This window comes from Falco rusticolus, chromosome 10 (assembly GCF_015220075.1).
Source record: "Falco rusticolus isolate bFalRus1 chromosome 10, bFalRus1.pri, whole genome shotgun sequence".
In the NCBI taxonomy this organism is placed as follows: Eukaryota; Metazoa; Chordata; class Aves; order Falconiformes; family Falconidae; genus Falco; species Falco rusticolus.
In genome coordinates, this window is record NC_051196.1 from 9,124,288 (window position 1) to 9,196,376 (window position 72,089).

The window sequence follows — 72,089 nt, forward strand, 5'->3', positions numbered from 1 at the left end:
GAAAGTTAATCAAGCCGTTAGTGTCATTACATCAGTTCTATAGGAGGGAAGTTCTATAGCAAGTCACCATGGAAACGCTTACCAGAGCAGGAGATGAAACTGATGTATTGATCTAGCGAGTACCCACAGTTACCTGTGCCCTCCTGCAAGCAGCGCAGTACACCCCCCCTCGGTCCTTGCTTTGTCTCGCGTGGCACTTCCTCCGCAGTCTTGGCTAGGGCTCTGCTTCCCGACAGTTTTCTTCATACAAAATGGAGACAGTCCTACACTTGATCCGCTCCCTGTGCTACATCTTCTGATAATATTTAAGGTTAAGCTGTCAGCTGTACCCCAGTACAGTTCCTGTCGTTTTGTTGTAGCGATATTGGGAAGAGGGATTAGTAGTAATGCTCATACTATTAATCATATTGATCAGGATCTGAAATATTAACTCAGCAAGCAATAGAAGTGTAAAAATTGAATAGCATTTGTCTAAGCAAAACACAAGAAATACAAATAAATGGGGATATGTCTCTAATGTACATATACAAAATACACACGTATGTGTATATATGCACATGTAAAAAAAGCAAGGTGTTAAGTACTTCCCCTGCTTTATGCCTCTGGCTCAGAAGGAATGCTGGAGACTGCCTCACACACACGTTTGGCACTTCTTTCGTGACTTCGCTGTGGAGAACTGTTTTCTGAAGGAGCAGCTGTGCACTGATTTTCCAGATTTGTATTTGTATGATGTCACCTTATCACTGAATCATAATGGCAGTGTAGTATCACAGCAATGTGCCAGGTTCATTTCTTCATCATGTGAATTCCCAAGGAAGAGAAAGCCTATTAGGCTTTGGGTTTATAATTTGATTAATACATAGGAAACCTGTTAACAGACCAATTCCAATCATATACTTTTTCTGGTATCTGATCATAAAAGCTTAGGGACCCGTGGTAAGAGATGACAGTACTAGTCCTGCCTAACAGCAGAAACTAAGCAAGGCTCTACCACACTGAACTCTGGTGTAACTTGGTATTGTTTTGATCATTTAATTCCAGTCTGCAAGATTCCTCTCTGAGAAAGGCCAGTCACCCAGTGTTCTATACTGCTGAAGTGATTAAAGCTTCAGCCGTCTATGAAATGTGAAAGGATATGCAATCATTACTCGGAGGGTTAAACAAAATTGCCAGAGATGCAAATCAAGCTTTCACCTGTTATTTCAGTTTTTACTAATGTTCTTGCTCGCTTACCCTTCATTTCTCAGATTCCACTATCCTACCAGGAAGAAAAACATCTGGTTTTGTAACAGAACAAGTTGTATAAACTCTTCATCCTCCACGTACTTTATCAAACAAGATCCCTTTTCCTTTCACAAACGTAGGTGGTGTTGCACAGCTCCTTAGATAATAAAATTCTGGGCATACTTCACACATCAGATCCTTCAGGCACTTTCACTGCTAACCTAAACAAGAACTAAATGCAAGGTCTAAATTGTTATAAACTCCAAAATACTTGAAGATAAAAACCCCGCTCAGATGGTTGCATTTCCTCGCTCCAGCCATATATTCATGCCAAGCCTAACTGTTGTCATGGCTGCTTAGTAGACTCATTAGAAGTAACACTTCGCTGGTCTCCAACTATGAGCTGAATGTAATCTGAGGAAATAAGATGTGGGCTCTCTAAAATGAATCCAGATGAGCCTGCATCACTTCACATCACCGCAGTAAAAGCCACACCTCTGAAGGAACTCCTGTCTGAAGAATCTTACTCACTCCCTGAACTTCAGAGGTAAAGGCCTGATCGTTCCAGAGAGATCTTTGTCATTTAAAAGTGAAGCCTGTTCTGCGGTACCTGAATAGGACTGGATCCAGGGAGATACTCTAAGTGGGTTGTGTCTTACTAGATAAGAAAAATTTTTCCATGCAGCAGTTTTTGAAGAAATGCCAAGCCTTCTTTGGATGTCTTCTCTGGGTTGTTCTGGAAGCAGACACAGAACAACTCTGCAGAACTCTAAGCCCTATTGATATAGTCTCTTTTAAGTTACCTTGAGTAGTTCTACTAAACCCCAAGATGTGCAACTATAGCCTGCTGTACAATTTGTTTCTTTCCTGTCACAGTAAGCAGCTGGTCTCATCTGCATATGGTTATTTGTTGTGATTTTGAAAATACAACATGTGAGCAACTGTACCAATTTATAGATTTTTCAGGCTTTACCCCTGAAGTGAGACCGTATCTGCCTGTAGAGGCAAGATGCCTGCTAAATACTTCTGGTCTCTGGCCAACATCATTGAAGATAAAAAGCACCAGCGATAAACCTACAAGAAGATACAGCAATTTGTGTGAGGCAAGGGAAGAAGTAGCTTCACACAAGTACCTTTGATAATGAAGGACGCTGTGTGATATCTTGATGCATTTTGCCCCTGGTCTCACATTCCAATTTCCGTTTTCCTTATTTGTTCAAATAATAATTGTATGAAGTCACCCACCAGCTTCAAAACTGGTTTTTATCCAATTGCAACCAATTATACAAGCAACTCTTCAAAATTAACATGTGGGTCTCACATGCTGAACTATTAAATACTTGAGCTCAGGCCCTGCTTTAACCACAGCGTATTCTTTCGCCTCAGCAATCCTGTGTTCCCTCAACGTAAGGCATACATCACCACCCACTTCTACAGCCTGCCCGCTCCTTCCAGGAGGGTACAAAGCATGTACTCCTGCTTTATTCTCTCCCCAACGCCCTCCACGATCACCCACCCTCGCTTCCCTAGTTCAGTGTGGCACTGTGCCCCACACAGCCCTTCAGCTCTTAACCTCGGCCAAACATCAGCTGCACGGAGCTCCTCAAGCAGCCCCACGTCAGTTCCCCACCCAGAAGTGGGCGAGGTGGGGAACTGTAGGAGTTGCACTACTGGTATTCATCACCTCTCAAAACTACCAACCTCCTTCTCACGATTTACTGTAGGGAAGGGGAACACTCGCGTCTGACACTAAATCCCCCTTACACACATGACGGTGGCAAGCCAACGTACCCGTCTGTTGTAGTTAAGACCTTAGACGAGCAGTATTTGAAGGAACATCATAGCAAGCAGCAGCTACAGAAGCTTCTCCAGGCAGGCCTGTCAGCTCACCCTTCACTTCGCTCCATCAGCTCTCTTGTAACCGCTTTCAAGAGAAGAACATTAAATGGCATTAACTCACTTGAACTAGTCACTGCAGCTGCCAGTCTGGATTGTGACATGAACTGTGATAATTTACACTTCAGATGCATTGTACGAACTCACAGCAACTAGTCTTCAAGACTGTGCTGAAATTATCCAATTGTCACTTGGATTTATTCAAAAAAATACTCCAAATCCAAATAGCACTAAGGTGGAAGCTTCCATCTGCAAAAAAAAAAAAAAAAAGAAAAAAAGAAAAAAAGAAGTCAGTTAAGTCACACTCACAAAATGTTTTGGTCTGTACCCAACCCTCTACCTCACCCCCATAAGGCTCCTTCCTGTAGTTCTCCCCCAAGAAAAATAATGCCTGTGCAGAATTATGGTTTTTGACTTTTGGAAATTTTGATCAGGAAACTTTCCTGAAATACCTAGATTCAATACAAAACTAAGCACAAGGAACAGTTTCTGCTTAAGAGAGATCTAGTCTTCTATTGGTATAAAGAGCAACAACAAGCAGCAGTCCGACTATCATGCTTGGTTTTTTTGGAAAAGGTGAGCATTCACAGTGACTAGTCACTTCCAATAACCAACCTGGAACTTCTCCTGCAGGAATCTGGTAATCCAGTATGGACTGACTCGTTCCAGCAGACATGCTTGGCGCTGCTTTGCTGCCAAAGCACCAGACAACTCTGACACGTGGAAGTGAAATTTCTTCAAAAGGTAACTGCAACAGCATTTCAGAAGGTGGGACTTTACGACTGTAACTGGTACAAAAATGCGTTTTACATGCAACTTTCCCAATTCTCTGGTAAAACGTTTAACAAAATTAATACTAATAGAAGCCATTATCATTGATCAGCTATATTGTTTTAATTTTGACTGACTTCACTATTTTAAACTGAGTATGCTCTATTTACATTTGAGGTACAATGCAACTCATAGTTCAAAGCCACACGGAAAGTTCCATTCCTCACTTTTGGTCAGGTTCTTCGAGTTTTACTTTTCTCTGCGAGTTCCTAATTTAGTGACTAGCTACAAACAAGCCAAGCAGTAAAGCCTCCATGCATTAAGTACAGAAGCCTGCAGCAATTAACTTTTTTGACTGGGCAAGAATACAAGACTCAGTTATGCTATTGAAGCAATCTACAGCTGCCAGCTCAACCTTCTCCCATACTTTGTCAAAAGATAGCTGCAGGATCCATTTCTCTTCTTCTGAAGTTTTGATCTGCAATTGTTGTACTTGTGCCTCCTTTTCCTAGTATTGCCTTTTTCTCACCTCTACAGAAAATTCAGTTGAAGCTACTGGTCAGGACCGCTCCTTCATGACTTGTGGCTCACTGCCACCTTCAGCAATGTGCTTAGAAGTGAACCTTGAAACTACGCTTGTGTTCCTGTATCCCAAAATAAAGGGTGTTTAAACCATGATGACATCTATTTGAGAAGCATCTTTGACCACCCGAACAGAGACATGAAATGAGGGTAAACCCTGCAGCCCCTATAGCTACAGCATCAAATACGTTACTCTACAGGTAAGAAACTCTTCAATTTATGAAATATTACACTGCGTAGTGACTGGAACACGTGGGGGGTTTAAGGCCCCATGATCTTACTGCTCACAGCTGTTACACAGAAGTTACAGCTACATCAAGAGCTTGCTTCAAGCCGCCTAAGTGAGTTAGGGCCCTCCTCTCTTATTTGAGCTAGGGGCCACGGAACTACCTTGTTCTCCTGTTCACTGCTGGATACTAAACAGTCTGCACTGCCAAAGTGCGGTGTATTATGGAATTTTTCTCAGCAATCCAAGAATTAAATACCAGTTATAAATATGGTTTACTGAATCACAGTACATCCACTTACTGGGCTATACGTTGTACAGCAAGCTACAGAGGCATCTGGAGGAACTCACTGAAGCAATCTGACTTGCAAGCACAAGAGGTTTACAACACTTGATAAAAGGCAGGTTAGGAAGCCTGCCTTCCACAGCAAGTTGCCAGAAACAGAGCCGCTGCCCCAGCCATAGCACTTTTAAGATGCATCAGTGCAACTCGCCCCTTCCCTCAAAGCAAGCCCATTCACCATCTCTAGTAGTCTTCTCATGCTCCACTTGCAATGCACAAGACCGTCTGTAAGCTAAAGCACTTCCACCACTGGCAAAACCAAGTTTCAGAGACACTCCTGTTTTGCTATTATAAACATACCAGCTCTCAGGAGTTAAAAGTATTTAGTATCAATGAGCGGGGGGGGGGGGGGGGGGAAATAAATCACTAGGGACAAGGTTCTAGGAAGTAAGATATTTTGAGTATTTAATAGATGACATTCCAAGCCTATACAATGCAACATTGAACTCTTTTCAGTTCTGTTTTTTTTTTTTTCTTTCTCCTTTTTGCCAATTTGATTTGAGAAACAGGCAGCTAATAAGTCAGTGCCACTTGATTAAAGACATGCATGTGACCTGGGGAAGTTCAAAGCATTAGGAAGTTAAAAAGCACATACTCACTGATAAAACATACATTGGACCACAAGGCAAACTCCTACTATTACCTTCAGCACAATTTCTTAATTTTCCTCCTGTCACAGCAAATCTGTAGTGTCTAGTCTTGTCTGTGACGTTATTTCGAATTCACTTGCATATTAAGACAATTGGTACATAAAGGATCTTAGGATGGTCCCAGTCTAAGTCAACTCCCACTGATGCTTCCTTCTGTTAAGTAACCTAGTTGTCAATCAAAGCTTTTCTACTGGGAGACATTCAGAAACAAGTCAAGTATCACAATGTTTATTGATAGATACAAGTATATAAAATCAGGGCATGAACATGTCTCGATAAATTAAGTAGACTTAATTTCAGTACTATAATAGAGGGACCAATTCAAATTTCTCACGATGTCATGTTTCACACCCACAAAAACCTCTTCCAAAAGGGCATTAAACCATCTCCTCAGCTGATCAGTTTTTGTGCAAGTAAACTGTTTCTTTTAAAAAAAAGACTTGTGCACTTGCCCAGGCTCAAGGATATTAAAACCTAGCACATAAAGCCCATTACTAGAGGTAGAAATACAGGCAATATACTATTACGGCAACAACCATCGATTACAGTTAAGGATTCTCTGTAACAACCAAATGGATAATCAAATATTGCAACAACTCAAGTATTACACTGAGCAAAGTGCATTTCTACAGTATTCAGTGTTGCTATTCAGTTTTCTAACTTAAAAACAGCCTATGATAACTGGCAGCAAAGAAGACCCTTGCAACAGACTGCTTCTGCTCGAGAACTTATGATGTAATTATTGCATGCTGCTAATACACTGTTACCTAAACATTAAAGATACTCTAAAATATTTTTATTGTAGACTATTAAGACATACTACAAAAACCTTTTGCAGAGGATATCCTATTGACATACTTCTGCTTTAAATATTGTGAAACATTACAGCGGAATGAATTTTCGCAGTGGTTAGGTCAAATGCAGTTACATCATAGCAACAGTATGTTTGCACAATTTAAGGCTTTGGCTGGTTCTTTAGTCAGCTTCTTCTTCAGATTCTTCTTCTTCAGCAGTTTCCAGCCAGGTTAGCCACTGGTTTACCTGCAGTTACATAAAACGGGTTTAAGGGAGCAGGAATTATTTCCCCACTGTATACTTCTGCAAAACACTGCTCCCCCCTGCCCCCCAAATAATTTGAAACGTCTTTCAGCCACACTCAGCACTACATGTATGTCTCTAGTTACAGATGTAGTTTATCTTGCCACACTCCTTTCTAGTGAAATGCTCCATAACTAAAATACTAAGTCTTTTAACGCTGTCTGAAAGCATTCTCGAACACTCAAGTCCAGCAGAGATCACAAGTGTCCTTAATATTAGGAAGTTTACCTGGAATAAAGCTTTGCCTTTCCCTGGAAACTCTTGAGTAATATCTTCCTTCCATGCCAAGAAAGCTTCTTCTTCAATGATTTCCATGTCATAGAAATGAACAAAGAAGCGCAGTAACATGCCTGTGGAAGTAAATTTAAACTTCAGTTAGCTTTATGGCCTTCTGAACAGCCTAGCTGAGTAAGAAACTGAAAGCCATGACTACTCAAGTTACATTTCAGCAACATCTTGATGCGCGTACCTTTTGGAAAATTATTGTTGTAGCAGTGCACCTGGAGTGCATATAAAGCACTCACTTGCAGATCAACATGGTCATGGAGGAACTTCTGCATTACCGGTTTGAAGGAAAGAAGCAGTTGTTTTTCCTGCTCTAGCTGCTCTTTAGATGGAGCAGATGAAGAATCCGATTCGTCACTAGGTGGGTTTACTTCACTAGAAATATACTGCAAGAAACTGAACAACAACAACAGTGAAGCTCTGTGAACTAAGATATAGCAGCTAAATTTCATGTTCTCAAAAACGTTGAGTACTGTCAAGCTCAGTTTACTAGCCATTACTAAAAACGCCTTCCTGCTTTTATCAGCAGTTAAGCGCATGCACAGCAGATCAGTATTGTGGCTGACTGTGCAGAAGCAAAACTAGGATTTCTGTGGTGCTCACAGTTCTGAAACATTTCAAAAAAAAAAAAGAATACACAGGTATAGGTTTCTTTCCGAGGAGATGCTACACTTCACTGATCCAAGCCTGGAGATTTACATTTCTTTGTAAATACAATGGGTGCTTAATACAAAGGAAGTTCACTCCGAACAATTTGTCTCCCTTCATACCCTTTCTGTACAGAGCTACACGTCAGCCTTTACAGAGTCAGTGACTTACTGGTAGCTTAACGAAATACATGCCTGTGCTAGGTCAGGATAGTATCTCACCTGGTCATCAATATATTCACAAATCCTTTATCTACATGAAGTTTGGGTGAAATGTTATCTTTAATCCACTTGTAGATGGCTTGAGGGGATGGATCCGATTTTATTTGCTTTAGCAGTTCCTTCTCCAGTTTCAGAAGTGGGAACAAGAAACTAAGCCCCTTCCCTTCTAAGATCTCCAGCATGCGGTCCTTGTTCTGGTCAATTTCTGAGAAGACAGACAGACACACTTCAGCACCAGTGCTAATCAAATCTATAATCAATGGTTCATAGGTCTAAGCACCTCTTTAGAAACACCATTCCTAAGGAAGCTTGACAGCTGATTGCATCTAAACACCACTCTATGTTATTTTACTCTGCCGTTAGAAAACCCTGGAGTAGCGCATACACTAACATGAGGTGTCATTAGAGCCATGTGGTAACTCTTACCTGGTAACATTTTCTGCATATTCACTTTGCTTTGTTGGAATAATTCTGTTAGCCATTCACGATCTTGTAACTTAGCTAACTGCTGAAGGCAGAGCAGGAAGAGAGGGAAATGGGTGCCACTTTCCAGTGGTTGAGCCAGTTCGGAAATGCTCACCAGTTCTGAAATAATGGCACGAGCTGCAAACTGTGCTAAGTAGGATTTCACCAATGGGATGTCCACCTCCAGTTTGGGGCACTGGTCCAATACATTCAGGAATGCCTAAGAAATGGTAAACACACAAGTTAATAAGGTATTTTGGAATTTTGTTGTGCACAATACTACTACATAGGAGCCCTATGTTTATTTTCTGCGTTATATCCCTTTGCCAAGGGGTTCCCCATTTTTGTTACATCCACAGGACTTAAGAAAACTTTACATCCTGCCTTTATGCAAGCTAAACACCAGGAACAGACCATCAACAAGGACAGCAGCCTATCAGACTGCAGTACCTGCATGAAGTTGTCACTTGTGGCTATTCCCTCCTGCTTGAGCAAGCTGATCAAAGTACTTGCTTTCTCTTTGTCTTCGTCTGACCTATCTAGGGATTGAATGATTACTTTGCTCAACATCTCAGGAATGAAGTGTTTTGGAGCTCTCATCTCTCTCACAGTATTGACAGCATCATTAGCGTTTCCATTGTTCAGATACTCAGTCACAACAGCTTCCTAGAAAAAAAAGCCTAGTTAAAAACATACATTCATTTTTTTAAAAAACACACACAGTTTTAAGCAGCACTATTACATACTTAACTTACAGTTTGTTTAAGTAGCTCTTCTTTAGAAGGAGGTGGTTTCTTGGTGGTCTTTGCAGGCTTTTCTTGTATAAGTGGTGGATTTGTTTTAAGACCAAGTTGAGGAGGCTGAAAAAACATACCAGAATTAGTTTCTTTGCAGTACACCTACCTACATTTACGTGAAGTTTAAAAAACACCAAACAGATACAAAGGCAGATAGCAGCCAGATTAGTTTTCAGGTTAGTTTCATATTTCTGCTTTGTGCAGTGACACCTGTCTCTCCCCTCCGCTATTAAAAACCGATCCAAGTCTTACATGCATGAAGAAATCAAGTATGGCCAACAAAACAGAGCAATTTTAGTATTTACCTGTCCCAAAGGTGGTGTCTGAGTGCGTGGTGGTTGAGCACTGGGAGGAATCATAGTTATCTGGGGCTGAAGCTTTGGCACTTGGTTTTTATTCATTAGAAAAGACTGAGCAGGTCTCAGGCTAATCTGTAGAGATAAGTCAGGAAAAAAGACCTCAAACTGTTTCAAGTATTCCAACCAAGTATACACAGCCATGGACTCACAGCAACCAATCCCACCAAAGCATGACTTGTTCACTCAAATACAGATTAAGCCACATGTGTACTGTGGGCTTAATTCACCCACAAGCATGACTATGAATCACAACTTGCTGCAAATCACTGGTATTTAATTCCATTGGTATCAGTATCTGGAATTGCTCCTTTTAGATGCAGTATGTTAGAGACCCAAGAAGATACTTTGCATATTTGCTGATGTATTTCAGAGGCAAGATAAAACTCTACCAATTGCTCAGAAATCAGGATACAAGTCTGATTTCTTGTATCACTCGAAATAACAATGCAGTTTACTTTGTGTTTGACATTTTTGTTATTAGCCAGTTCTTAAAAAAAAAATTAAAAATTTAGCCTGGTCCAGCACTTCATGGTTTCTAAAGTTTAGTTTTTTTCGTAAGTTTTAACTAAACGTATCGTTATCAATATGATGCATGGGAACTGATGTCAGAGTAGTGTTCTTGGGGAGGTGTGGGGGAAGGAAGGGACACCCCAAGAAATTGCCCTCATATCTCAGTCTTGCTCATAGGACGCTGGACACCCTAAGAAAAGTGAGGGGTAAGGTGAAAGAGGAAGGGACAAAGAAGAGGAGGAGGAGGAGGAGGAGAAAGAGTTCCAGCATTAGTCCTCATAATAACGCGTCTTGCTATAATCATTGGGCAATATTTAGAATAGGCTTTAAGTAATGTAGGCATGTAATGTACCTCATCTGCATTAAGCTGTCCTTTCTTAGAAAACCGAGGTGGCATATCCTTCGACTGTCCTTGTTGCTGGGATAAGAGTCCCTGATTCTGGTTATGGTAGAGCTGGCTTTGCCCCTATTTCAGAAAGGGAGATATAGAGAAAGAAGTGCAGATGATGGAGTGGCGTACATCATATGGTAAGTAGTACCAGAGGGACCAGAGGAACAAAGATTCTATTTGCCAGGAAGGGAGAAAGAAGGAGCAGGGGTGGTGGGAGAGTAGCACCTATCCCTAAAAACAGGGCTATCTTTTAAATAAAACACACCATTCTGACCCACCAAAGCCACATGCACCTTTTCTTGCAGTAAAAAAAAAAAAGTGTATTCCTTGCATCTCTTGCACAATTTAAAAAGTGAGTTTAGAATTTTTTTTGTATCAGCTGAGCATCAGTTCTTAATCAGACTCAAATCTGAGAAGTCTTTCAACATAAGCAGACTACAATCCATAACATACGCATCTGTAGAAGAGCTTCTAAAAAAGCTGAAGTCATGCCGTGAACACCCTCCTTACCTGACTTTTCAGAAAAGATTTGCCTAGTTCTCCAAACTGGGATTGAGCAGAAGGCATGAGGTGACCCCCATGGCCATTGAAAAGTTGGTTTGAACGATGGCGTCCCATGGTGGGTGAAAATCTGTCCTGAATAACCCCTGGACCAGTACCAATTCCACTACCTGTATCATATGGGAGACAAAAGACAATTTTAGTTCCTGTTTAGCACAGTACAGCCACAGTCACCACCTCAGCCCTGCAGTTTTAGTGTACCTGGCATTTGTCCAAACATATCAGCAAGCCCTCCGAGTGGGTCCCTGTCAAGTTTCATCCTGGGTGGCATAAAGGGTCCCTCCAGAAAGAAGTCACTTCTCATCCCTTGAGACATAGGAGCAGGAATAAAAACTCCCAGATCCTTTAAAACAGGAATTATAATTTTGGTCAGTTTGGAGTAATAGCCTCTCGGGAAGTCAAGTTTTTAGCCCTGAACTATGTAAGCCCATCCGATTTTAACCCGTAACTCCTTACTGTCATACTACACTCCAAGAACTAATCTTACGAGCACAGCCTAGGTTTTATGACATGGAGTATAAACAGCATAAGGATCCACTTAACACTTGAGCAGAAGCCAAGCACAAGACTTACTTTTACCGCATCTTGACGGATTTGATTGATAGTCTTTGGTCCATTGTCAAGAAAAGCTTTGCGAGGAACCCAGTTGTGTTCTCTCAACTCCACAGTATCCTTGGAACATAACAGATTATTAGCAAAGGATTCAAGATAAATTTGTGACAAAAAAGGAAGTATAAGCCATTTTATCACCATACCTGCAGCAGGAAACGAATCCTTGCTGGCAATTCCTTACTTGACATCAAGGAGCGCATACGGGCAAAGTACTGATCCATTAAGGACTGGGGGAACAAAAGTGATGTTACAAGTTAAGGGCTAAGTGTATCAATGTCTTGCTTATTTTTAGGAAAGGTGACCACATTCAAGACAAATATCCAAGATCAAATAATAAACCAGACTGCCCTTTCCTGCCATGTCAGTGTCCTTGATAGTAGCAGAGCTTAAGGAAAGCGTAAGACATCTCATCCGAGTCAGAGATGACAGCCTGCTGAATTCTCATTACTATGACACCACTTCAAGTTTACGTTCAGAACTCGCAAATCAAAGCCTTGCCATCTGTCAGATCACCTAGCTGTGTTCAGAACACTGTTCTTCACCACATCTTTTCAAGTAGCATTTAGGAAACAAATCTCACTTTTGTGACCTCCTTATGTCCCTAACTGCACTCTGGAAAGACATTTAAGCCCATTTTGAAGACTGGCTCCTCTGGCTATGAAGACCTTCTACTCTTGCTTTCTCGAAGTCACAGCCTCAGTGTTGTACTCATCAATACGATGTTCGGTACGCAATGTTCAGGCAATTAGAAGTCTTGGCTATAGACTTTCACTAGCTTGATGGCTGCAGCAGATATGCACATACCTTGGCTTTTGCATGGTCTAATCTAGGTCCCACTGTCCTCATTATCTGACAGAGGCACTCCAAATCCTCCCCCATATCTTTGAGTTGGACTCTCTTCTTCTTTTCCAAAAGCTGAAATATTAAAGGAGAATTGGCCATTTCAATGTATTATAAATAACAGTATATAGTAAGTGACAATTTTATAGACACACACAGAAACCTTCCATCTTCTCTTAAGGACAAATGGACTTGAAAATTGGTTTTGAAGACTTGCTAACTCAAGTACTTATTACTCATACATGTATGTGCTTTATAGTAGCTGTGATACTCCTGTCTAGGCCAAACTACATGGAGACAATTCCCATGGCTTTGAACACAGCCAACTGTAATTGTTCATCACACCAAGATCTTTCATTTCAAATAGTGGGGGTTAGATAACTGACAGGAAACATTTTTGGGGCATTTTATGTTCCAAGATTCCTAGAGCAGCCTAAAAATTTAAGTTTTTTAGTTTAACTCCTATTTTGTTCTTTGCCCCCACCCAATCTGAATACTCACTGTTTTGATGCACTTATGAAGGATAGATTCATGAATAAGATCAAGCTTGCCAAGTTCTCCAATGAATTTGATGTTCCCCAGCATCTTGATCTTGGCAATGGCTCTCTGTTCCTCCTCCTCAGGGAGGAGGGGACCATCGTGCTTATCATAGACTGGAAAACAAAGAAGCATGTTTAACATGGCTGTGAAAAGAAAAGGTAAGTAAGTTCCATATTGAAGTGGTGTTAAAGCTTACTATCAACATTTCTGGTTCGGTTTTCAAATTCATCTTGAAGTTTAGATATTAGGAGGCGTCTGAATGTCTAGGAGAAGAAAACAGAACACTTGAGTCCATCAGTGCAACTATATATGCCAGCCAAATTTATTACTCCAGGCTGAAAGATATACTCACTGTGCTTTGCTTCTGTCCTGGATGACTCTCTGCTGATGGGCCATCAAAGTTGGGTGCATCTTCTGCCAGTCGCAGACATAGTTGAGCATACAGTGAGCTATACTTGGGCTCTTCAAGGGCTTTGTCTACGATCTAAATACAGCGATTCTGAGTAAGGTTTGACATAGTAATATGCAACCATTATCAGAAAAGTAAGCTGCAAGACACATGCTGCAATATTACCACTCTATGTGATCTACAACATTTTTTTTTGCCATTTCAAGCACACAGAAATAGTGGATTTTGCATTAACACTGATCTTAAATGCTGAAGGCAAAGGAAAGAAGCTGTTCTATGCTACTGGATCCTTAACCAACATGAGACAAACTTGAAGTTCAGCATCAGAACACCCACATCAGGATTGCCAATCTGATCTCAGATTAAACAAAGTGACATGACAGTTAATGATCAGCATACCAAGAGGTCACCTGTGGTAGCTTTTCCAAGACCATTAGGCTTGTTTATCAGTGTAACACTAAGAGGGGAGGCCAGGAAACTGAGACTGCTGACTAACATCTTCAATTAAAAAAATAAATACTCGTGACATCTAATGATTCCCAAGACTTCTAAAACTCAAAGTTTAGGAGTATTAGGTCTACTCCTTCCTCAGTATATCCTTTTTGCACAAAGTAGGAATGGCATTTCTGTAGGTCTGGATCATTAAACATTGCATTAGCCCTGTTACTTCTGCATCCCATTAAAAAACAGACAACCCTTTTTGTTTTTAACATGCAAGCAAAATGTAGTTAAAAGAAATGCAGCCAACATACCAGCAGTATGACCCCTTTTAGGATGAGCTTAGATTCTACACCCACATTGAGGAGCTCAAGGCATAGCTTGTCAAACTTTTCAGGAGTAAGCTTATTTAGTATGCTGAAGAGGAACAAACAAAAATAAGAATCCGTAAGATACTGCATGTATGCTACAGCAGAGTTTAGACCCAAATCTACCTTTACTTCTTGAATCTATTTAATAAAAATTGAAGACATACTTTCCACTCCGCTCTTTTTCTGAGGAGGTATTTAGAATGCGAAACACTATCAACAAGACCAACCCTCTCACAAGAATTACATCTTAAGTGTTTGCTGCTACTGGCCTATCAGTTTCTGCCTTTCTTCCAAAGAGCACCACATGGCCCCCACCCCCAGAACTTGAGACCCATATGTCTTCCTTTTCTCCAGCCCATTGATCAGAGATGTATGTTGCTGAATTTAACATTACAGAAAGAAAAAAAAACCCAAAGAGACATTTTATGACGAGCTTACCCTCTTACTTTCCTGAAGATTGCATCATGTCGTTCTTTGTCATTTGCGGAGTCGTCATCTCGTCTAGTGCTTCGTGAAGGAATCCATTTCTGAGCGTTTTGCCCTGGGGTTTTCCCCAGGAACTCGCTATAAAGTTTTAGGAATGGTTGTAAACCAGAAAGTTTCAGAAACTGACCTTTTAACCTTTCAGTATTGCCTTACTTAGGCTAAGTCTGTTACTAGCTTTGTTAAGCGCATGCACTTAACCCTGCCAACACCACATCTCTTTACAAGTATTCACTTAATACAGCCACTCAAGAAAACCCTCTGAACTTCTAAAGCGAAAGGCATGAAAGAAGTCTGCGCACCTCCTATCACTCTGAACAGATCATATGCTATCCGGCCACAGACTGGAGCACATCAACACATTGTGAACTCAGTAGATATTCCCAGCACAGCTTTAAAGATACTCTATTTTCAACTCTGTATTCACCACAAAGCATTCTCTGGCTTTAAAATCATGCCAAGGCAAAAAGCAAGATGACATACCTGTTGCTGGCAGTCTTGGGATAGTGCTGAGGTGCACCCCTACCACCTCCTCCGCCTGAAGAAGCACTGTTAATTAAAAACAGTCATGTAATCTTATGTAATTCAAAATCCCCATGCTTTCAATTACATGTCAGTTTTGGTATAAAACTAGAACAAGTTTAAATTCTCCTTGAAAGACAGTTTCCACCGCCAAGTATTCAAACAAAAAGAAAACCCCAAACCAACCAATGAAGGGGCAAAAAAAAAAAAAAGGCAAAAACCAAACACTAGTACCTGAAACGAGAAGCACCCCCTTCTGCAATCGCACTCTCCACTTTGGCGGCTTGACAACGAAGAATCTTCAAAAGAATAAAATTAAATTGACGGGGTGGGGAAAAACAAAACCTAGAAAGACAAATCAAGCATTCATATTATAGCTGTTTTACTAGCAGCCATAGTATCTAACTTACAATAAAAGCACAAACGTTTGTTAAGAGAATGGGAGCCCTGAAACACTAAACTTCATAAAAGGGAGGAAAATTTATGCCATACTGGCTACACTCACAGGAAGCTCAGTTTCACCATTACAGCCACGTTTTCCAACGAGGGTGAGGGAGGAGAGACAAGGGAATCAGTGATTGATAAAGTAAGAACCTCAAACTTACCGTCCACGCCCCAGAAGCACTTGCATTACAAAAAAGCCATTTTTTCTCCAAGTACAGCATGATTAAATGATTCCTTTAGTGATACATTTTACAAGCTATGAGCGGAATGTGACTGCTTTGTCTCGAGAATCAGCAGATCACGAAACGCGCATTTGGCGTAGCAGCAGTTACGTACTCTACAGTCAAGTCCAAACGGCCGATTAAGCTACTAAGTAACTGAAGTAACATCGGACCTCTGCACCACAAGTTTTAGTTTGCAAAACAGCAGCGAGAAGAAAGCGTCACCGCACTGCTCACACAGCAGAAAGCTGATCTCGGGGATAGGACCGCCTGGGGAACACGGAGGGAAAAGCCACCCACGGGCATTTTGAGGCTCCACCACAGGCTGCCTAGAGACATGGGGGTACTGGGCACAGAGCCATCTCCTGGGAAAGCCGGCCTGAGGAACGCCTAGCAGAGCGCGCCTCTCGCCGTTCAGGCGGCGGCCGCCCCGCAGACCCCGCACCCCGACAGCGGCCGGTCGCCGCGGCGCCAGCGCGGGCACGAGGAACGGCTCCCAACATGGCCGCCGCGAACAAAAGGGCTGCGGGAGCGGGAGGGGCGCCCCCCGCAGGAGGCAGGCGCTACCCTGCCGCATGGAGCTGGCGGCTCCGGCCGCACCGAGCCCCCCCCCCCCTTCCCCCCCCAGGCGCCGCCCGTTTCCAGGCTCAGGCGCCGCCAGGAGCCCGGCCGGCTCTTTGTTCTCCGCCAGGGAGGCGAGCACGCTCCGCTCCGCAGCCGGCGGAAAACGGCGCCACCCGCCCCGGGCCGGGAGGGAGGAGGCAGCGGTCGGTGTCGCCCCGCATCGCCCCCCGGCCTCGAGCAGCGCCTTCGCTTTACTCGCCGCCTCAGCCTCAACAGGAGACACGGGTGAGGCTGCTGCCAACATCACGGCCCCTCGGCAGTCCGCTCCCCCTTCCACGGGATACAGACACAGGGATAAATGCACCACAAAACCACCCCACCCCTACAAGAAACCACTAAAACCCCTCGCCACCGACTCTTTTCGGAACAGCCAACTTCCACACCACCACCACCCCCCACTCCCAGCAATGCGGATCCTTAAAAGATCCCAAAAAAACCGCAGCCCACCACGTGTACCTAGACTACTCCCCTCCAAGGGCAAACCTCTCGGGCCGCCGGGCCCCCAGAGACCGCAGCAAGAGACAGGACCCTGCAGCCGATCCGATCCCCCGAAGGACATTACCCGACCTCACCTCCCCCGCTACAGATACGCGACTCTAACCTCAAACGCTTCTGCTCAGCTTCCCCTCCGCGCCTAACAGGGGCTGGCAATCTCCTCTACCCCTCCGCTTAGCACCCGCGCTAACCCGAACGCGAACAGCGGGAACGGCCGTCGACGGGAGCCGCCATTTTGTGCGGTAGAAAACGAGAAGCCGACGAGAAAATGGCGGCCACTTCGGGCCGCCGCCATTTTAAGCTGCAGCTGCAGCAGTACCCATTCCCTCCCAACCCCCAAAGCAACTCTCCCGCCGCTCCCGCATTTCTCACCTTCCCTAAGGCCTTGTCAGCTTCCCCGGGTCCCGGCGGCTACCAAGGGCAGGGGAAAAGGCAAAAGAAGGGGGGGGAGGGGAAGGGAGCCGGGGACCGGGGCTGGGGAGGGGAAGGGGGGAGCGCGCGGGACAGGGCGAGTCTCCGAGTCACCACAGCAGAAGCAGCAACCCAACACTTCCCTCCGCCACCTCCATAGAGAGCCGGCTCGCTGCCGCGTCTAAAGCGCACCGAGGCAGCCCCACTAACTTTATTACCCTTCACGCAACCTAGCCCACCTCTCGCCAACAACCGCCAATCGCCGCCAAGGGCTCCGCCCGTCTTGCCAATCACAGCCGAGAAAGGGGGTGGCCTTAAGAGCTAAGTGGGCGGAGGAGGGAGGAAGTTTGGTTGAACTGTGCAACCGCCGCAGTGCAGCATCCGTATTCGCGAAAGCCGTTACGCCACGGGCTTGGCGGTAGGGCCTAGGAGGGAAGGGAAATTTGCGCAAGTGGCGTACCCGGTTAATGGCGGCAGTGTGGCTGCCACTCTCCTTCGCTGTTTGCTCCTGTACTTCAACCATCACAGAGCCCCAGTTCTAGAGGCCTAGAGTGTGAGTTACAGTTGATCCTGCCACGTTCTTGGAAAGGTAGTTTAAGATGTGTATTCTCGTAAGGTTTTTTGGCTTGTCTTTTTTTATTTATTTATTTAATACATTTATTTAAGGCTAGGTTTCCCTTCGGGCAGACCACATTTCAAATTTGGTTGAGGTAAAAGATTAGCTGATTATGGGCTGTAGTCCTGAGCTTGCAATCAGATCCGAAGGAGGAGACTTGCCATTCGTGCTCCAAGAGCCTGTCTGTACGGATCCGATTTCAGGTTTGCTTTCTGGGTTTGGAAACTATTTCTCTCTCTGCATGTGCTTCTAGGTATTAATTGGCCGGTCCATGGCAGGGTGTCCTCCAGGCAACCCATGGGCAACCAGGATTCCTGAGAGACATTTTCGTGTATTTGTCATGCTAAGCACACAGCTGGTGGGGTTTTCTTGCTCCTGCTCAGTTAAACAAAACAAAGATGGCCAGGCTTTTAGCTGTAGGTGGAAGTTTGAGTCGAGGGAGACTTCCAAAGACTCGGCAGTGTGAGGTTTTATCCTTTTAATGTCAGGTCTCAGGCCCTGATCGTCACTGAGGTAGCAGCTACCTGGACTTGCCAAAGATTCAAACTTACTTGTCCTGGATGGGGCAGGACAGAAAACAAACTCCACAAACCTCCACATCTGCTTTGTTCGTGCATACGCCTTCCGCTTTCGGTTTGTATGACTCATAATTCAGATGACTGGGAGAAAGTGATACATGTAATAACTCTTGAACCATATAGACGGCAAGTCCGAACAAATGGTATTGCAGAACTTAATAGTTTCCCAGAGCCAACCTCATTCCTAATGCTTTCAACACAGTGTGCCACAATGTCCCAAGGGTTATATAAAACCTAAAGGCTGTCATACGTCTTCCATCGCATCTTATCTGGGATGAAGTTTGTTCAATATAGGTTTCCCCACCTTGTACCCATAAGCACTAAGGACAGTTTACTTATCAGATTGTGTCATGAAAAATCTTGAATAAACTACCTGGAACTAAGTTTTGAGCACATACGTGTTGCATAAGGGTGAACATAACTGTGACAGGTACTTGTCATACCGGAATTTTTATATAATGACACTTCCCTGCATTTAACAATAGTTATATTACTGTGGGAGCTTGGACCTCACATACGCATCTGCAAGAACAGCACTGTGCAGAACTCCATTGAAATCAATGGGATCCAGTTTGAAAGAAAGGGGTCAATGGGCACAGAGGGAACAGCAAAGTCAACAAGATTTAAAACAATATTAAAACCAGTTAATATTCTTGAAATGGACATTCTCAAGTAAAAAGTAATAAAAATACTTGCAAATATTAAAAACGGAAGTGAAAGCAAGGATTTTATTTTGCATTGGATGGCAGCGTATTCTCATGCAGTGCTTCCAGCATAAAGCATTCCAACACCATTTAGGGCAGAGACCCTGGAAGTGAAAATTCAGGAGAATTTGTCTTTTTCTTTGGGGGGAGGGGAGGTGGACGAGAGGAAAAGGAGAATAGAATGGAAAACCTGCAAAACACAGTAGGTACATATTGACATTTTTTGTTTATTGTAAAGCATACCATAAAATACTTATTACCATAACAACAGAAAAACCCACAGCATTTGGTTGTTATGAGAATAGCAGCAAAGACCGCTGTTTTCTTAAAACTGTGTTTAGTTTTTTAGGACTGAATCCGGCATTATATTAAGACCAGCAGGATATATGCTATCCTGTAGCTCACACTGATTTTGACAGGTGGGAACCTAGGAAGTTTCTGCACTTGGCTGCTTTGCTCATAACTTCACATCTGTGCCACACTTTGTCAGCCTAATAGACCAGCTGCGCTAGTACAATTGATGAAGGCAATGAACTGTAGTACAGAGGACAGAAAAGATTGTGAAATGCCTTCTATTTTATATATCTCACCTACTTCTTAAATTCCATAAACTATTGTGGCGGACACCATTATTCATGTCTGAGAATGTAGCAGCCCAATGGTTTATATGATTATTCAGTAACAAATTTACCTATTTTTTTTTTTAATTTGTCCCCTTGACTTAACAAAAATTAAAAAAAAATATCAGCAAATGGAATTTAATAGTTAGCAGTTTCAATATCACCTTGTACCCATCGGTCACCATAGTGCATTGTCCAAATTACCCCCCCTGCCTTTGTATTTTCCCCTTCTCCCTTCCACTTGCCCTGAACACCACTGATGCTTTAATTCAAATAAGCTGGTTTACAATTGACATAGTGGTTTAGACTGGATTTGTTTCTGCAAGTCTGCACTTGGAGAATCTATGGCTAATTCCTACTTGAGTGCACTGCCACTGGTTATTTGGAGGGGAAGGGTTGTCAGTGAAGTGTCATGAGGAACCTACTGTGTTGCAGACTGGCACAGAAACAAGAGTTGCTGCCCCAGATGCAGCATCTAGCTGAGAGGAAGAGGAATGCCTCTTGCTGGGCATATGGCATAGCTCAGAATCTGGCCTGGCTGCTGTCGTCTACCAAAACAACCCACAAAATGTGGGAAAGGAGCTTTGCAGAACTGGGAGTTTTTCCTTACTATTGCCAAGCTGGAATCACTGTGACTTAACACTGTGTAGTAGGTTGCACTGCAGTGATTACAAAGCTGAGTCCTGCTGGGTGGAGATTCCGGAGTGCTGATGACAGGGTAGCTGTAGCAGTGTGGCACTGTACCATCTCCAGTAAAAATACTGCATCTCATCACTGTACTGGTTGTGGATGTCGCTAGGCTGGGTTTTATGCAGAGTGCCCCATTAATGTAGTACAGACATGCATATAATACGAACCAAAGCATTCATGTAGAGAATTACTGCAGAGTAAGTAATTCACTGAAAATCCACACCCTAGTTTACCCAATTTCTCCAACATAATCACCTCCTGCACCTTCTTACTTTCCAGAGAGTTTTTTCTGCCTGTCTTTTCAAAAAGTGAGCCTCATTTTTCTCCAAAGCCATGTATATATATATATAGTTCCTGACCCATCCCATGAATAAAGCAGCTGACATGGACATTGAACCAAACGTACGGAGTTTTTCCTGTGACAGAAGTCTGTCTCAAGGAAAGCTGTACTGTAGAAAAAAAAAAGGCCTGGGAAAAGGAAAAAAACCAACAAAACCCAAAACCAATCTCAAAACCACACCTATATTTTTCATTTAAACAACTTTTTGGCATTTCTACTGAAGCAGCATGCTCTTAACAGCAACCCTGTTTATACTGTGCAGATGCACTATTACAGGAATTGTTTGGGTTGCCTTTTGGAAAAGTACACTAATAGTTATGTGCCTAATTTGTAATATAGCACGGATGGTGTGAAAGTGTTGCAGAAGGCTTTGTGGTAGTTCTATACAGCCTTTTAAGTTGCAGAGTATATATTGGTATTAAACTTCTGAATATCTGTAGAGATGCCTTAGGCTGATTTAACAATACGCACTGAGACAAGCGCATTTCAACCCTTCGAAACAGTGGTGGACTTCTAACCACCTGGGAGGTCACTTCTTTTTTCCTTTTCTTTGGAAAATCCTTTGCAGTACATTTCAGTGAGTCTTCTAATAAAACCAATGATTTTGCTTTCATCCAGTTGTCTTCTGAAATGCTGTTCCTTATACTTTAACTTAGCACCTGGATTTCCTGCTGCTCAGAACTGGTCCTTTATACTTTATCAAATAATTTTTTTTTAAATTAAAAATATCTCCTTGTTATCTATTTAAGACCCCGAAGACTTGCTAGATTTATTAAGTATAACAATTAGCCTGGCAGTTATAATCGCACAGGACTCCTACGGTGGTTCTTTGTCAGAAGACTGGAAAGGTATTTGGGGTGTGAGTTTACAGTTAGCCAGTGAAAGCTGCCTGGAATGCTCGAGTGTCAGAGATACTGATATTCCATCAGTGAATGTTTATACAAGCAACTAAGGAAAGTGAGGCAGTGCCGATAACAATACAGCTTGCTTTGCTTTCAGAGGCCTATTTAGAACAGGGAATATTTTTAGCTGATACAATTGTACTAATGCATAATCATCATAGCTTTCAAAGAAGATTGCATATGTATTCCCAGAATGGTTTGTGGAAAAAAACCCAACCACAACCCAAACCCAACAGTGACTGTCTTCTCAGCCGGTCTAGTCCAATGAAACATGTAAGCTGCAAAATTTTTATGTTCTCTAGTCATCTGAAATGACAGATTTGTTCATATTCTTTCGCATCAGCAGAGTGAGCGTGCTGTACTGCAATGTTCTGTTTCTGACATTGCTTAGCACCAGATTAACAATAAAGAAAGCTTTTAAATTTATCATTTTTATTATTTGCCAAGACAAGAGCTTTTCTTTCTCCTAACCACTGCCTGTTCTCGTTTGAATTACCTTAAAGCATGTATATAATGTGTAATTTTTACGGTTATTAGTATTTCAATTTCCTATGTTCACGTCTAATTTTGACATCTTTTAGGCCTCTCCAATAGCATGTCTTAGTGAGTTCCGTGGTTTAATTGCACAATGTTTAAGAAGTAACAATCCTTGTATCAGTTTTAAAATTTATTGCCTTGCTTCCATTGTAATCTGTTTACTTAAGTGGTTCTGTGGCCGTCATCTTGGATATGAAATACTTGTCATATTCATAAACACCTACTGGAGCTGAACACAAATTACAGTTGATTGAGTTGGAATAGCATCAGTGTCCTATAGCTGCATTGCATTACTCGTATCTTTATAAAAACGTATTATTGATGAACTCAGAAGCATGGATTGGAAATTACTTACGATTATTAAAATGCTGTGCTTGGTATTATCAACATAATCTTGTATTGTCTTTTCCATTGCAGAAAATGCTGTGTCATGGTTTGTGTGTGTAGGAAACACTAGGAATACCCTATAGAACATGTATATACTTTTAGTTGCTTGTAGAAAAGGGCTTTTGTTGGATGTAGTGAGCTACACTTAGCTACAAATAGCACTTGCTATTTGCCTTATTTTTCATGGGCAGAGCTATAGCGTCCCTTCTTACAATTTAAGGTAATATTCACATATAATAGTTATCAATGGTTGCCGTTAATACAGTTTTTATTAATGACAAAGGACAGCATTAATACTCTGTTAGGTTTCTGTAAGGGCCAGATTTTCTGTTATTTAGGGATCAAAGATGCACTTAAGCTAAAAAAAGGGTGAGGAAAAGCTACTTAGTGTTTTTCAGTCATCAAGGGGAAGCACAAATACAGGGAAATCGGGCTAATAGTTATAAATCCAGGTTGACCTTTTGGATGTCAGTAAAGTCCTTCTGTTTTCTCTTGTTAACAGTCTGAAAAGTTCAAAACCTTTCCTTAATATACAAAGATTATTATTTGCACATATGAGCGTGTTATTACAAACCTGTATTATTAAATAGGTTCAGGAACATGAAACCATTAGATTACAATAAACAGCGTTTCCATGGTTTGCCCTCTGGTTCCCTTTATTACATCCAGTCTAATTACAGTGTGTTAAAATTGTTTTTCATTTCTGTAGATTATTTTTATATTGGCATTCTGTAGTCCTTAATCCATTTAAAGCAAGTGCAGCTACTCATTGAAAGTATGTAGTTTTTCCCTATTTTGGTGAAATTGGTTTGTTTTCTAACAAAATTGCATGAAGGAGGCTTTCTCCCGTTCGTACCCAAATCGTTACTTATACCTACTTCGGGAAGAGAATCAGGGGAAGAGAACTGAGAACTATCAGAACGTGACCTACATCAGCCCTAACATCTGAATATTCTCCGATCTTCAAAAAAAAAGCTAGATCTGACTCTGAAGGTAGCTTTTATTAACCAGTAGTTATTTCTGGCTTCATGTGGCATGATTTTATGTCATACAGTAAAAGTTAAGCAGGTCCAGAGGAGGGCCACAAAAATGATCAGAGGCCCAGAGCACCTCTGCTGTGACGAAAGGCTGAGAGAGTTGGGGTTGTTCAGCCTGGAGAAGAGAAGATGCCGGGGAGACCTGATTGTGGCCTTTCAGTGCTTAAAGGGGTTTATAAGAAAGATGGCGACAGATTTCTTTCAACACAGCTGTAGCGATAGGGCAGGGGCGTAATGGTTTTAAACTGAAAGAGGGTAGATTCAGACTAGGTACAAGGAAGAAATTTTGTATGATGAGGGTGGTAAAACACTGGCACAGGTTGCCCAGAGGGATGGTAGATGCCTCATCCCTGGAAATACTCAAGGTCAGGTTGGAGGGGGCTCTGAGCAACCTGGTCTGGTTGAAAACGTCCCTGCTCATTGCAGGGGGTTTGGACTAGATGACCTTTAAAGGTCCCTTCCCACCCAAACTGTTCTATCATTCTATAAAAATGTCAAATGTGTTCTGCAGATTGAAAATATTTAATTCTCTGGGGCAATACAACCCATTTCAGCACCACAGACTTAATTCCTATTAGCCAGCTCCACAAGTTTAGTGAACTTAAGAAACAAGTAATCATTAACAAAAGGTAAAAAGGACTTCAGAGATGTGTTTGGTAACATGATCCTATTTCTGTGGATTCTCTGTTGTGCAATTCTGAGTAAAAATGGGAGGTCTGAAAAAAAAAAGATAATGAAAACTTAGTTCTTTTGTGAGTTCTGAGCTAGTATTGGCCTTGCCACCTGGCAACAGCCTCAGGTGCAGCTGCGGGTATGTCATGGAGGGTTGCAAGGCCAAGGAGGAGGGGGGGGCATGGGGGAGGTAAGCTGTATGTATGCCTATTGTAAAATACCTGTAATCAGAAGCACTTCCAACTGGGGTGTTTTTTCCTGGATTTCCTTAGTAAAATAGAGGTGGGTTTCTGTCTGGGGTTTTTGTTTGTTTTGTTTTGATTGTTTTGGGTTTTTTGTTGGTTTTTGTTGTGGGTTTTTTTAAAAGTAAAAGAATATGAATAAGCATAATTTCATACTAGGTAGTTATTCTGGTTAATATAAATGGTTTACTGTAATTATTTTGATTTTGCAAGGATTCCAGGCTTGGCATTTACACACTGTGTGTCTGAAACAGAAGTCACATACACTGCATCGGAAGTAACACATCTGCCCACAGACACGTGTTTGTTTCAGATGTAAATAGGTGGATCCCTAGATTGAGATGATACTGGGCTGAATTACAAAATTTTCTAGAGATTAAGTTCCTAGATAATTTCTGGTTTCAGCATTGTTCAGGTACGGTGCGAGCTGAGCCTGCTGGGATTGAAGTATTTAAGACAGTGACATAAAACCCACTTGTGAGCTAATCAAAAACCTTCATTCCTTCTATAGGCTCAGTACTGCATTTTTAGCAAGTGGAACTCTGTTTAGGCCCTAAACAAACACTAAAGGATGTAGCCTTGTAGCTACTGACGTTATGTTAGTTTTATTAGGGATGAATTTGACTCAGCATTTTATCCCTATTGTATACTTGATTGACTTGTTCATTGAATGCAGCACCTCCCCAAGAATTAGCTGAAAGCAGAGCTACAGGATGCTTGCTTCAAATATACTAACTCTGATTTTCATCTAGCTCCATTAGAAAATAACAGGTTTATTAGTGTTGTTTCCTAAATAATGTTGGTGGGAAAGCTTAAGAAAAATAGGAGTCAGTAATTTAAGTTTAAAGTCTGTTCTGATTAAAGAAGACAGTTTGGTTTGTCCACCTTTGCAGATTACAAGCTACAGCAAACATTTGTAAGAGCTCAGCTTCTTACTCCTCTAAAGGGCTAAAGTACCTAGAGAAGCCAAAACACAAATACACAAATTATGTCAAAACTATTCCTGCCAATGGCTATTTCCATCCTCAGTTAGCTTGGTAAAAGCTTTCTGGTGTGCCTTACACTTGTCCTTCTCCTTTTGGGTCCTGATTTTCTTAAGTAATAAATACATTCTTAGCTAGCTCCCTGTTCATCTTGGCTTCCAGGAACCACATTGTAAATACACTCACATTATGTCCTTTAGCCAAACAGATATAGAATCATGATAGCACTGTGACAAATAGAAAGAGTACAAGGCTGAGGATGTTCAGCCGGAGAAAGCTTTGGAAGATGAGTCCAAATGCATAGGTTTATGGATTAATTGAAATTAGAATTTGGATACTTTCAGCCAGGTGTCTTAAATCACATTATTAAAGCACTTTCTAAGTAAATAATAAAAATACTCCAGTTAAACCATATTAATTTTGAGCAATAAAGAATGTCCAACTAGAAATATGGGATGGTATAACTGGTAATTTTGGAAGATAACTGAGATTACTTTTCCTGTTTATGCCTACATAGAAGCCACAGAGGAGAATCCAAGGACTTAGAGCAAAGCAGTTCACCTCATACAGGTAAATAAGGACTAAAGCCGTCTGCCTTTAAAGTGGAGTGAAACAATAGCTATATTTTGTGAGTCATTTTTCAGTACTCTAAGCTATGTTTTCCAGTTTCACTTTTCATGGCAATCAGAACCTGTAAGGGATTAATTTCAAGTAGAATATGTTAAAAAAACCCAAACCAAAACACCCCCCCCCTTATTTTGGTAACACTAACATTTGCAAGAGGGAAAACAACTGGTACATTGCGCCTTCACAAATATTAGTGATGTTGGCTATGGTGTTTGGGTAGACTAAAATTGGAAAAAAGATAATTTGTGCTTTATTTAGCATAAACTTCATTTTTGTTCTGCCTTTTATGTCTTTTCCTGACTTACATTTTCCTCATAAACAAAAGAAACAGCTTCTTTATTTTCATATTTGTGCCCTTCCGTTAACAGTAAAAATATAATGCACGTTTGTTTCTTTAGCAACAAATTCAGGTGGCATCCTTAACCTCTGTATTTTCCTAGCATGGACCGTGGACACCATTACTTTCTTCATTGTAAGCATTATTTTCCAGGAAATAGATAATGAAGTTTGGTAGACAACAGGTGTAGTCACATCAGTTGACCAAGATGAAGAAGAACTAGTACAAAGCTAGATTATATCATGGAAAGGAGATTATCTATCCTCCCTGCCTCTAATCAATGAACGTTTTACTCTTCCTCTTTTAACACACAACTATATCTACAGATAATGCATTGCCAAGAGGGTCACTCACAGAAAAGAATTTCTTTAAGACTATGCTTAAAGGGACTGACGGTTGCTTTGCGCTCCATGAATTACTAGCAGGAGTGCAAAATGAAGAGGCAAGGCAAAGAAAGATGCCAAAACCAGTTATACTCCATTTGAATTGACTGGAGGTGAACTTTGGGTGCAGAGCGCTCCCCTTCAACTGCTTTTTCTTTATTATGTTAGCAAAAGTTGCAAAGCAGTAGAAGCCGAGTTACAGAAGACAGATTTTATCTGTAACAGGCTTCATCCTGCTCAAATTGTATCGTAACTGCTATAGAAACATAAGATAGAATACAGGCAAAAAAACCCAACCCACCCAGACATGTACTCTGCCTTCTAGGAGCTACGCTTTGGATGCTCCTTCTGAAGTCCTTTCTCTCCTCTTATCAAAGTTGAATAGATCCCCAGAACATTTGAACGTAATCTTACCTAGTTCAGGGCAGCCTCTTTACCCTGCCTTGAGCACCTGTGTGAAACCAGGACAGCAAATGTAACTCTGCTTACTGGAGATTGTCACTTCTGAATGGAAATAAGAACAAAAAGCCTTTTAAAAGAAATTCTAATTCAGGTTCAGGTCCAGTGACTGCCCAGATCTGCAGAAATACAGTGTCAAGTACAGCATTTGGAGAACTGATATTTGTGTTGCTGATAGATTAAACTCATCAGTGACTTACTCCAGTCTTACAGTGGTCTCTTTCTACAGATCTTTACAGGACAGAAGGGTCTCACAAGTTACAAGTTTTCATCAAGATCAAGGATATTTGAACAGCAAACACACCCTAGTTGGTATGGAAAATTATTGTTTCTTTATTCAGTAAATTACTGCTCCTTTATTCAAACTGCTATTTCATTGATTTACATGTTTTAGGCAGAAAGAATCTAAAAGAAGTCTTCAGGCTTCTTTAAAAAAAATGAAAAAAATATATGCAGGACATCACCATGATATTTATGTTTTCAGCTGTGATTTCATATAAAGAATATTATCTATGTATTGTAGCTGATGAAATTTAGTATCTCCCCCGCCCTCAATCCCTGTAAATATTACCAAGAAGCATTCATTGTTTTCTTTGTGATTTAGCCAGCTACCAAGAAAAAGAGAAAAGGGAAAAAAACGCATCAGTATTTATACTCTAGACCAGCAAGGTCTCAGAATGAGTGAACCTCAGGATTCAAAAGAAGCTTTTGCAGCTAGAAACTTTGCTGGAAAGTAAACAAACAAAACTGATGTCAGAAGTCTCATCCTCAGTCTTGCTAGGGCTGATCTTAAAAGGATTGGTTGGCACTGATGTTTCAAACCATTTGTTCTTCCACAAGAACAAAGTTGTCACTTCTGTCCCCTCAGAATTGCTGTCACTGAGCTCTTGAAGGAAAATGACTACTAATGCAACTAGGGCTGCGTGGAAAAAAAAGAACTGAGAACACTGCTGGCCTCCTTTTGATGTCAGTTGATGATCTGGCATCATAGGATGCCATCTCCTCTGTATGGTGTTACAACCTATTACGGATAACAGCTGTAATTAACTGTAATCTAAATAATTATGATCAGACTAGTATAATATTGGTTCTGCTTTCATGGACTGTTTTTTAAGAGGGAGATTTCAAAGGGATTTTCTTCAAGGACAACATCTTGCCTCACAGGTGGGATATGCCTGAGGTGTACCTGGCTAAGAGGACAACAAACACAGAAAGTGGGCTGGATATGCCTTTCTTACAGTGAGAGAGTGTAGCACTTGCTTTATCTCAATTTTGAGTATGGTTACTTAGGGAGTGTAAATCTTCAAATATGTAGATAAAAGTATACCAAATACACTTGCATCAAAATGTCTTTTTTGTTATTCAGTTGCAGGCTTTATGCAGGCCTTAGAATTATGAAGTTTTGAAAGCAATTTTAGAAATAGACAGTGAAAGCATGGTTTGTAGTTTGGGTGGTAAAAAAGGAAGAAGGTAAGACTACCTAAAGGAGTGTACACCATACTGACATCTAATTGAAGAAAGAGTGGCATTACTACTTTGCTTATGATACCACGAGTGGAATTTATAGTGTATTTGGCTTGATAGCCTTTGCTATTAGGCCAGACTGAAAAATGTTTAGGGCTACATAGACGTCTAACATATGTTTTATTATAAAACTCGATTGCTAAGAAAGTGTCTTGGCTATTTGCTGATGTCTAATTTAGATAAAAATATAGAAAAGAGTAGTCAGACTTCATCCAGGGGGTGTATAATTACTCACCAGAGCATCTCCTTTTCACATTCTTCACACTGGAGTAGCCATAAGCAAGCAGGATTACTGGATCTTGAGTGAGAACATGAAGTATTTTGGTTTCTTGTGCAGTGTGAAGCATTAGAAAATGTCAAATGCAGAAACCTGTTACTGTCACAGTACAGCAAGTAAGATACATTGTCTTGTACATTGGCAACATACATTTGTTTGCAAGCGGCAGTGTTGTAAGTAAGTATGTTCATAAATAACAGTTCCTTTCAATTCATCTTACAAAATAGACATGATTTTTGCTACGTAGTTGGCAGCAGATCTTTGAATATTGTTTAAGCCAATAGTGATGTGGAAATATGAAAGTGAGGCAGACGGTTTACTACTTTCACAATGAATTAAGAGTTCAAACTTAACATACTACATTTCTTGTGACTTGTCAAAAGAGATAAAAATAAAAAATGAAGGGCAGAGCTCAAATTACAGGTGCATGTGACTGAAATTAATAGCTCAAGCTATTATTTCTTGTGACAGGGGAAAAAAAAGTTGGATTCTGTACTTACAATATCGGAATAGATGCAAAGATTACCACGTCACCCCAGATGAGGAAACTAATTACTTCCAGCTTGGAGGTTTCTATCAAATTTATTCTTTTTCAGAAACTCTCTGAAATCATTGTTTATACCACTGAATGTGTATAAACTTGTGAGAATCAACAAGAGATCAGAGCCAACTCTGTGTCCCTACTCCCTCTACAGGTTTTTTTCGGTGAGATTATGATTTTTTATGTTGACCACATGGATTTTTTTAGTGCCAGATTGTTCTGGGGATCTGTGAGAGAGATGGGTAGAGAGGATTGACTGCATGTTTTTGTACAGTCTCAGTATTGCAGGGAGGTGTAGTAAGGCCTAGGCACAATGCTTTTCATCCCAGACCGTCTATTCTTTATTGACAGATATCTGTAAACAGCAAGTGTCTTCTAAGGGATGTGTGCAGGTAAGTACTGTTGTTGTCTCTTAGCTTTTTTAGCATGTAGGTGGTAGGGGCATAGGTTTTATTAGAATTATTAGAAACCTGTAAGTTATTATTATACAGAAAGTACTGTAATGAATCAACCAATCAATTTGCATCTCAGTAAGTTAACACTGATTGAATTACTTACCACGATTCATACGTCAAAATCCTCACTTGCATGTCCTTCTTTTTTATTGTTTTTTGCTTTTTTAGATATTTGTGTGGTTTACATCTCTATAGTGTCTGAACAACATAGAAAAATCAGTAAATTCCTGTTTGTTAAGACCTTTCGTGTAGTAAATATAATTTACGTCCCATTTAAGGGTTTTTCACACTGCTGTAACAAGGACAAATGAGCCACAGTACAAGACAAACTCAAGATGTAGTTAGTCAGTGTAACGGTGTCTGCAGCTGGGGAAGGAATATTAAGAAATAAAGGCATTGTCTTCATGGAAGAATTCATGCTGTTTAAGTACTAAGTTATGGGCTATTTTGTACAAATGTACCTTATGGACAGTGAAAGGGTATTTTCATGCCAAAATGCAAAGCAGTGTACAGTATCTAAAACTACCCCTAAATAAATCTTCTGTCGAGAAGCAGGATATATATGACTAGATGGAAGACATGCTGCTTCTGATACTGAAACTTTGATTTATTTTTGTGAAGCACTGCATTGTGGAATGCGATTGTACCTTTGAATTTTAGTAGGACTGTCTTTGTTCAAAGTGGTTTGATCCATATTTGAGTGGGAAAAACTGCCTTGGCTTTCTGTGTGGTAAGTATGTTTATACTAGGAGTTAGTTCAGAGTTGATACTGTGCACTGAATAGAGGCTAGTTTTCCTTTATGTTTACTTCCTTGTGTAGACAAACCCCGAGTAAGTGCGTCACACAGGAAATCTGTGGAGTCGCTCTAGTTTTATGCTGGCGCAACAGGACACATGAGAGAAATTTCAAGACAGTTTCTGTGCTGAGCAGACGGAATACTGTTAGTGACAACTCCAACAGGAGCAGATATTGGGAAGTACTGTTTTAAAGGGTTTGCTAAAGAAGAATGTTTTAAAGACTGGAAATAGCAGAAAGAGGAATCACATGTCTTCTTTCAAGTTTAAATAATACATGAATAGTGCATTACAAGTTCACAGCGCTTATGCTGGAATACTATCCAGTGGCCTCTGTTTTCCCATTTTTAATGTAGACATCTATTTAAATTTAGATTATAATGGAAAAAGATCAATGTCAGTAATGCTCTAAGAAGTAAGTACTTCTAACCTATGCTGGACTTGTATGCTACCTATCCTTGGCTTGTGACCTTCCTGATCCAGAACCATACTGATTATGAAGTACTGAGAGAAAAACATATGTAATATTGAAACAACTGAGAGATGAAACCTTGTAAATGTGTTAAAAGGCATCAGTACAATTTTAAAGCTCTTCATAACAAAACAAGTGCGGACTTTTGCCTCTCCACCAGTGTAGTAAATGTCATCAAATTTTCCATTAGTATCATACTGTGTTTTCCAAGAAATGTCATCATGTTCATCCATTTCCATTTTTAAAAATCTCTCTCCAGCTTCCAAACACTATTGAGTGGGCTGGGCAAAGTTAAACACAGCAATTTGAAAGCCAGATCCATTAGCCAAGATGGAATTAGACTTTCTGCTAAAAGAAGAACTATGAAAAATATTGACAGAGTGAACAGACTGAGGCTTTCTTTAATTTAGATATTGTAGTTCCTTCAGATCACATATTTCCTGAATAGATTTCACTGGATAGAATTGATTTTTTCTGGCCTAGCATTTCCCTGTCTTCAATAGCCTTGTGTTCCTTTTTGTATGATACATTAGATACATTAAATAATCCTATTCCATTCTCTAATCATTATTTGTTAGCTTCCAGGAGTCAGATCTTATTGCTAGGCAACTAAACAAGAAATCTCCATCTTTATATTAAGCAGTTTGCTGCATCCATGCCTAACCCTGTACTTATCCATACATATATCTGTAAAATTACCTAACTGCAGCTGTAAATGTCAAATCTAAACATGCTGCATATATTATGCATACTGCATTTATCTTGAAACTGAGCTGTTAGTAGTCAAAACAGCTTGGAAAAGCCACAGATTTTTTCCTCCCCCTTTTAAGATGTATTTTCCTCATATGCAACTAGCTTTAAGGGCAGCCTTGGCTCTGAAAATTACTTTTCTATTTTGGGGTATTAAAATAAGAGCTATTTATATATTGACCTATAGATTCTATATGCTTTTACATCAGGATACTTCTATACTTTTATAAATATATCTGTAAGATTTTGATTACTCTAATTTTCTGTTTACAAGTTTTCCAAAGGAATTATGAGACAGATCAGGCAGTCTGAAAAACCAACAGCAGGGCTGCAGCAGATTGTACAGACAGCAGTCTTTCTGCAGTTTTAACAAAGCTTATACGTTTAATGAGTTCATATCTGCCATCTTGGTGCTTGATTGCATTTTCAGTGCCATGCAGCTTTTTTTGTTGCTCATCTAATAATAAGATGTCCTCAATAACATCATAGTCTTATTACTAAGGATTTATTCTTATTTTCTTCAGTGTAATTTTTGTAGCTAGAGTATCACTGTTCTGCCATGGAGAAGAAGGCTTCTGATGTCACACATTGGCACGACTTTTTTAAAAAAAACTATAATGATTTTTAACCAGTTCATGTCATGCTTTCAACGTGTATATTCATACATATGATGTGTGAGTCTCAATTTTAGAATTGTAGAATTAAAGTCAGAAGGGACATGTGGAAATCATCTAGTTCACAGGCCTCCTCAAGGCATGGTTAATCTCAGAGGTTCAGGGTCTTGTCCTGTTCGGTTTTGAAAATCTCTACAGATGGCGTTTGTACAGCCTCTCCAGGGCCTTGCTGCAGTGCTTAGACACTCTTATGATGAAGATTTTTTTCCTTGTGCGTAGTCAGAATTGCCTTTTGTTCTTTCCCTGTGCACCTCTGGAAAGAGTCTGCTTTTGTCTTCTCTGTAACTGCTCTCTAGGTGGTAGGAAACCACATTTGGGTTCCTTGCAGCCTTTTATTTTTTACTTGCTAAACAAACCCAGTTCTCTTAGCTCATGTAATGTGCTGCAGTCCCCTAGCCATTGGGAGAGGCTGCCTCTGGACTCCTTCCAGTTTGTCTTTCCCTCTCCTGTCCTGAGTGCTAAAACTGGACACAGTAATCCAGTAAAGGATATTCTGCATGTGGCCACACAAGTGTTGAGCAAAGGGGAATAATAGCTTCCCCCGATATACTAGCTATGCCCACGCTAATGCAGTCGGGTTTGTGGTTTGCCTTCATCACTGCAGAAGAGCATTGCTGACCTATGTTCAACTTGCTGCCCTGTGCTATACCGGTACTTAGAAGCTCCCATCTCTGTCAGGGCCTCGGTGTGCTTGGATCCTCACAAACTCACCAAACAAAAAAGAGACCGAGGTGACAGAGAGGTGAATCTTACAGGCATACCGTCACCATCCCTTAGATGGTCACTTAATTTGGCTGGCTGAATTAGCCAGTTTTCTAAGCTAAAGCTTTGGAGAGAACAGGCCCCTGCCAATACCCAGTTCTGTGTTTTGAACTACACTTCAAACCAGCTTGCGGTACTCGGTATCTACAGAAGGAGCTTATGGATACTCTTTTTTTAATTCTAATTGGCTCATATAGGTACACCTAAAGTTGGTTAGTATAAATAAAGGGACTGAACTGATCCATTTTCTGTTCTAATTTTGGTTCAGCTGTGATTAAAGTTGTTCCGCTGTCCTTCCTGTTCAGGTCAGAAATAGATTGGTAACTGACTCATGTTAGAAAATACAGCTTTAAAAATAGAAATGATTGCATGCTGTGGGTGATCCCATGGAATGGGGCTTCAGGTGGAGGTAGGGTTTGGAGCCTTTTTTCTGCTCTGCTGTCATAGCACTGCTATTATTTGTGTTTCCCACACAGCACTACTGCTTTTCTCACCTCTTCAACCTCACTTGCTGTATTTAGGAACTGAGGCAATCTGGCAAGTACAGTTGAGGAGATGGAGAAAAACTATAGGTCTGCACTATATTTAGTATTTTAGTGATGCTGTGAGCTGTGCCAAGAATGTGGGAGATTGGAAGGGAGATGCTGAAGCCCTCTCAGTCTTGCTCTCCTGGAAGTATGCACAGTCACAGGTGTTTGTGCTGTTATGATACCCTGTCACTTTTCTTGAGTGAAGGGAAACAGGCTGATGGGGCTGAGCCGCCACTCAAGTGTGCTAGCGGCAGGGATAGCATGCTGTTGCTCAGGCTAGCCCACATGACAGCTTGTCGTCATCCTGTATCAGTTTGCCTGAGTGCACAAAGAAGGCAGACTGTGTAGCAGAGGACACAACATGTGGAAATAGCTTAAGTTTCTCCCGCGGTTTCCACCACTTTAAAGTGAAGAAAGCACTTTAAAGAGGAAATAGTATCCCACTCTTACATACCTATGCAGCAATTAGCCTCTCCTTGAACTGCAAAGGTAGGTGACAGATAATGCCAGTTGTGGTGATGTATATCTCTGGTGTACACCAAAGTAACAACACAGATATATTCCATATAAGCCACCAAATAGCTTTTGCATCTTCCCATTAGGGGTCCTTGAAGCTGTCCAATAGCCCCAAAATGATGTTGTTACGTTTAATATTTTTTTATTCAGTAATACATTTCAGTTTAAATCCCAAGTTGCTACATCTGATCAATCTGTATCTGCTATAAACATTATTCTCAATTTTATAAGCATAATATAATATACTTTTATATAAATTATATATTATATAGAATATAAATTATATAAGCATAATATAATATAAAATTTTATAAGCATAATATAATACACTTTTATAAAAATTATATATTATATAAAATATAATTTATATAAGCATAATATAATATAAAATTGAGAATAACGTTTATAGCAGATACAGATTGATCAGATGTAGCAACGTGGGCTATTTTCTCTTACTGGTTCTAGCCAGTCTTTTGTTTTCCTCTAATATGAGATTTCTGTTGCAGTGTAGCCAATTCTAAGATGTTACAGATGAAACCATGCAAACAGTACGTTATTAAATAATTGCAAATAACACCTGCAATGTTAGTAATATGTTTATGGTTTATGTCATTAAAAATCCTATATCTTAGGACTGAGTTTAGCTTGGTTTCACTAAAAAAACCCTGTTGTTTTGGTTTCTTATGGGACAATTTTCTTAACCTACATCACCAAATCTCTAGATTATAAAAAACTTGTATCTGCATTTTCTATGGGCTAAGATTCTGTGAAGATATGATTGGAACAGGCTTCCTAGAGAGGTGGTCAATGCCCAAAACCTGTCAGTGTTTAAGAGGCATTTGGACAATGCCTTTAATACCATGCTTTAACTTTTGGGCAGCCCTAAACTGGTCAGGCAGCTGGACTAGATGATCGTTGTAGGTCCCTTCCAACTGAAAATACTGTGTTCCGTTGTGTTGTGTTCTTTTGTGTTGTGTGGTGTTCTGTTCTTGGTATTCTGGTACTGATCTAGTTTTCAGGATTAGCGCAAGATTAGATCAGGTGAAGTACAGCTGTAGTAATGGAGAGAAAGGTAAAAACGTAAAAGATGGGCAGTGCAGTAAGTTGCTCCATGAATACTAAACCAGTGGTGATGTGGTTATTCAGTTTGCTGCTTCTTTGCCTTTTAAGATGAAAAGTGATTTCTTTTATTTCCTATTCATGACTTAAACTGGGCAATGCAGTGATTTATATGTCGGTTATTTGCTGTGCCTAGCAAAACTCATCTTATTAGTGAATTCATCTCCAGACTAAATAAGTGCATTTCATGAATTTCTTAGTTCTCTCTTTGGTTTAGGTGAGATTTCTGAACTTGCATTTTTTTACAGTGCTTCAATGGAGACATGAAGCTGTTTGCCACAAAATATTCTGAAATAAGTGCATAGGTTTTTAAACTTCAGATAAAATGTGTTGGAGTCACAGGATAAGCATGATAGCAGACTCTAAATATGATAAAAAGTACTATGTAAACTGTACATTCAGTATATTCATCTTTGTACATGCAGATAATATGCGCGTACATGCATGCATGTAACATGCCAGCCTGTGATTGCTAGAACTTAGAGTTTCAATCTTGAAGTTCCTGACATGCATGAATTTAACTTGCATCCATTCCTCCTATGCAAACAAAAAGATCTATTTTTAAAATAATTTCATCAAAGGAAATTTTATTAAGAGGAAAGCTGAGATGGAAGAAGGAAATACATCCTGTCATGCAAAATGCTCCAGCCTCCCCACCGCCCTGAGCTAATATTGTCCATGCTTACATTAGCAAGTAGTGCTGTGCAGTAAGAGCCAATCCATAGAGCTGGTGCTGAGAGCCTACGTTATATGTATATGTATATACGAGATGTCCACGTTATGTGTGAGTGGGGGGGAAAGGAGGGAATCTGCTTTGAACTAGTTCCAGTTTACTCCTGCGAACGGGAAGTCCATTAATAGTTGGAGCATATTAGATTCTCTGTAGAGTGCATCTTTCAGCGTTGCTTCACTCGGGGATATCTAGCTGTACTCCCTGATCTGTGCTGTGTGAAACAAAGTAAGGCTAGGGGGAACGAACAGGACATTCACTTCAAAAGCACACTCCTGATCTGAAGTTTAAGTCTCATGTAGATGCATCCATTGATAGGATGGTTTGAAAAACTAACATATTCAGCCAGACTGCAGGGAATTAGTACCTTCTCTCCTTTGAAAATAAATTATCTCTGTATTCACTGATGCTTTAAAAAATTATGCCAGTATATATTCTCTGTGCTAGGATGAGAGAGAGGGAAACAGGATAGAATATAAGGGTGTTCACAATGGAAGCTACTTGTTACGTTAATAACAAAGGACTAACCTGGTAAGTGATGACATTCAGTTTCACAACTAAAATGGAGGGTACCTGGACAGAAATTTATCTTCTATATATGTGATTTTACTATTTGAAATCTTTCACTATTTACCTTTTTATAAAGCCACAACTAAGAGAACTTTCCCTGATTTCAGATGTTTTAATCTCCATAATCTGAAAACTGATAAATTTAAGACACTGCATGAAATCCAGTGCGTCACTTAACTCCATAGCATTAGTTGCAGACAATACAATGAGACTATGGCTACCTTAATTCTTCTGAGTCATTACTGTAAAATACTACAGCAGTGAATACAGAGAAATATGATAGCTCTGATGGAACTGAAGAAGGTTATGTAATTCAAGCACTTGTGAAATTAGTAGAATTAGGATTTCTTGCCAAGGCTTGTCTTCTGAGACTAGTTGTTTACAGGAGTTCTAGCGCAGAAACCCATCAGGAAAGACAATATGAGGCTGATTCTGCAGTCTTACTCAGATGAAGCAGGACCTGCTCTGAGCAGTGAATGCGTTCATTTCCATGAGGTAGTCTAGTAATGCAATACTAAAGCATGATGGAATCGAACACTACATTTTCGTGTTCAAACTCCATTTAAATAACTGAACACACAATGCTTTATTGCACTTATGTTTGGTATGGTTCTCAATGGAAACTAGTAACATAGTATACACCGCGTAGGTAAAACCAAAAAGACAGAGGCCATTTCATTTTTTACACAGACTTTGCTAAAAATAAGTAATTGATCAAGTGAGCAGAGGTAATGAGTCATACAGAAATTTGTTTCCAGATGTTTTACAAGCCTTAGCACAATAGCTGCAGCATTTCTGTAGCATTAAACATGAATATTACTGGCTTTATATAAAGGAAATAAATCCATAACTAAAAAAACCCATATTTTAAAAAATGTGTGTAAAATGAGCATTCTTTAAATTCAGACTTTCTCTTCCCTTTTCTGAACCACTATATATTGGCGTTCCACACGTGTTACTTCCTTCAGCATTATGTCAGCAGTCTGCTGGTCAGTGGGAGTTTTGACAGAGAACAGTCTAAAGCAGGTTTTGGCAACCCGTGACTGCAGATTATGAAGGGCTGGCAGCAGAGCTAGCGTGGGGTTAGGAGCCATAGCATATTGAGGGAGTTGGCAGACAGAACCAATACCTTCTTCAGAACTCTGCAGAAATCCTGGCCTTGGGAAGTCCCTTCATCATACTGCTGATTTTAAGGTTGTCTGGTGAGCAGTGTTTCATTTGTTTGGGTTGGAGGGGTTTTTAAGTTCTGCTAGGTTTCTGTCAGCATCCTCAGCCTCTTATTTGGGAAAGAAGAGTATAGTCTAGTGCAACACATTTGAAAAGTCACTGATCCTTGAACATTTGAGTTTTGACATCTTACTATGAACATCTGATTTATAATCATATTTAGAGCCTCAGTAATTCTAACCATTGTTTGATTATTAAGTGCAACTTGGCCCCTCAGGGTTGTTTTTTTGAAAAAAAGCTATGGCATATGTAAGGATTAATTAATTCCCTGCAGGTCTTTGTATTCTCTTCAACTCCCAGTCTGATTTTCTGGACCTTTCTGCATGTTCATATGTGTTCAGCAGCTAAGCAACTGTGGTTAAAAAAACCCGAACAGGTCACTGTAAAATACCAAAATGGCATTTCCCTCCTCCAGCCTTTCATAGGGTAACTGCCAGCTGATTTGAGACCTAGGAGAACAAATAACTGAACAATGTTTTTAGCCCATGATCTTTTTTCACCATTGTTCATTATTATCGATTGAAATGAAGCTTAGAAGTATGTTTCTTCTGAAGCCTTTTGAGAAATGATGGCTCTCAATACACCTTTAAGGCTGAAACATCTATCAGCAGTACTGCAAAATATACATAGTTCTGCTGAAGTATGTGTGACATCTGTGAGAGCTCCTCTGTGTCTGCTGGTGAAATCTGAGGTTACTTTAAAATTTTGGATACAGATGAAGGAGAGCAACAATTTCTATGTGATGTGACAATTTTTGAGGAGTGAGTAAGTGGTTATGCAGTAAGTATGCATGTTAAAAGCACCATTTTTGAGAAAGCGGCAAAGAAGAAAATACAGCATTATGTACTAAGATCTGACCCCACAAATACTCACCTTTACAAAAATTATTCACTGAGCAGTCCTGTAGAACTCAGAGGGACTTTCCTGGGGAAAAAAATACTTGTGCTTGAGGATAACTTAATTAGTTCCATAAGGTTGTAATCTGATTATTTAGCTCCATGAAACTTACTTAACTTCAAGTACAAATGGAATTATATTACACTTGTAATGGGATAATTACAGTAAAAGCAGAAATCATCCCAAAAGGTATATTTATATGTTAAGAAAAAGAAAACATTAAGTCTGCAAACTAAAGCATTTAAAAAATGCAAAATGCCTCAGAATTGGGCTGAATTGTTTGATCTGAAAAGCAGATAAGTGAGATCCAGGAAAAAAGATTTAAACCCAAAAGATTTCTGTTTATTGAAATTTATGTTAGTGTAATTGAATAGCTGGCTCTCAGATAGACTTAGGTGCATTTTAATACATGTGATGCAACATGCTTAGTTCATGTGCAGACGTCTATGCTACTCGAAAGCTGTATTCTGGACAAAGGAGACATCTTATGACAGATGTAACAGATGTATACAAGTAAAGGCGAAGTAAAGTTGTTGCAAACCAGAGTGCATTTGCTTGTTATTCCACTGTGTGTATTTGGACAAGTGAAAAAAAACACTTTTGGAAGTAATTACTAATTTGAGGGGGTCTAAGACAAATGTCATTGCAGTTTTCAGAAGTGCTGAACAGTCAAGATCACTGAAAGTTTAAGTTTTTGAGTACTTAAGGAAACTGACTTGATATTTTTGGAAATCAAGTTTTTTGTATGAACCTGGTACACTTTAAAATCCGAATTTCACTCACCTCTGGAATTTTTTGTCCTCACCTTACCAGAAAGACCATAACCTGTACTCTCAAAATGATACATTCTGATGATGGAAGAACTCATGTAGAAAATGCTTTCTTTTTTTTTCTCCTTAGTAGTAAAAGACGGCATAATTTTATCCTTTTTTTCTTCAGGGTGATATTTGGCATCTGTCAAGTTGAAGCTCCTGCATAAGACTAGAAAATTAGGTGTTACAGAAGTAATTGATTTCCAAGTGCATGGTCATGTTTATGAAGTCTTGAGAAGACATATTTTCATGGATTTCTATTCCAGAAGGCAGCAGTATGTATTTAAATTAAAAAAAAAAAAAAAAAAGTTTGAAGAATAAAAAGAGGTATGTTCTGGTAATATACACCGATTAAATTTACTGATTAGTTAATTTATTGTGTACAGATAACCCTGTAAACTCCCTCGAAGTAGAACAAAATCTTTAAAGATACTCTTACAATCTAATTTAGGATATTCATAAATGATACCACTGAGAAATTAGAAAACAATTTTTCCTGAACTTTGCCTCCATGAATAATTGTTGACAAAAGGCTCTTCAGGATGAAATGTCACATCTTTTTTTTCCTGTGGCTTGTGGTAAATCATGCAATCAAAATGTTAGGGTGACTTAATTTTTTGTTAGGAAGGAGTTTATTGTATCTATGTGCCCATAAGGTTTTTTAGTTCTCTGTAACCCTGAGGCCACTATATGTGGTGGAAGTAAAGGAAATCGAGGTGTTTCCGCCTGCTAATACAAACACAGCTGTACCACCTCTTACTAGTTAGATAAAAATTCTGTCTGCAGAGTTCAGATCTGGAACTAAATATCAAAGATGACCAAAGTTAAATTTGTTTTTTAGTTTAGGTCCAGCGTTTAGTTTGTTTCCTGCCATAGTTTTCTGTGCTTACATTGGCAATCCCTACTTGCATAAAATGAACTTAAACAGATAATTATTTTGCCTCTACAGCTTAATAAAATAAACTCAAAAGCAATTTTCTTTTCTCAAATACAGTTATGTCTTTATGCAGTGCATTGCTGCATAAAAGTCCTGATCTGAGTAGGGCTGTGATTTTTTTTGTTCATCGTTTTGGACAACCTGGCTAGGATGGCAAAAACTTTTAATTGTTATCAGGCCTTATCGAGGATTTTTGCAGAAATTGGATTAATTCATTAAAGTACATAAAGCAAATGTAATTTTCCCTCATCCTGTGTATAAATAGCTCCTCTAAGGTATTGGATTTTTCTCAATTACTCAGATTACCCATATGTTTCTTAGGTTATAAACACATTTTTTTTTTTAATGTAAAGAAGGAGGATTGATCCTGACATTTTCTCAGTTGTGTGCAGTGACACTTTTGAAATTGTAACAATCTACTGCCAACTATGGATGTTGACTCAGGCATGAGATTTTCAAAAGGCATGCTTACTTTAGAGACTAGTTTGTCATGTTTCCATCTGTTGGATAAATATTTTTTTGACTAAGTGTAAAACCCCAAATACATGTCGTCCCAGATGCTCAAGAAATTTTTCATCTGACTGCTGAGAGGCAACAAGATGAGATGGAAAATCCTTTCAAAACACCTGCCAAGCAAGACAGTGCAGTCGTGTCTTGGGGCAACTAGAAACTCCTTCAGATTGCATTTGAAACTGTGTTGGAGGGTAGTCAACTGAGATTTTGGACTCAGAGATTAAAAACAACAATCCGTGTGACACTGTGAACAAATCTTACTGATAGATAGCATATGATTTCCCAGCAGGTGGGAGATGTAAATCAGTAGCCTGGAGAGAATCAGGAGATATGAGAATGGCAGAGGGGTTGTATGCTCAAGTGCATGCCCTCTGCAGCTGAGTTCCAGGAAATCTGACCTTCGGTTATTTTGGATGCTGGCTGATAGAAGCCTTTTCCTTGCTGTCTAAGCACCATGGCTGAAGAAATTTGCATTCCTACTATTTGCTGCTTGTCCTACTGGCTTTACCAGACAGGACTGGTGAAGCAGGTGAGACTGAAATCCCATTGTGTTAGCTCCCTTGCTGGCATGTAGACATTTCTTTGTTACTCACAGAGAGTATTTGGTAGATAGACATTGGGAAGTGTTCCTTCAGGGTTCTAAACCCAATATTTTCTTTGGTAAATACACGTCTTTTTTCCCTTCCCCCATTCACTGAGATAAAATAATGCTCTGGTGGTACATTCTCTGTAAACCTTCTGTAATTTCACTTGAACAGATCTGGAGGGATCTATTGCTCAATTAGAAGCCTCCTCTGCAACACCAATGTGCTTTCGTTGATACTGATTTTTTTCCCCTTTTGTATGTGTCTGTTCATGTGTTTGCTTAGGAAAAAGCAAAAGCAGATTAAGTAGAGATTAAGCGAGTGTGACAGAACAATGTTACGCTGTTGACTACTCAACAGCAGGTTTGATGAGAGCAGGTAAGGCCAAAATGTGTTTGGTTTTTTTTTTTTTTTTTTTTGAGTCAGTTATGAGTTTTACTTAATGTAGCCACAAAGAGACCTGGTGACCCTGTGACCCTTTTTGTGTGGTGTGATTTTAGCCATGCAGTTTTCCATTTTGCTGTGTCAGGGTAACCTGAGAAGCAGGTTTCTTTTCTTTTGTATTTGATTCTCACCAAGGCGGTGAACAACTATGGTCTTGGTGCAAGTTGATGCTGTTACATTCCAAATACTTTCCCAGCCTTGCCTGCAGAATAGGAATGTGAGACTGGAAGTGACTCTTTGTATCACAGAATCCACCTCTCTTCTGCAGCAGGCATCCCATCTCATAAATCCTACCAAAACCAACCAAGCTCAGTCTTGAAACTACTTCTTCAGCCATCTCAACTGTACTGAGATATCCTACACTGTTTTAAAAATGTTGTTGATGAACTTAGACGCCTCAGCCCTGCTCACTGATAGCAGAGATGCCTCTTTTCATAATAAACTTCCCCTCCTCTGACAGCGCCGCTGCTAAGTAAGCTTCTTTCCAACTGATAAAATGCAGGATATACATATGAAACATGGCGTGTAGGTGTTTGTTTCTTTCCAGCTACTCCTGCCAGAATGCTGTTCTGGGATCCCACTGATTAGAAACCCAGTTTCTTTGTCCAGCCTTCGTGGCTAGTTAACCTGTGCTTGAAAGGTGGTTACCCAGCTTGCAGACTTGATTGTGCAGGTTCTTGGGTTTTCAAAACTCTTCTGGGGAGGTTGGTTTAAAGCTTTAAGATATATCTGAGACTGCTCACTGAGGTGAATTATGGGAGTTCACAAACTATTATTTTGTAAATATGTATTCTGTTAAGAATGTTGGAATAGGATGGAAGATCCAGGGTTGCTAAATGATGCTGTAGTAGGGGAAGAAATGCTTGGCTCTTCTGAGTATTAAGGCTGAGACTGATTACAAAAGCCTTGTAAACAGAAGTATTTCAGGACATCTCAGTTGTGTGTTTGCAGTCAGCATTACAGAATTCTTGTCATCCGTAGGGAACACTTAATTTTAGAACACATTGAAAAGTACTGTTAATGTCTCTATGTTAGCTTTTCTAATTCAGTAAAAAAAAAATACTTCAAGAGTGAGTCTATGATTTTGTGAAAGGAAATAGCATGATCTGAACCCTATATCTTTTGGCCAGAAATAGGAAAGAGAAAAATCCCCTTAGAATTGCTGTTTTCCAGGTTTTTTTTTTCCTGGTTCAGAACTTCCATTGTCTTCAGTGATTATCTGAAATGAAATTCTAAACATGTAGAGGTTTGTCCATCCTTAGCCATTCTATTAAATTGTTCTCTGTTCTTGCAATTTTTTCTGATTTCCTGGACTGATACCATAACAATCTGAACTGACTCCATAATTTATGGATAGTATTATAACTATAGTGGATTGCTTTATTTTTAATTTTTAAAATTAAGGTTTAAGTAGATTCATCTGATATTCTAAGGATTTATTATCGGCCTCTGACAAGGGAAATAATATGGATTTTTTAGAGAAATGCAACATAAATCACATAGTTCCAGAAATACTTGTCTAGAGCTACATTTTTTGGATTCATGTGCTAGTAATGATGGAGTTGTTCACGAGAGATTTTACTGATGAGATAGGATGAAGCTCTTGCGTATATTCCGTGGAGTTGCTTATCGATGCTTTCAGGTCACAGATGCACAAATTACTGCTTTTGGTAGGGCTCTGGCAAAGACCGTTTGAGCGAAGTGCATGGAAGGGTGAAATTTAATCCTGTAAATGGGACTGTGTACTTCTAAAATTTTAAAATGGCTGCTTAGGGCTTAGTAACTGAGGAAACTTGCGCTGAATCCAGTCGTTCACCCACACCTTTGTAACAGAATTGCAGATCATCTTAATAATTCTCTCTTTTATCCTAATATCGAATATTGGAGATTGCTTCTAGAGTCAGAGTCTGTCAACAGTATTTAGTATTTTTGGCTGCAAGGGGCAGCAGCTGTAGACGGCGTGTTGTTTGGGAGTTACAGTGTTCATACGTTATTCTACCACATGATGTCCTCCTAACCTAGGTTATTCGATGTTCTACATCGAATGCACGAACTCCAGTTTCAACTGTAAAATTCTGTAACGTTCAGACATGTATTTATATAAAAGGTATCAACCTTGTTACAGACTATTGCTCTAACCAGAAAGATCTCTAGGGTTTTTTTTCAGTTGCTGTATATGAATTGTGAACTTTTCTTCTGAGTCTGAGTATTATAAATACAGCCATAGAAATGCCTCTATTGAAATCTAAAGCTTAAGAAATGTGTTTTCCTTTTATTCTACTGTAATGAACATGGTCTAGTTTAGTGTTACTGCTACTACGCACTACTTTGTACAAATATTTCATGCTAGTTTTTGCACCAAGGCATAATTTAAATGTTGCACACATTATGTCAAAGCTGTATTTAATCTTGTTACGAATAAATGACTTTGAACAAAATTTCTACTGTTTGAGGTATGGCACAAGTACAGACTTTAAATTTAGATATAGCATACTACTTGTCCTTTAGTTTGTGCCATGTTACTTCTTGTTTTAAGTAATTTTTTTTGTCAAAACCAAGTATACTTTATAATACTGATGTAGCATATTTTTGTGTGCTTAGGCCTTCATGAATGCTGGTTTTCTGATGGCTCATAAAAGTAGAGGGATAATCTCACATCCTGCTATTCCAAATAAAGGAAAATATTTAAACTGAAGAAGAATCTCAACAGCCTTAAATACTTTTGGTGATAGAGCTGAGCACCTGCATCCATTGGAGGTCAGTAATGCGCTGGATGCAGTGCCTGTTGAGCATCGCCTCTTAGCTGTGTCGCAGTGATTAAATCTAGAATATTACATCAAAGAAATGATTTAAACCCCCCCCCTTGTTTGCAGCAGAGTTGACAAATCTGTTTTTCTCCATACATTATCAATGTGTATCTGTGTATATTAATATATATGTGTATATGCATAGATATGTATTTTTCACCATATAGAAACCAGCAGAGGTACAAGTAAAACTTTACCTCCTCCTGCTCATCTGATCTTTTACTACAGTAGAGGTTTACACTGGGAATAAACTACTTTTAATAACACATGTTTTACAAGGTAGCTGGATAGTAGCAAAAGGAAAATTTTCCAATACACATATTTGAAAATACACAGGTATTTGAAAATTTACTTGCAAATATGACCCTTACTGTGTCCACTAAATAAGACACCAAGACTTACATCACACTGCAGAGCTTTCTTCTGATATGGAACTTTTGACCACTATGGAAATTTGTCCTGAACTTCTTTTTACGATTTTTAAAGGAACCCATTCTTCAGTTAACAAAGGAGAAAAATGGTTACATAGAATATTATTAGGGAAATGAAAGGAAATGTTTTCTATGGAATAGTCAATAATTGGTCCATCCCTCTCCCCTAAATACACCCAGTATTATTCAAAGTAATTATACTAATCATCACAGTATTTAGGCACAGATTACATTCATGAAGAAAAACGAAAATGCTCTTCTAGCGTGCCAGCGAAATCTGCTTTGACAAGTTAATCCAGTATTTATTTAATTAAACAATGGTAATAAAATACTTAATTGCACTTGATTTCTATTTCTGTCACCCAACCAGGCAAAAAATTCAGAACACAATGTATGCCAAGCAATGAAAAAGCCTCAAGCACATCCGGTATCACTGTGTTTCACAGATTAATGGAAAAAACTAAGCTGCAACGTGCACAGGTATAAATAGTTAATTATTTAACTCCCTTTCTGCTATTTGAGGTTGAAGAAAAAGGGAAATATCCCTCTCCTCCCCCAGTCCAGCCCTGTTTGTTTCTGAGGAATGTTAATCAGCTTTCTAGTGCCAGCAGGCTACAATCACCAACTACTAATTAGTTTTAGATAATGATATTGGTAATGAGCCTCTAGTTCCTCAGAGGCAGTAGACTGAGCTTGACTCAGATTTATTCAGTTATTTATCAAGAATGTTATTGTGACAAGCAACATGAACAGTTTGGGCATTCTTAATGCCAGATATTTTCCTTTAATTTAGTATTATCAACACACCGTTTCCCCCCAGATTTTGCTGAAATAACAGCTGGTTTTAAGTTAACTTTCCATTAAACAATGATGGTATTTTTCTCCTTGTTAGTCCAATTGTTTGATTACTGTCTTGGACATCTTTACTACTCAGGCAGTTATCTAATCACCTGAGGTAAGAACACTTAATGGGGGAAGATTTTTAAATGAACTTCATGTCATTTTGCCTGTCCAGAGGGCCTGTGTTTGGTCTAATGTTAAGCAATGATCTTGCAGATTGTTGGTGGATGATTGACAGATTGGTAGAGAGAATAGTTCAGCATCTACTTTGTGTAGAACTACTGCTGCATTATCAGATGTGTGGTTATTTTGCATGTTCCAGAAAGTGGTCCTGAAAATACTTTTTGTCGTTATGGCAGAGAAAGAATACCATTATTCAGCAGATGGTAACAAATACTGTGGAAGAATTTCAAGCCTGGAGCTGTAGTAGGAAGCAAAAATGAGATGTTTTGGTACTTGAGGGTGTTAGCTTCGAGCCACCTTTCTCCCTGGTAAGTCTGCATTGGAGGAGGATTGTGTGTAATGGATAGATGTGTGGAAAAATGATATGGCTTTTTCCTTGTAGCATTGCATGTTGAAAATGAGACTATAGAAGGTAGAAATTTAACTTAGGTGTTTCTGAGTGACCTGCCTCTGCTCCTCCTAAACATTATAGGAGGTATTTGACCTTTAATTCCATAAAACACCAAACATTTGTCAGAAGATTAACGGCGGGAGACTGTAACATATTGAAACATTCTGGAATTTGTGCTCTTTTTGTTTTTCCATGGCTATCTTCTGTATATACATGTTCAGTATCTTACAAGTAAAAGCCTGAATCTTATTCCTGCTCATAAAATATTAGCCATTTAAAGGCATAATTTCCGTCAAATTTACATGTTTAAATTGCAGTTCTGATAAAACTCGTGAGTGCTTTCTGGTGGTGTGTGGAGTCTGGATTTTTTTTGCTTTTGTAATTGAAAGTTCTCTAGCATGACTAAAACTTTCTGAATTTTCATCAGCTGAGCATTAGAAATTAATGGAATTGTTACTTTTGTGTGATTACGTGGTGAGCAGGCTTCAAGGCATATGTAATTGTACATATGCCATCAAGAAAATATATGATATTTTTGTATTCCACTCAACAGAGCATCTGTCTGAAAAGAGGACTACCATGAGGGTTTTGTTCTGGCTTCCAGTAAAGTTTATTATTGCTAATAACATATGTTAGAATTGTTAGCGAGATGCTGAGATGCCCTCTCATGCAGATCCTTCTACTTGACCCAAGGATTCTTGAACTGTTTTCCTTACAGTAATGCAGCTTCATCTGAATATTGTAGCTTGCTTGTTAATATGTTCTCTGGGAAAATAAAGACCTAAATTTGAGCTCCTTCATTGTGAGGAGAAAATTCAAGTCAAGCTTTATATTTTAAAGGTGATTGCTAGGCTCTTCCACGAACAATAGAAACTTCTTTTTCTCAAGTAGTTTTTTACATGAGTAGAGCAGGTGCCAGTCAGCTCTTTAAGGAATCTGTACCTTTCTTAGAGGAGGGAGATCTAGGCTATGGATCTCTAGTGAATTAAAATGCTTTCCATCACACCTGGAAAAGATATTTAGAGACATACTGTTTATTAAAAAGTTTTGTCTGTAGTAGGTTTTGGTGATGCTACTCTTTTTCTGCTGACTTAAATTTGTTCTAACCCCTTCTTGAGCATTGTGTAAGGCATGTGGCAGCTTTTGTTTAGGTCACGGACTCTTATTTGAGACTAAGCACCGAAATATGCCTATTACAGCATCTGTATGTAAGACTTTAATTGCATTGATCACTTTATTCTAATTCAGGTTTAATTGTTCTTAGTATGAAAACTGCTGCTACTGTTGAATTGCTTTTATCTTTACTGTGCCATGATTTTCAGATGCCCTTCCTCAAAGACTGATTGGTTGAAATTTTAAGAAGAGAGTAATGACGATTAAAAAAAAAAATAATTACAAAAACCCCAACCAAACCATGCCCCCCCCAGTCCTCTGATCCACTTACCAAAGATATGCTTAATTTAAATTGAAATAAAAAAAGCGCAAATAATATTGAATTTCTAGCCATCTAACAAGGAGATTTAAATGAAGGTTTCATAAATTAAGCATGAAATTTGAAGTAGTATTAATAGCATTCTCTACTGCTATTTGCTCTATAAGAATTCTGGGGCAAGTAGCAGTGTTACAGCTCTGCCAATGCTGGTACAGAAGAATTACAACTTTTTCTGTGTAGGAAGTATCCAGCTTTTTGATTTCAGGTTGTACTATATCCTCTGTTTGGAAGGATTGCAAATGGAAAAAACTTGGGGTTTTTTCTGTCCCTTTACTGAAAAGGAAACTAGAAGACTTAGTCAGGACACATACTACTGTACTCTGGCAAGATGGGAAATACATGTTTGTCTAAAGAACAGCTCTACTTCCAAACAAAAGAATATTTTCTGAATGTTGCAGCCTCATAATCAGCTGTGCTGAAGACTAAGGATATCAGGATATATCAGTTACAGTGAAAATACAGGTTCTATATAAGTGAGAACCTAGGTCCTCATAGGATTTAGGCTAGCTGTGTCCTCCTCTGCTTACCAGCTATATTCCACATGAAGTTTATTTTAAAATATATTTTCCTTGTACGAGGATTGTAGAATGCATTTTTTTGTTTAATGTAATGGGGGACAAATCTATTCAAAGGAATACATTTTGCAAACCCATAATTGTCTACAGTAAGTAAAATTGTATTTGAGGTTAACAGTATTGAAGTATGATAATTTGAGTGACTATACAGAGCTGTGAACTTTGACGGTTAGGAAGAAACCTTGAATCAGAAGCAGGTTGCTTCATATACTTTTATTTTGCATGTTCTCAAATCTTGTTTATCAAACACTGGATACATTCCAACTGCAAGATATTGGAATCTGACTAGAAAGATCCCAAGCATGGCCAATAATGTAACTTCTTTGTATTTTGACTGTAGAATTTTATTTGTCCCGTCCAGGTAGTTTGTGATATTTGACTTACTTATTTGAGTTACTTAAATGCCATACTACTCATAAATAGTGAAAGAAGATTAGCTCTATTTAGACTGCAGATGTCATAGTTTTGTTTGACTTAAAGAAATTGACATTTATTCCGCTTTCATCCAGGACAGTAAATATTTTTTTGTGAAAATTCCATTTTAGAATTGCATTATTAAATGCTTAGTAAGAGTTTACTGTATGAAATAGGCAAATGGTGTTTTGTAAGCATAAGAACCATGCTGCATTTATTTTTCTGGTAATTCTTGAATCTCTGTGTTACAATATTCTTTTGCTCATAAGATTAAGGAGCTTCTATGGAAGAACCTTTATGGCTTTACACTTAGCACTAATTTTTTTTTTTTTTTGAGACCATACTATATCGTACTATGTAGCTGATCATTTGGTGCATGCATATAGTTATTCAGAACAGTAATGCATAAGTCCAGTTTAGTAGTAAAATTCTAAAGTATCTATTTTGTTTGCTGCTCTGAGAAATTTGGTTGCTGTATTCCCACCTTCTTTCTATAGCTTGCGATTTCTGTGAGCATTTCATAGGAGGAACTTTAAGGTGGGGAATGGGACTTCTCATATTCTAAACTACAGTCAGATATGCATATACAGTATCTCAAGTTGGAAGGGACCCATAAGGACTTGTTGAGACCAACTCCCTGCTCCTCACAGAACTACCTAAAACTAAATCACATGACTAAGAGCATCATCCAGACATGCTCCTTGACCTCTGGCAGGCTTGGTGCTGAACACTTCCCTGAGGAGCCTGTTGCAGTGACCTCTCAGTGGAGAACCAATCTGAACTGCCCCTGATGCAGCTTCATTCCATTTCCTTGTGTCCTGTCGCTGGTCATCAGAGGGGAGATCAGTGTCTCCCCTCCACTGCCCCCCTTGGAGAAGTTGTAAACTGCGATGAGGTCACCCCTCGGCCTTCTCCAAGCTGAACAAAGTGACCTCAACTGTTCCTTGTAAGTCTTGTCCTTGAGACCTTTCAACAATAGCTGGACAGCTCGTATTCAATTCGCCACTGACCCAAACTCCCAGATTTCTTTCCACAGGGCTGCTGTGCAGCTGCTTGTCTCCCAGTTTGCACCTATAACTGGGATTACCCCATGCCAGTTGCAGAACCCTGCACTTGTGTTAAATTTCATATGGTTGCTGATTGCCCATCTTAAGGGAGTCCACAGCACTTCTTGATTTAGTATCATTAGAAAATGTATTAATGTATGTACAATTCCTGTGTCCAGATCATTTACGAAACCAGTAAAGAGCATGGGCCCTAAGTTTGAGCCCTGGGGAACCCCACTGGTGATGGGTTGTCAGCCTGATGCAGCCCTATTTAGTACAACTCTTAGAGCCCAACCTGTTGGCTAATTGGTCACCTCATGTATTGTAGACTTTGTATGCCGGACACTATGTCCAGAAGGATACTGTAAGAGACAGCTTTGCTAAAATAAAACCCTCACATCTACTGGTTTCCCTTGGTTGACTAGATGAGTGACCTTGTCATAAAAGGAAATTAAGTTGGTTAAGCAGGGCTTTCCCCTTGTGAACTCATGCTGGAGCTATGACCTATGGCTGCATGGTCTCTCTCGTGTTTTTCACTAACTCTCAGAATAACCTTCTCATAATTTTACCGGGCACTGAAGTGAGACTGACAGGCCTGTAATTACAAGGGTCTTCCTTCTTATCCTTCTTGAAAATTGGGACCACCTTTGCCAACTTCCAGGCGATTGGGACCTCTACAGTTGCCCAAGACCATTTTAAAAATAGTTGAGATAGGTCCTGCACTAACGTCAACCAGCTTTTTCAGTACCCTGGGATGAATCCCATTGGGCCCCATAGATTTATATGTGTCTGGCTGGAACAGCAAGGCTCAGACGAGTTCCAAATTGGCTGGAGTTTATCATACCCGTCCCCAGTCACACTCTTCTAACACAAGGCTCTGGGGGTCCCAGGGCCCATGATCAGTGTTAAATATGGAGGTGAAAAGCATGTTAAATGTCACTCTGTCTACAACCATATTTGTGAGGTGACTGATCTTGTCAAGTAATGGACTGATGTTATCTATGATCCTCCTTCTGAGTAAAGAAAAAATGTCTAATACCGAGTTGTATTGTACAAAGTATGGGGGTAAAATGAGAAAACCAAAGGAGATGAGGGTGAAGTAAAGCAGTTTGGCTTTACTCCTGAGGGTCAGCTAACTTCCCTTTTCTGCTTGTAAGCACATAATGCACATAGAAATCTTTTCTATTTACTCCATACCAATTTTCTGCTTCCTTTTATTATAGAAATATGAGGTGATTACAGCTTACCAAGGTGACTAAGTGTGTACTTATTCAGTGAAGCTCTGGTTTATCGTTTGTGCATGCCATATTGTTGTTCGTTGCACAACATCACGCACAAGAATGCTTAAATGAGAAATGCGTCACTCTGCCAAACTCCTCATGAACTAAATTTCTATATTTGTCTGGGAAAACCCTTAATGGTGGTGATTTATAGTTCACATTTTCTGTCCGCTTCAGTTCTATTCAGTCTGTCTGCTGTACGAGAAATGTGGATCATGAACTTGTCAGTCAGGCAAAGACAAGAATATTTTACAGCCTTTAGATTATTTGAAAAAACATTTTTTTTCTGTACACAAATTTGTCCAGTGAACTTCTGAGGGTAAAGTTATCTTTGAAGTCTGGGAAGTGTGACAGAACAATGTAGTAGCAAGTACTGTTACTTGGAGGAAATCTGCTGACATATATTATAAAGAACCTATTAAAGCTGACTTTTAAACTTGCATTGCTTTTTTGTTAGCTACCTGAAGGTATGAGAATTTTTTTTTTTTTTAATCTTGTTCTAGGGAACTGTATGAACCAGATTTACAAAGCTTGCAAAAATTCATCTGGAGTTATTCTGTTACTTCAGTCAATGCATGAATTTTAATAGAACTACTTGAACTTTAGCTTTGTTTATGACATTTGCATACGTTTCTGCAGGAAATTAAAAAAAAGTTAGTGTAGCCAGGAGCATATTTTATAAATATGAACAGATAAAGGGATGAACAGATTGCTAGTCAGAAGAAGAAACCATTCTTTGTATCCAAAAGGTATTATGAAGAGTAAGATTTCCATTAGACTATTTTCTAATGATAAAGTGACACTGTTCATGGGATTGTCAAACTGTTCATATGTTCAAAATTGTTCATATGAATATAGCAAAAATAAAAAGTTATCCAAAAAAGTGAAATAAATTTGAATTCTTTTAACAAACGGCTAAGAGTAATGCAGCAATCAGGTAAAGCTTGCACTGGTACTGAAATTGCTGAAATGTCTTTGGTCACTTTAGCCAGCTAAAATTGGAAGACTTCAGTTTCACAAACTGAAGTTTTGGATTTTAGTAAGAATTAATCCATGTGTCCAATGCATGTCACCAACATATCATGCACAGACCACTAGCATGAAATGTGGGAGATACAGATGTAAATCTCTTTTCTTCTTGCATTTTTATGCAAGTTTTATCTTGCATTACCCGGAGTCAGGTAGAGCATGGACCTGAATATGGATCCTGTTTCAAACCGTGCCATTAGACAGGCTTATCAAGCCAGAGCATGAGTGTGTGTGAATAGGTACATATGTATGCCTCTTCTAAGGTATATCTGTGCAAAGAATGCAGCTTAAAACAACATCTCATGCTAAAATTTAATTTAATCAAAAATACTCTGTCCATGTCTGTGTATAAATAGCAAATAATTAGTTATACTCAGAGTAACTCATTAAAATTCCATTTAAAGCCAGTAAGGTTAATCTGCGCATTTCAAAGGTCATTATCAAGCAATTAGCTTGCTTTCTGTTCAACACTGGAATCTTTTTTAAATGCATCTGAAAGGGTAAATTGCAGTGGAAGAAACTTGGAAGACTAAGCAACAAAAATAAATAAAATTACTTGATGTCTGGTGAAAGAACCCTCCAGAAAAACAAATAGTAATTTCCAAAAGCAGCCTTTCTTTCTGATAGCCTGTTCTTTTCCCTCCCTCCTTGGCTCTGCAGAAAAGTTGTTACTGTCACTTTTACCATTTCTATTGTGGTTGCATCACAGAAGACCAAATTATATACTGAGTAATGAAATGGGGGGGTGGGGGGTGAGGGGGTGGGAAATTGCTTGAAAGATAAAGTCCTTATTCAAACACTAATCACCACATTCATTCCAGCACTGCATTCTGTGCTGGAATGAAAGATAATGTCTTAAGCTCCCTATTTCTCACCGTCACAATCCTGCAGAGTAGCAGGTGTTCTCCAGTGTGCATAGTAAAAGCATCTCAAACAGTGCCTGATTTCCTCAACTTGAATATTATTATTATTTTTTTAGTAATATAATTAGCAGGAAACCAGTGGTATTGATCTTTTAATTGTATAAACAGAATTATCATGGCAGTCAAACGACTGGGAGAGTACAGTGTCAAAGGAACAGATGTTTCAAGGTCTCTGGAGATTCAGTCCATGTATCACATTTCAATAGATACTTTTTCATGCTTTGAGATGACAATAAAAAAATCAATGCTTTAATTCAGGAACACAATTTGATGTTAATTTGAGGAACAACAAGATGTTAATAAGCAAGCGTTATGAAGTGATTTAGGTACTGAATGTGGTAAGAAAGGAGATAGAAATTAAACATATACTGATAGTGCTTTCATCTCACCTTACTTTTTTTAAAGATGGGTTTGATCCTGTACTGAGATCTCTGACAGGCCTTGGACACTGACTGCATTCTCTGCTTTTGTTCCAATTATTTCCAACTTGCTGGTTTGAATATTTTTTTAAGTGGAGGATGAGACAAAGAGCTGGCAAGTTAATTGGAAGGGGAAGGCAGATTCTACATTTTTAATTCTGGGTGAAGGAAATTGCTGTAGCTGTGAAAGAGGGAATCCTGTTAATAGCTTTAAATTGACATTTTGGCCACTGAGATTAAATAGATGCCTAGTACTTGTCCCCTTTTGTCCTTCCCAAGAAGACAAGTTATGTTTGGGAGCAGAGAGGTGTGGGCTGTCCCAGGAGGGAGGATGAGCCAGGAGCTGAGAATGACAGGCAGGACGGTGCCCCTGGCTGCCACGGCATAGTCCCATGACAAAGTCTCTGGGCCCTTGGGCAGTGGTTGTGTGGGTGCAGGGGGTCAGGGCATTTCAGGGCTGCTGGTGCATTTGAGGCCCTGCTGGAACCTTTGTAGAGAATAGATGTCATTGGCAAGCTGGCAATATTATAGACGTTTTTGTGCAGCTAGTCTCTGACGCAATTTGGAAAAAATTTAAATGGTTTAAATTCTCTCTAAGATAAAATAATTATTCCCATGTACATATAGATTAATGGAATATCCTTTTGCCATTTTATGATACGACATAATGTATATTCTCTCTGGTGGACAATGGCTGGTTAATAGACTGAATATAAGGAATTTAATCTCTTGACCAATGTTCTGCAGTATTACATGTTTTTGTTCTATTAAGCTGAGCACTATGTTAATACAGTCAGAGGATAAAATTAGACATACTGTTTAGTCTTCTGAGCTTTTGGACTCAGATTTCTTGAATCACAAAACTTCTGATGGCAGCGTGGGCCTTCTCTTAAGAAACTTAGAACATTTAATGCACTCATTTCAGTGATCAAATACAATACAGATTATTTTGATTCCTTACCACATAGATTTCTCAAAAGCTTGTAAGAAAAGAGTAATTGACATTTGGTCTTGGAGTTGCTTTCTCTATACTCTTCAGATCGGAATAAGTTTTGGATCTAGATCTGATGTTTGACTTCTGTTTTGCTAATGTATTTTGTCCTGTTGCAGAAATCCACAGCTATTAGTTATGTGATTAGTGATCTTGAATAAAAGATTTAGGAACTGGGTTTCAGGTTAGAAATTAACAGCCTTGGTGAGATGATAAACTGGCAGTTTAAGGGAAACCTAGGCTGCAGCAAGACAAATATTAAAATACAGATACTTCAAAAGGTACTTTCAATAGTTACTATCATTTTCTGTGTGCCTCCTTAGTGTTTGTTGCATTCTCTAATCATATTTTGTGTTATATGAGATTATGAATTTTATTAGTAGTGATTAAGCATAGAATGTAAACAAAAGTATTTTCAGCATAATTAAAATGTTACGCAGAAGAAGTCTGTTCTGTCATGTGTTTAGGCCAAAAATGAAACCTGCAACTTGTAAATGAAGATCTGGAGTCTTTTGAAGGCAAATTGTGACTGTTTTTTTGGAGCTGCTTTTATGACATTTTTCACAAGTCACCTCCCTGCTCTGCCCCCCTCTCCCCCTTAAAATTAACTTTGCATGGAACTAATAGAACTCTTTCTTTTTTAATGTTTTGCTCTGATAGTCTAATGGAGCTATAACCCCTGATGGTGCTTCTGGATGCTCCTGCAATGCATATATGAATCCCCCCAACAAAATAAATCAAAAACCAAAGCCAACAATAAAAAAAACCGACAACCACCCCAACGTACCAAAACTTCTCAACACCCTTATTTATGACCCTTGTGGAATGTGTTAACCTGGACTGTTAATTTGTAGGGCAAACACAGCAGATCAAGGGTGTTACTACTATTTGAATTAATCTAGTTTTGTTTCAGCACAGGCAGTCTGCAGTGACTATTCATGTGACAGTATTTTCCAGAGTGCCTCAGGGACACTCACTTTCATTGGCAGTGCTGCAGTACTGGGCACTTCTGAAGAATTTATGCCTGTTATAGCAGCCACTCAGTGTTGTTACTTAATGTGCAGTATTCTATCAGGGCTATAATTTACAGCAAATTGAATGTATTTCCCAGTCCGTTTAAAGACTGTTCCATTGTTAGAAGACTCATGTCCTCCTTTATGTTTTGTTGTTATTTTTGTGATGGTTTTTAAGCTTTTCCTGGTACCAGCAGTAGATTTATCTTGCTGCTTGTGTATTTAATTATAGTTCCAGTGGAATTCTTGCTGTGAAAGAGTAAGTCTGATTTGCATTCCCTCTGAAGCTATTTTGACAAGCAAAACACAATGACTTTCTGCATAATGCTATTCACAGTGTTTTTGGGGTGCATTCCTGATACAGAGAAAATAATTGAGAGGAAGGATGGATGCTTCCTCCTGTTTTTGTGGTGAGTAGTTACAGGGTCCCTGTTCAGATTTGTGTGTCATGCTGCATGAGGTAGTGTGAAAACCTAGCACTCTGAACTTAATGACTGCTTGTTCCTCAAAGCTTCAGAATCTTGGGTAAGGTACAGGCAGATCATACTTACCCAGAATTCGTTTTAGCAGTAACATAAACCTGCCTTGAGAGTTGCATCATATTTTGTGACTGTCTTTCTGTGTGAACAGTGAATCTATGTACTCATTTTTCCTTCTTATATTGTCAGTGTGAGCTGGTAACTTCATGGAATTGCCTTCAGGGAGCCTCGTTTGTTCTTTTTACCAACTTTGTGGTACAGTTGTCTTGTTTAATATATAGTTTCTTCTTTTGGTTTGTCCCTAGGTGGTGTACTTTGCACTGTGAAATTAAATTCCCTTTGTCTTTTAATATACAGTTCTTTAAATTTGGTTACACAACTCTTTCTTTTAACTTGCTGCCCTCTGTCCCATATAGTTAGTCTTGTCAGCTTTTACTGACAAGCCACTGGGTGTATAAAAGCTCAGCCCAGGCTGGTGAAAGTTTGGTGCAGACACAGTGATCTTTCCTCTTTGCTTAATGCAGAATTTGGACCAGAGGGAAACATTTTAATTCTGTTGTTATGAGATAGTCGAGGACCAGAAACATCCTTTTCTATCCCTTAGCTTTTCTGATCTCGTATTCTGTTTACTTAGGAGGCTCTAGTCCCTTGCTCTGTGCTGCCTATGCAAGTCATTCCTAATGTCTTGTTGCTCTATTCCTCTGCTTAATTCAAAATGTTGACTTCCTAGGAATGGCTTTTGATTCAGTGTCCTGGGCTCAAGAACTTAGCATCAGTGTTTGTAGCTTGAAGCCTGTTTAATATGATGTGACTGGCTACTCAGGTGGCATCAGCACCTTGTTGGTGTAATTTTTCCCAGTCTGATAAGGTAACACCTGTAAACAGTAGATCTGTGACCAACTGCCTTTCTAACTATGTCAAATTCTCATTTCAACTGATGCAGAATTCACAGGTTTATTGATTTAAATGGAACTGTGTTGCTTTGAACCAATGAAAGAACCATCCTCTGTTTTAAATGTGTTTCTGATTCTTAAACTGTACTTGCTATGCTGTAGCTACTTAAGCAGTCACACAAAAGTGACTGGGGCTATTCATAGTGCCTACAATTTAACATGTGCACAATGTTTTCAGTACTAGGTTCATAATCTCTTTTTACTTTTATGTAACTACTTCTGGTTTAGAGAGGGACTATTTTTTTTTTCATTTATTTTTTTTTACTTTCCAGACTGCTTTTAATTACAGTGATACAACAGTAGGCTTCTGACAATTTCAGTCAAAAACCCCCCAGATTATGTTTGTATCCTGAGAAGGAATATTTCTTGAGCTGTTCTGTATATGTGCTAGATATTGAGGTTGATATATTTTACACTGAAATTAAATGTTCCACTAAAATAAAGGTGTAGTACAAAAAGAATAAATGGCACTTCATGCAGCTCTAGCTGAAGGACTGAGGTATAAATGGATGGGGAAAAAAAATTACCAATTTGCTTTCAAAGGAGTCACTAATCAAGAACTGTGTGGTTTGTCTTTTTTTTTTGTTCCCACTGAGGTAGATTTCACCATAATTCTAGCGTGCTCAGTGCATCAAGGCATGCCTTCTTATTTTTATCTAAGTTGTCTTCCATGTTTCCCACCCAAAATGCCCTCATAAAACGTATGATCAGTCTTTATTATTAAAGCCACTATTTCTGTCTCTGAGGAAAGACCTTCCTGATTATTCACATTTCCAGTCATGTTCCTGGTTTAACTAGATCAATCTTCTCCAATGCAACAAGATCAACATGCTTTCTATTTCATTGTTCTGTTTTACTTGATTTCTTGTGTATTTTAGATTATACTCTATTATGCAATATTACTTAGTTATGACATATTCCTAAGCTGGTTGCCCATTTAGTAATACATACGAAGTACACATACTGATTAGACATGAGAGTCTGTGTATACAGATGTGCACCTCATCAGTTGCATATTTGAGGGTTTGGTCCTTTATGTCTGTAGGAACTGGTTTTGTGGAATGAAATTCTCCTTTTAGATGGTGCCATTGATCGTTTGGTTAGGCTTCCTTTACCACCCTAGTGAGCTCCTACTACTCAAAGGGCATTTTGAAGGAAAAGATTTTACTATTTACTTTTAGAGAGAATAACATATGATTTATTCTGAATAATGAAAATCCCACACACACTTATGCTACATTACCTGATTATATGCATAGTTGTTGTTATAAAAAAAGAATATGATTGAATAAAGATTGTCTGTACATTAAGCCCTTGTTAGATTTTGTGTGTGGAAAGGTAAGGACTGAAAAGGTGCCTTTCTTAAAATAAGACAGGTACTTGTTCTTGCTTTGATGACTTACCTTCTTTGTTGAAGAATTTGGAATAATACTCAACATTGTAATTACTTCAGTGTCTTTTGATACATGAAATGTGTTGCAAAATGGTAGAAATATAAATGTTACCTTTTCTTTGTTAATGTTTATTTGCTTTGTAAGCCAGAGAGTATATTGGGAAAATTACTTGAAGTTGTAACCAGAGAAAAGGTAGTGCTTTTGAATATGGTAAAGATGATGACACCAAAAGAAGAAACTTTCTGCCATACCTTATGGGTAGTTATCATTAAACCTAGAAGTTAAATACTGTCATTTTTCATGGAGAGGCAATATTATGTGTAGGGCAGCGGCAGTGAGCAGGTGATAGAATAAGAGCTACTGATTGTGGATTTGAGTCTAGACACTTAGAAACAGTGTCTAATTATATTGAGTACGGATTTACTTTGCAACTGGGATTAGAAGATACTTAGATATTCTTTCAGGAGCACAGAAATCTTGGCAAGAAGCTTCTTACAGTCACCATGTGGTTAGTTATTTTGTCTTTAATCGGTGCCAGTTAGCTACATAGTGCCTTTATTGATGGGGCAAGGAGATTCTCCCATGCCTACCAGACTTTTGCAGCAGATACTGTCTAACGAAGAGATTTTCACTGATTCAAATAGGAGTTTGCAGAGGGTGAGACCTGACGTAGTAAGAACCAGTAGCTGAAGGGATATGGTGGAAAGCAAAAGCACTGTTTCCTCCCAAGCCTTTCTCTCAAGCTATGTTGAATCTAAGATCAAGCAAAGCAGGAAGCAGAGATAGTGAAAAAGGAGCTGGAGTAGTGGGAAAATGTCTTCTCAGTCTGGTCAGATAGTAACAGAATGAGAACAAGTGTGTAGGAACTGTTAGGAACTCCAGAGAGTCAGGAGGAGAATAGCATCATGGATACCTCTTCTTTCCTATGTATATAGGAAAGGAAGTAGGGAAGAGGATGCTGGTGACATGGAGCACATCTCCCTCTGCTGAAGTATTCACACCTCCCACAACTCACAAGTGCAGGGAAATGTACCTGGGATTCTGTGGAGTGTATGTCCTTGGTTTTGTGTTTGGTTTTTTTTAATTTTTTTTTTTTTTAATTTTCCTTTGCTCAAGAAGAGCGTCTATCCAAAGAGATGAATTGGGAAAACAGTCTTGTTCACATACAAGGGATTTGCTTCAGTCTTGTACAAAAAAATTTCATCTTGTCAACTTTTGCCTAGCTTTTTTACAGTACAACTCCATTAGATCAAAACATAGGAGCTTCCACGTTTACAGCATCTCTCTCTTTGTAAAATTATTTGCCGTTAGGAAGTTGGGTAGAGTATTACCAAAGATAACTTAATTAGTTATCTATGACAATAAATATCTTTGCAAATGTATTATCAGAAGCATGTCACTTTTTAGTGCAAAATCTTGAGTCACTTGCTGGTTTAATAGTTAACTCTAAGGCAGTTTATTTGTTGTGGTGGTGAAACAATGATAGGAGTTTTGTCTCTTAAGCCAGATGAATCAAGGTGTGGCACAACTTTCAGCTCTGGAAATCTAGTGCTATTTGTCATTGTCACACACCTCTGCCTTCCCAGTGACATGTATTATACAAGACAGACATATGTTTCTGAATATTCATAATGTAGATGTATTGTGATAGATTTTATCTGAGCTAAAAGCTTTCTTCACAATAGCATGAAGAAAAAAGAGGATATAGAATGTCTTTCCACTGGATGTCACTCTTAGCTTAGATCTGTGGTAGCTTAATATTAAGATATCTTTTACATAAACCTGATACCTCGTTTTTGTTTTGTTTTTCTTTTTAAGATGAAGTTTTAAAGAGTTTTATTTAACCTCATGTCTTTAAGAATTTTTTCTTAAGGAAGAAGTACTTACAATGTTAAAGATCTGTTGAGTTTTTACTTGTGTGATTCTAATGTATTTCTGAAAAGGGTATGAATTTGTGAAGCTTAATAGTTTAGAGAACCACCTGGATAAGATTTTTGAGTATTCAGAGAATATATTAATATGAGTCTGTTGCAAGCAATTCCCCTGTGGTTGGTAGACCTGATACTCCACAACAAATTGTCTTTTTCATTTGATATTGAACCTTTCTTTATTTAGTCTCTGTTCCATTTTTTTTTTTTTTAACAGAGCTAGTGGATAAAAAGATTCTGCTAACACATCATCATTTAGGTATACAGATGTGGGTATCAATGGAAAATTTAATTTTGTCTTTAAAGATTTATAAAACTCAATGTTGTTCTCATGAATTCTAAGTGCTTTTAGTCTCAGAAGATAGATTATATTTTGTATTCATTAGTATTTGTTCATCTCTAATTTTAGCAGTGGATAAAGTAATTAGTAGTAAGAGAGAAAAATTTTATGTGCCTTTCAGGAAAAAAATCCAGATCCACTGAGGTTAAAGAATTACTTATTCCACCACTGCCACCACCACAAAAACCAGCCAACCAAACAAACAAAAAACCCCAAAAGGAAGGAACCTAGGTGTTAACTGGATATCCAAAGATAGCTTTCTTTCCTGTCTATGGGAAAAATGTTGCAGCCTGCCATACTGCCATACTGTATTGCTATTCACTAATCCTTGATGTTGAATTTCCCAGTTTATAGCTCAGAGAATGACTGCCAGTGATTGCAGGGAGCATAATTTTGTTGACTCAGAAGGGGTGTCCTTCCCTAGGCTAAAGGATGTTCCAATGTCCTTTGGCCAATAGGCCGATCCTCTTTCTACTTACTGCCCTTGGAACAGTAGGATCTCTGCGGATCGTAGTGGGATACTGTGGGACTGAGAGGATACCAATAGTATTTGCATCTCATAATCCTCAGCTGAGCCTCTGTGCACATGAATATGTGTTTACTGTTTCATTTGGAGCATGCACAAATAAAGCCATTCCTTTTTCCAGTGTGGGAGATGTAGCTTTTCTACAGTCCTGAGACACAAGTGGTTGGCACAGAGTGGACAAAATTGCATTCTTTTCCATCACTTGCTGCCCATTTCATACATATAGTATACAAGATAAATTTGACCCTAGTAAACACACTCCTGAAAGTCATTTTAAGTTATGCCAATGAGCTCATTACTCGGTGTTTTGTAACGCTCCACTAGAAGCAGTGATTTAAAATATATCACACATAGGTTTTGTTTGCCTGTGTTCCATTAAGTTGTCACAGGATGCTTCTGATTCTGTGGCATTTTATTTTACATTACTCCTCCTCAGGGTGACACAGAACAGCACATAGCAGTCCCTCTATAATTACATTTCAATGACACAACTCAGATGTTTGGCTCTTTGGCTTGACACTAACAATGTCAGCATATATTGGTCACAAATGAGCTTTGAAATTAACATTCCTTTAAGGTGATTTGTGAAGTTCATGTCTTTGATACTTAAATGTCACATTACTTTGATTCAAAGTCAGAGCAGAGGGGACAAAATTTATATGGATGCAGGGACCTCCACTCCCTTCCTGGTGACCGCATGTTACACTAAAAACACAGGCCAAAAGTGAGGCAGCAAGGCTGAGTTTGGAAATCCTGTACCATGATGGCTTTCCTCCCACACAACTAGTTTAAACAGATGATGCAAGTTTGAACAGCTAGAAACAATACAGAGATTAAGTATGCCAATCTGTTTTAATTTAGTAAGTTTTTAAGTTGTCATAATGTTTACTCCATATGTGTCCCATAAATGCCAAATCAGCGTGTTTGTGTTCCAGTCTCATCTGTGAATTATTGTATAATCATAACCAGGCCTAAACTATTGCAGCTTATACACGGCCCTGGCTGCCTTCCTTGCCTTGGTCTTTTAGGCACTGACAAGGCTGATTTCTAGTCCATGTCTGCTAAAGAGATGGGTGACAGTTTGTACATGGTCACCTGACCCTTTGTACATCCTCTGTAGTGGGATGTAGAACCTGGGCTTGTAGAACATCTGCATGAATGCTAAGAAATATGCCACCCAGAGAGCAGCAGCTTGGATCATTTGTTGCAGTATCTGCTCTACTAAATGCAGTGAGGAATCTAGCATCTTTTTGTTCATGCCAAGTTAAGTGTTTTGGTACTATGGTACTTTCGTTTCATGTTACTTCTGTAGAGTACAGACTTTTTGTTCCTGTTTGGAAGAATATACTTTTAATATTTCTATTTGGTTTTCTTTGATGTTTCTATTGAAAATGTTGGCGATGATGATTATTGCATTTGATGATAGCACTTGAGTATTCAGGATCTACAAATACAACTCATACCCTACAGTCTGATCCATTTTGGGGGGAGTATTGGTAAATGTTGCAGCAGTGTTTTCATGCCTGGTCTCCTGCCAAAAAAAGTTGTCCAGTTTAAAGGTGAAAGAGTACAAGGCAGCTTAAACCATTTTTCATTCTCTCTTGAATCATTAGTTTTCAAAAACTGTTACGTTATCCTTTGTAAAAAGCATAGACTTCTGCATTTATTTTGTGAAGTTCATGTTCCCTAGAAGTTACAAGATAAATGATGTCCCATTCTAGTTCTGCTGTCTTTTTTGATCTTGGAGTAACTTTCAGCAAAACAGTAGCAACCAGTAGTTGGTTGCCAGTACGTGGCTACCAGTAGTTGAGTCTTGCACTGGTTTTAATTCTGGGCATAACATATGATCTAACTACAGATTATTTAGAAGGTAGTTTAACTCTTTAACTCCTGCTTGTATTTTGAAATACAAAATAAAAATTTTATCTTCAGATAATTATATTCTGAGCAGCTTAAGCCTTCAGAGTTGTGCTCAGAATGTGCATTTGGGTAATTCACTAAAAATGTGAAGCTGATAAATAGTCTGATCAAACAGTCATTTACTGATGAGAAGAGACACTTTGAATATATAAACCTTTATGTGAAACTGGGAAAATTATCCCTCTCATTTTTTTCATAAGGCATTTAATATGTAAACCTAAAACCCTTCTCCGTGTCCATCCATAATTACTTAATTTTCAGGATGTGTGAACATATGTTTGCATTAGGCATTGAAATGCAAATTGTTAATGGGTTTGATTGTGTGATTACCTCATAATATCAGTGATCATGATTTTGCTGTTAAAAGGCAGATTTGTAAGCACGATCTTCCCTCCTTTTCTCACCTTCCCTCTGGCAAAATAGAGACACGTGAACTGAGTGGTGTATTACAGCTATACAGAGCAGTCTGGTATCAGTTTTTATAAAGGGAAGCTCTTGAAGGGCTATTTCTTGTATTCACACTACTTGCTATGTTTATTTATATGCTCATTAAGACTTCAAAAAATACTGTAAACTTACTTCTTTACACTTGTAATATTGAAGACAAAACTGTGCACAACGGATAAAGAAAAATGATGTGATTTGAGCATGGTATCACAGATTGTGCTTGGTATTTGCTTCTGTGCTCAAATAGCATCTCTTGTGTGAGTGTGTGGATTTTGTCTGAACCTTGCCTGAGGGAAGCCTAAGGAGGTGATGGAGTCGTGCGCAGGCCTGGAACTTAGCTGGACATACAGTGATGCTTTCCAGTGCAGTCATGTAGATCAGTTGTTCCATTAAATACTACTCATTTGTTAAGTTCGATTATGCTTCATCAACAGGGTATCTAGTATTTTGTTTAGACTTGTAACTGATTTGTTACTTTTTTAAACTGTAAGAAGTTGCACTCTGGTTTCTTACATGTGGGAGTATTTCTTGCAGTATTTTTTAGAGTGTGAATTCAGATGTAGTAGTAACAGCAATGGACTGTGCCTAGGTATTGCAAAAAAATACATAGTTGTTAATATTTATTTGATAAGGCTTCTGAAGAGTAGCTGCTTCATCTGAAATAGCCAGATAAACGAAGGCCTGGAAGGGAAAGAGGGCTTAAATACAGGCTTAAAAAAGGTCATGAACAAGTGCTTTAAGGAAGGGAAAACAGTATATACAAAGAACTATGTCTTATCTCTTACTCAGGAAATTAATGGCAAGAATTTCCCTGCACAGCAATGGAAGCTGTATTTCCCCACACACACACTTGAATCGCACAACAGATCATAAACAAATACTGTAGTGGGATTTAAATGTGTGTACACACTGGCAACATTTACATTTTCCTCCCAGAGGTAGTGATCCAAACACATGGATCAGTAGCACAGTGAATCTCTCTGCTAGTGCCAGGAGGTTGGTGCTAAGAGTCAGCCTGGAAGGTATTGGTCCAGCATGCTGTCCCAATTCACCGTGGGAGTCATTTTAAGAATGAAACACACCAGTCTGTGAGAAATGATTTAGTTAATCTCAGAAGGAAATATTCATGTGAGGAAATGCAGCACAGTATTGCTAACAGCATCTGTGCTTTCTGCATCACGTAAAGAAAGAAGCCTGATGCAGTAGTAACTGAACTATCAGATGATTTCCTGAATTGTAGGTAGGAAAAGATTAATCATTAAGATATGTTCCTGGTACTGTCAGTGGGGGCTGTAGGAAATGTGAAGCAGCAGGGCACAAGGTGTGTGTGTGTGGGTTTGACACCATATTTAGGGTATTTAGACACTGAATTTATTTGCAGGCATCTGTAATCTTGCTCTGACTAGCACTTTTAATGACTTCACAGATTAAACTATTAAAATTAAACTGGGTGTAGATGTCAACTTAGAAATGCTCTCCCTGGACCAGGATTAAGATACATGAGTTAAATTAAATTGCTAGTATCTAGCAGGTGCTAATTGTATGAAGAAATGGAGGATTCCCCTTTCCACATTCGGCAAATCTAGTAGAATTCACAGGAATTCATACGCTGTTTCTCAGACAAATATTTTTCTGCACCCGCATTCCCACCCCACCCCCAAAACAAAAAACTATCAAACTGGAGATTCCCTCAATAAAAAAAAAAAAAAAAGAATCACTGCTTATATGATGCACAGTGCAGGAGAATGTTTGAACACAAATCCTGTTTGGAATTTCTCTTGCATTCTGGGGAGATGATTTAACCACTGAGCTCTTCTTTTTGCACCTTCAACTCAAGTATTTCTGTTGTCTGGTTTGTAAAGTGACTTCCCACACAATTACATCAACACAATGGAGGTGGGAGTGAGTGTGGGTTAAGGGGTGATGCTGAGAGATAGGGAGAAATTTTTAAATGGTGGAGAAGAGAAGCCACAACCTTTTTCCTCACATATATGCAGGACCAGATTTTCTTCTTATACACAAGGAAGCCTTTTTTGACAGAAGCTATATTAAAAGAAGGGAAAAATCTGTGGTTTTTTTTCTATGTCATCCCCACGCTCCAAACATTTTCTGCTGAAGTTTTTTCTTGTTGAAAATTGCCTAAGCACTTCTAATTCCAACCAATCCAGTTCCAAATAAAATGCATGCAGTGACATTTGGTCTTATCAGTCAGATGTTTTATCAGATATTTTCACATAAATCTGTTTGATAATGTGTGTGTGGAAATAATCCAGGTTATATTGTCTATTTTCTACTAATAGGCAGTGGGATTAGAAGTTTCTACAGTGCTGTGGTCCTAATCTGTAACTCTGCTTACAAAGTTGCATTTATCATGTTTAGAGGTGAATCAGGTGTCATTGCATGGGTTATCTTACTGGTTTTAGTGTTGACTTTTCCCCCGGTAGTCAGTTTACTTGGATTATGAATCTGGCTTGCTGCAACAGGATATTTGCAAAATGGACAGAACATCATAGGGTGTATAAAACTCCCTATGTATAGGGAGGAGGCTCTATACTAGCCTCCCTCTAGAAAAAGTGAGAAATGGCCTCCATTCACTAGGCAAAGCTTACAGTTGCCTAATGAACGTGTAAATTGTTAAAAATACTAGACTCATTGAAAAGATGGACCTTGTTGTTGAAGATGTGTTGGGTTTTTTTGCATGAATAGGAATGTTAAGTAAGCTAAAAAGTTCGCAATGAGCTTCAAGACAAACATGCTGTCATGAAGATTTTGTGGATATTCTTGTGTGCAGTGATACATGTCTGGATTACTGCTAATGCTGTAAGAAGCACAACTGAGTCAACTTAAATTTTCCTAGTGTGTTGAACCAAGGGATGTTAGCAAAGCTTGCTGCTGACAATAGCATTACAAGCTCATTTTTCTAGTTAAGATTTAACAGTATTTGCATTTTCCTTGGCACTATATTAAACAACTGTGATGCTGCTCAAGCTGCAGATAAAGTCCAGCAAACAGGAAAGAAAGTGAATCATAACTAGGCTATTAACCCAGATGAGAGTAATATGACATTCTAAGCCTATTTCCTATTTGATTTCTGAGCTTTGAAATTCTTGTTGAAGCAGAACAAGACTGAACTGTAATCTTTGGTCTGGTTTGGGTAATTCTGATTCCAGTATAGAAGGTCCTAAATCAATTAATGTTAACACAGGTAGGTAGAACAACTAGCTTGGATCATGTTCTCCTTACATTTTCAGACATCACTGAAGCTGTATTTAGAAACTGAAGAATTCCCTGGGCCATAGTGGTTCAGAAGTTGCAAGTGCTCAAGAAAATGCTAGTGACAGGAATGACCTCCTCCAAGCCAAATGATCTCGGGAGGGGTTACAGGCAAATGTAGAACTCTGCACTGAGCTAACTAGCTTCCATGGCAGTGGAGTTTAATCAAGTTGAAAGAGTGAGAGCATGGCCAGGCAACTGTGAAAACCTTCCTTAAACTTCTAAGATTCATGAACTTCAATGCTGTTCTTTAATGGTGCCGCAGACAGGAACGACACTGTTCAGATCACTTAATTTACCTTTATGAGAGATCCTTGTCGTACAATTGCCAAGAGTTATTAAAAGATCTGTGTCTCTTACTGGTTTGTAGTATGCATAGGTAAAAAAAACCTTAAGCTAAACTCTCACTTTTATTTACATGGGTGATTTATATGGGAGACCCTTGTGCTACTTTAATGGATATGTATGTGAACATAAATCCTAGAATGATCTGTTGCTTTATATTTCCACCTGAAATATTTTTTTAAAAAATATTAGTAGTTGGTATCCTATTGTACCGAGTACCTTAGATATATTTGACAGAATGAACCTGAAATTCAGTTGTTTTTTGATACTTCTATACACATGAATTTTTGTCATTTTTTGCTTTGCTATTGAAGTTCTTCAGTCTTGTTCTTCTCTAGTCCTGTTTTCTCCAAGCTGGCTTTACTGGAGAGTGACTCCTATATTTTTAGTGTGTAGTAGCTCATTTTTCATTCAATCAGGTGGTCATAGTGTGACCAAGAAATGAAGGAAATAATATGGAATGGGAGACTGGGCCCTAAAACATTAAAGTATATATATTTTGAGATAAAGCTTTGGGTTTTTTTAATGTGGTAATTAAAGCTAAATAACCTTTAGACCATGCTTGAATCCAGTGAGATTTGATTTCAAAGTTACTTTAAAGGAAGCTCTGTAACTTAAAAAATGTTCTGTTAATTTAATGGTTTAATACATTTAAATTAACTAAGTAATTTGAAAGAAAATTACTTTGCAATCTGTTTGAAACTTGATTCCATTGCTTTCAAATGGGACATGAATTCTTTTCCAGATATAATCTCTTTCAAGAGGGTGGCTTCATGTTGCAATAATCCTTCTTATTACATTTCAAGGACTTAACTCCTTTTTTCCTTAATAACATATTCTTGGCAACTAGTACATAGCAGTTTCCTGTTTCAGTAGTACGCTGCTTTTTAAAAGTAACACTGAAGCTCTGTGTAGTTTGCCTAAGGGCGCTTGATGACTAAACTGAGGATTATTGAATATCTGCAATGTTTCTATCATGCAAAAGGGATCTCAAAGTCTTTGGTTTTTTTTGCATTTCCTCAACCTAAGTAAAATGTCAAGGGGGTGGGACATCAAGGATGATGAAACAGATTGATTTATATTTTTTTAAGCAGCAGTTGCACAAAGCATTTAAAAAGAGGCTGAGTGGGGCTGCAGCACTGTTCACTTACATCAGGTCTGTATGCAGTATTTCCAGATTGATGGTTCAGAACCCTGCAGTACACCCTGGGAGAAATCCTGATGGTTTCTCGCTATGTGACAAGATTGTTTCCAGTGCCTGATGCCAGTGCATAAACGTCTGTTTTATAGTGTGTTTAGAATGACTCTTGCTCCTCAAACACAGTGGAGATGGTATACCTTACTGCTTTTCTATTTCAGTGCTATTTTAAAAATTGCATTTAAGTAGACGTAGCTGATTCTGCAGTGTCTGAAAGGATAAGCCTGCAGGATGTCTCATTAGACTGTTCGTGGGTTTTGTTTGGCTTGGAAAAAAATATAGTGAAAAGGGATGTCACAAACTTGTCGCCTTCTTTAACTAGAAAGGCAGCTGCCAGGCTTCCAAGAAAATAACCGTTCTACTTCAACTAAGCACTGTCAGAAAACAGTCTTGTCCCATCAGACATGAAGTATTAACAGTATTATGTTGTCTTTATTAATCTGGTCTTGTTTTTATATAGTTTCATTTAAAGAATAAAGATTGACAGCCATCTATAATAGGAAATGTAACTGCAGAAGCTCTGAAAATAGTTACCATTCATTCATAGATGAATTTAGAGAAACACATTTCAGTATAAAACTTTGTGAGTTGCTCTGTGTATTCCTTCATTAATTTAGGAGTTTGCTTGAACTATGTTTTCCTCCTCCTACACCCACAGCCCCCCAGCGTGGTTGGGCTGTCAGCCTTGAAGCTAAAGCATGATTCATCTTAGATCCAGCTGATCAGTGAGTTACGAACAGAGGATCCTTGACGAAGACTATGATTGCCTTGATAGCTTGATTAGAGGAGAAACAGATGTCTTTTGTGTCCTTTGTTGTGGTGGTCCTTTAAAGACTGGCTCTATGTCAGAGCTTGTTTGCCTTAAAACAGTTGGGTGTGTGCAAGCTCCTGGCGTACTGAATGGTTTCTTTTCTCCTTTATTAAAAAAAAAAAATAACTCCCCTCTTCTTCAGTTAACCCTTTGTGCCTGCATTACAAATCTCTATTGCTTATGTTGCTGCATTGCATATGGTTTGAAAAGAGGCTACTGGCCAATAGCAGTCTGCATTGTGGAAAGTGATCCATTCTGAGCAAAGAGTGAGAAAGGTATCTTTCAAAAAGGATGATTTTCCCTATTAGTATCTAACAGTTCTGCTGTTACATTGCCTGTGATGCAGATTCTCACATGCGTATTTATAAAAGCTCCATAAAACAGGATTCTCAGAAATGTAGAGGAAAATGTAAAAAACTATCAATATGCACAGCCAGCCACTGGCAGTTCTTCCTGCTTCTGAGACTGAGAAGCAAAAGATGCTCTTACTAAAAATCCAAGTCAGGGAGTGTTAAAATTGGCATTTATATACAGCCAACAACCATATGTCAGTAGAGCTGGATGGTAGAACTCTCAATTGAGCCAGTAGTTAAACTCAGTGCTGTGATGAATATAACATACTGAATTAGTCATGTGCTTTGTCCATTGATGCGAAATGTTAATCTTTAGTTTGAATTAGTTCAAAGTATCTCAAATGCAGGTTTAGACTGCTTAGCAAATCATGCTGTAAGGGCTTGGAGTAGTCCTCATCCTGGTTACAAATGTTTTAGCTAACAGGGTCTTTATATAAATGGCATGCTCTTGACAGTGAAAGTGTAACTCTCCGCTAGTTGCAGTGCAGGGAATTCCGAACTCTAGACTGTGTTTATCATGAAATTTGTACTTTATGGCACAAAGACTTGGGATTTTTTCATATGGGTTGCATTTCAGACATGTACTGGTTCAAAACCACCAGAACACAAAATCCAGCAGTTTTTCTGAAGGGCTTTCTGTTTGCTCAGCAACCTGCAGAAGTGAAGTAAAACTGTCATGGCATGCCACTGAGCACTGAAACTCTGCAAACATCCAATTTGATCTGTTCTACCAGAACTCGGTTGGAATAGATAGATCAGTTCATTCTTTTGAACCTGCAGGGCATTTTATGGGAAAATCAGCATGAGTATTTGTGTAATACTGCTTCACATTTCAATTCTTGCTTCTCTTAAAAAAATAATAAATTTGTAGGATCTCTGAACACCTTTGAAAATTAGTGCATTTAAGAATACATAGGGTTTACATTACCAAACCTCAGTAGCTCACATCTGAAAAAATTACAATTTATATGCCTTTTCTTAATGTCAGTGTATCAGCAGTGACCGCTAACTGAAATCAGCAAATATAGAATCTGACACTCTAATGGGAATAAATGTTCCATAGATGGCTAAAATGGCCTGAAAGCTACTCTAGTACTTCATCACTACAGTTTGTTTATTTTATGGAAAAGCTTAACGATTTAGTGGCTCATGGGCTTCCTGTATGTTATCATTTCTACAGAGACAGTGGTACTTGTTAAAAGATAGCATCAGTGTTCCAAAGGTTTCACAGGCTAACATAATGATTCTGTTGGGTATTCATGAAGATCAAAAGAGGTCTTTCACAAAAGTAGGCAAGAGAAAGATCAGTTATATTACTGATAAGATGATCTGGGTAGAATAAAGATACATTAATATTCATAAGAATAGAAAATGAGTATTTAAAATAATTGTAATACTTTTACTCAGACAGTACCTTTTCCAGTAACTTCAAAGGGAACAAGATGAGTCCTCTTTAAATTAGCTGACTTTTACAAGTTTTTTTCCCTTGGGCACAGCCTGTCATGGAAGTGATAGGAGCTACTCCTAACAGTATGTAAAGGTTGTAATATTAGTCTGCTGAAACATTTAATGTAATTTGGAAGTAGCTTGTATATCGCAGTTGGGAAC

At 38.9% G+C, this 72,089-nt stretch overlaps 1 protein-coding gene, 1 long non-coding RNA gene and 1 other non-coding gene across 5 annotated transcripts; 1 reads left to right on the forward strand and 2 right to left on the reverse strand.

The window, feature by feature from the left end:
• Positions 1-5,423: 5,423 nt before the first annotated feature.
• Positions 5,424-17,639, reverse strand: EIF4G2 (eukaryotic translation initiation factor 4 gamma 2). Of its 3 annotated transcripts, none has more exons than XM_037401729.1 (22): positions 17,399-17,639; positions 15,477-15,541; positions 15,204-15,269; positions 14,676-14,801; positions 14,181-14,283; positions 13,372-13,503; positions 13,216-13,282; positions 12,981-13,132; positions 12,444-12,554; positions 11,783-11,866; positions 11,601-11,699; positions 11,229-11,370; positions 10,977-11,137; positions 10,428-10,541; positions 9,512-9,637; positions 9,165-9,269; positions 8,860-9,075; positions 8,371-8,629; positions 7,945-8,149; positions 7,260-7,471; positions 7,019-7,140; positions 5,424-6,733 (listed from the first exon to the last, which is right to left on the reverse strand). In XM_037401729.1, exons 8-22 carry the CDS (start codon positions 13,062-13,064, stop codon positions 6,668-6,670), a joined length of 2,106 nt encoding a protein of 701 aa, XP_037257626.1. In that variant the 5' UTR covers positions 13,065-13,132; positions 13,216-13,282; positions 13,372-13,503; positions 14,181-14,283; positions 14,676-14,801; positions 15,204-15,269; positions 15,477-15,541; positions 17,399-17,639; the 3' UTR covers positions 5,424-6,667. The 3 variants fall into 3 exon arrangements, with proteins under 3 accessions (XP_037257626.1, XP_037257624.1, XP_037257625.1); XM_037401727.1 differs by lacking the exon at positions 17,399-17,639 and adding an exon at positions 15,848-15,888 and having other exon boundaries at positions 15,477-15,587; XM_037401728.1 differs by lacking the exons at positions 10,428-10,541; positions 17,399-17,639 and adding an exon at positions 15,848-15,888 and having other exon boundaries at positions 15,477-15,587.
• LOC119155184 lies at positions 10,224-10,386 on the reverse strand. The gene has a single exon (XR_005106633.1). It is a non-coding gene; the product is annotated as a small nucleolar RNA SNORD97 (small nucleolar RNA).
• A 61-nt stretch (positions 17,640-17,700) lies between the features above and the next one.
• Positions 17,701-45,438, forward strand: LOC119154335. Its single transcript, XR_005106437.1, has 5 exons — positions 17,701-18,026; positions 27,781-27,863; positions 40,330-40,529; positions 42,522-42,614; positions 45,282-45,438. It is a non-coding gene; the product is annotated as an uncharacterized LOC119154335 (long non-coding RNA).
• Positions 45,439-72,089: the final 26,651 nt, after the last annotated feature.

Excerpts from the sequence above, each read along its gene's own strand:
- EIF4G2 (XM_037401727.1), bottom strand. The coding sequence starts at position 15,873 with ATGCAAGTGCTTCTGGGGCGTGGACG. Across the intron at positions 15,270-15,476 it reads GGGGGTGCTTCTCGTTTCAG|TGCTTCTTCAGGCGGAGGAG; the intron begins GTACTAGTGTTT and ends TTTAATTAACAG. Across the intron at positions 9,076-9,164 it reads AAGAGCTACTTAAACAAACT|GAAGCTGTTGTGACTGAGTA; the intron begins GTAAGTTAAGTA and ends TTTTTTTTCTAG.